We start from the raw sequence: 72,089 nt of genomic DNA on the forward strand, positions 1-72,089 counted from the left end.
CTATGGTCTTTCGCACCTCTTTGACATTAGCTCTACATGTGTCTCTTTGCACCTCATGGTTATGTGTGCCTTGATGAATAAATAGTCTTGACATTGGCCTTACTGACATCACATAATACACTACACACTCGCACTTGGAGAGCAAGATGGGGGGGTTCTTACAATAGAAGCATCCAAGGCTTCCGAGACCAACAATCGACATTCCAACAATCTGTATGGTGGTACTGAGTTTACCTACATGGCACGTATTTGGACTTGATTAGTGCAATTTACTTGTGATAGGGTATTAGAACCATGTCATGTGACTCTATAATCACTTTAATGATAGTGGAGGGAATGAAGAATCTTGCACATGTCCATTCCACATTGTTTTGGGAGCTAAAAATTGACCTACCAGTACAATCTCTACTAGGACACTCTAGCTTTCCGATATATTTGCTTTGGTGAACAATACCGAGGAACACCATCGATGTTGATGTGGGCTTTGTGTCCAGCAATGGCCATCGTACTTTTGCTCCATATCCTCCATTGGACACATATTGTTTGCTATTGATGGAAGCTCGTACGCCACATTCCCATCATAGAAAACTAGGTTCTCCTCCACTCTCTCTATAGCGCTCGTATTCTGAAGCAAATGATGTAAGACTTGGTGTCAGCCTCCCGAAGATATTATGTACTCAACCACACTTGCAGCATAAGAGGATTGTCGTATCCCCTCCTCTTCCACGTCAAGCGTGATAGGGATGGTTTTGTTTTTCTCAATATCCAAGGGGGTGGTGAGGCTTCCACGGTGATTGTTATTTTCTCAATGCTACAAGAGCTCAGGGTGAGGTCTATGGTTTAATCAATTAAAATTTAATTAATAGATTATTTTAATTAATTTAGTAATAAATAGTTTTAATTACTAAATACTTATATGATAAAATTATTTAATATTTTCAAATCAAATAAATACATAATACTACCATTAGCAATTACTACTTGAATAAACGATATTTATTGATTGTCAAAAACTAATTTATAACTAATTAAGGATATTTAAATAATATATAACTAATTAATAAATAATCAATTATTAACTGTTAGTTATTAATTTTCATGAATTATTTATTAATTTTACGTAACTAGTTATTGGTTATTACTTTAAAAATTTTAGTTCATAGTTATTGATTTTAAGCAATTAGTTATTAATTTCAACTAATCGATCAATATATCATTTTGTTGGCTAAGTAATTAATTGATAGTTAATATATAAGTTAGTTATTTATTAATTATTAATTTTAAGTAATTAATTATTTAACTAAGTAACTAATATAAATATAATGTTATTTTTAATTAATAATTAATTTTTTAATTGGTTAAATGGTTACTTAATTAGTTACTTGGTTTTAAATTAGATAATTAATTATTGATTGGTTCTTAATTTATTGGTTGTTTAGTTGCTTAATTATTTACTCACTTATTAAATAATTCAATTTAAAATTTATTAATTAATTATTTGTTCAAAAAAGCTATTACATAAATTTTTTATTTACTTATTTACTCAATAAATTGATTAGTAAGTGAATTTGGTTAATAATTAATTAAATATTTAATAGTTAATTTATTTATTTAGTTAATAATTAATTTTATTCGCTTATTTTTTTACTCAATAATTTTTTATCTAATTGGTTATTTAGTATATTTAATTAATTAATTAGTATGATAATTTACTAATTAAGTTACTTAGTTAGATTAATTAATAATTATTTAATTAAATAATTAGTAACCTAATTAATATCAAAAAGTAATTAACTCGTTAACTAGTTAGCTTGCTAAAATTAGAAATTAACTAATTTTTAATTAATATTAATTAATTACTAATTTATGGTACTTATTATTAGTAATTATAATTAATTAAGTATTAATTAATATTAAGTGATTAAATAATTTTATTTACTATTAATAAAATTCTAATTACTAAATAACTAATTAGTAATTCATTCATTCATTCATAGTTAATTTTTTTCACTTAATATTTGACTCAATAGTTATTAAACTAATAAGTTATTTAGTATAATTAATAAAATAATTACATAATTAATTAATTATTAAGTTAATTTACTAATTAAGTTAATTACTTAAATTAATTGTTAAGTTATTTAGTTAGATTAGTTAGTAATTAATTAATAATAATTACTAGTTACTTAATTAACTATTAATTATACATTAATTACTATTAATTAGTGATTAACTAGTTACTAATTAATTTTTTAGTTAATTAGTTACTTAATTAGTTAATTAATTTCTCAATTTATGAGAAATTAAATAAAATTTTTTACTTTTTTAATCTTTATATGAGAAAGAAAGAGAGAGAGAGAGAGAGAGAGAGAGAGAGTGGGGACGGACGAACGTGGTGTGACAAGAGGGCGAACGTGACATAGGTAAGCGCCAAGAAGGGGGCGCTGGTGTCCCCCCCCCCCCCCCAAAGACACACAAATCCCTTTCGACATCGTCGAGCGAGCGTACAACCAAGGCAGTGACCAAGGCATAGACCTTGGCATCTTGGCATTGACATACTTGGCAATGAGCTATGAAGTCTTTGTTGGCACACCGTTGGCTACGCGTGAGAAGCTCCCACTAGCTTGTAAGAAAATCTTCCCGAGAGGTCACCCATCCCGCCAGCGTCGTCACCCAAGTGCACTTAACTGCTAAGTGACTATCCACTAGGCTAGTTCTTTTGGGTAAGGGAAGAGAGAGTAATAAAGTGATGGGGGAAGCGAGAGTAATAAAATGATGGGAGAGAGAGAGAGAGAGAGAGAGAGAGAGAGAGAGAGAGAGAGAGAGAGAGAGAGAGAGAGAGAGAGAGAGAGAGAGAGAGAGAGAGAGAGAGAGAGAGAGAGAGAGAGAGAGAGAGAGAGAGAGAGAGAGAGAAAGAAAGAGAGAACATGAATAAAGCAATGTTTGAACAAGTGTGTTTTTTAAGCAATAAAATAATGTTTGAACGAGTGTGTATAAGCTTCTACTTTGTATGACTATCTCATATTATGCTTCTAGGAGTGTAAATATCTACTATTTATTGGGCTCTGATACCAAGTTAGAAATGTGTGGGATCTAGAGCATGGCAGATGCGGAAGTTATGGAGGTTGAAAGAGAAAAAAAGGAACACTTGGTGGGCAGCATCATTAGCTATCAGTTTGTGGACATTTTGCCTTGGTTTTGGTGGTATTTTGGCTGTTTTTATAGTAGTAGAAAACAACAAGCAATTTTAAATTGTCTGTACCATTTTGGACTGCAGTATGGCATTGATAGTGCTATCTTCAACATCATTAAGCTTGATGGTATGAATTATGCCTATTGGAAGAGCCAAGTTTGGCAAGTATTGGTGCAGAAATCTCAGATAAAGCCACTAAAGATGCATGGCGAGCAGCTTGAAACTATGACTAATGACGAATGGGATGAGCTTGATCAGTTATGCAAGTCCACCCTCATCTTGTCTCTCACTGAACAAGTGATTACAATGTGGTTGAGGAAGCACAGAGTGCTTGGCAGCTTTGGGATAAAATTAAGAACCTTTATGATAAGAAAAGTCCAGCAAGTCAGATGTATTGGCTGAAGCAGCTTAAGGACGTGCGCATGAAGGATAATATGACAATGTCTACTAATTTGAGCCAATTCCATGCTATTCTCAAGAACTTGACTTTGCAGGGCATTACCTTTAAAGATGAGGTTACTCCATTGTTTTTGCTTGGGACTCTAAGTGAGTCATGGGATGTATTCCACACTACCTTATGTGCTCCTACTACTATTTTGAACTTGCATGATGTAGAGAGTGCTCTTCTACTATAGGAAGAGATGAACCGTGAGAACTTGGATGCCTCTCATGTGTCTCATGCTTTAACTGTTAAAGGTAGAGATGGTAATGGAAAGAATGATTATCTCGAGGGAGAAATGTTAACGTGACATGTCATCATTGCAACAAGAAGGGTCATATATGCCCACAGTGTCATGAGTTGTGCAATGAGAAGTGCAAAGAGAAGGGGAAAGACAAAGTACAGGAAAAGTCCTTTGATCGTAACATGGTACCTGCTAAATCCAGTATGAAAATAGAGGAAATCAATGTCATGCAAATTGATGACTCTGATGGGGGAGTACATACTTGTAGCTAGTTCTTGTGATACTATGCCATTGACTGAGGTTCACTCTATGTATTTTATTCTGGTGCTTCATTTCATGTTACACAATGTCATGAATGGTTTCACTCCTACTGCATTGTCTCTAGTTCAATTCGCTTGGGTGATGGCAGGTCACTTGCTATTGTTGGCATTGGGGATGTATGACTGTAGTTCTCTACTAGCAGTTCTTTTTTATTACAATATGTACGTCATGTACCTGCACTTACATGCAATCTTATGTCTGCAGGGTAGCTTGATGATGCTGAATTTCATGTTTCATTTGGGGATTCTGCCTGGAAGATCACTTGTGGTAGATTTGTGCTTGTTAGAGGTGCCAAGATTAGCAGCCTCTATCCTCTTGTAGTTGATGGGTTCTCTGTTGACCATGTTTTGTCAGTCAGTTCCATCCCACATGTATCTCTTTGGCATGCCCATTTGGGCCATATATCCTTTAAGGGAATAAAAATGCTTTCTTGTTTTCACAGTAATTACCACCCCTTGACTATGCATGTTTTGATTCATGTGAGCATTGTCTTTATGAACAAACTAGGAATACGCATAAGAAGTCTGGTAGAACATGCATGAGTGAGCCCTTAGCATTGGTACATTCGAATGCCTGTGGGTCCATGCCTTGTCAGTCTATGGGTGGTGCAAATTATTTTGTGACATTCATTGATGATTTTTTGCATAAAATCTGGGCTTACCTCATTAAGCTTAAGTCAGATGTCTTGTCCGTGTTTCAAAGATGGCTTGCATTGGTTGAGAACCAGACTGAGCATAGGCTGAAATGCCTTAGGACTGACAATGGGGGAGAATATATTTCACGTGCCTTTGAGTAACTATGTGATGAGAGGGGTATTAAGTGTCGGTTGACCACCCCCTATACCCCACCCCATAATGGTTTGGCTGAGCGAATGAATAGAACCATCCAGGAGTGTGTACACAGTATGCTTAGCCAAGCAGGCTTACCACATAGCTTTTGGGCTGAGACAGTTAGTATACTATACATGTCATCAATAGATCACCTTCCAGTAGTTTGGATTTCCAGGTACAGAGGAGGTATGGACTAGGAAACCTCCGTCTTATACGCATCTACATGTCTTTGGATGTGAGGCATTCTGCCATATGCCCAAGGACAAGCGGACTAAGTTGGATCTTAAGAGTGTTAAATGCATTTTCCTTGGCTAGGGAGATACAGTCGAGATGGGTTACTACCTCTAGGATCCGTAGGCATGGAAATTCATCCGCAGCCATGATGTAGTCTTCCATGAAGACAAGATCCATACGCAGCCTGAGAAGGTAGTAGTGATACACATGGTTATATTCCAAGAGGAGCCACGTGCTCCTACACAGCCAATTGGATAGCTCCTGCACAGCCAATTGGATAGCTTGTAGCAGCAATTGGTACACATGGCCAGGGTGTTGGACAAGATGCTAGACATGCAGCAAAGCCTACGATCTACTAGAGCTAGACGTTCACCTGATTGATTTGAGCCCTCGATGCATTATGTCTTGGTTACAGATGTAGGAGAGTCTCTCACCTATGATGAGGCTATGCACAGGAGTGACAATCACTCTGGAAAGGGCTATGCAGTCTAAGATGGACTCCTGCATAAGAATATGACTTGGGATTTGGTTGCATTGCCTAATGGCAAGAAGGCTTTGCCATGCAAATGGGTGTACAAGCTGAAAAGCACCCTTGGACACCCCAAGCCAGCTTATAATGCAAGACTTGTTGCTAAGGGTTTTAAACAAGAGCATGGAGTCGACTTTGATGAAGTCTTTTCCCATGTGGTCAAGATGACCACCCTACACTTCATTTTGCCCTTAGTTGTGGAGCTTGACTTGGGCATGTATTAGATGGATGTCAAGACTATATACTTGCATGGGGATTTGCATGATGAGATTTACATGAAGCAACTAAGGGCTTTGCATAACCTGGCAGGAAGCACTTGGTGTGTAAGTTGAAGAAAAGTCTTTATGGCTTGAAGCAGGCACCTAGGGAGTGGTATCATAATTTTGATGCCTTTATGCAATCACAGGGCTATAGTTGTTGGAAGAGAGAGAGAGAGACAGAGTGGAGCGGAAGATGAGTCTCAGCTCATTATTGTTCTTCTTCCATTATTTTTCCATCATACTAAGTAAAAGAGACTTACACACGTAGGTATGACTAACCAAGACTAACTATGGTTAAGTCACTAACTATATCGACTTATTGAATGTCACACACATATACAGGTGCACACACATAAAGATAGATTGACTAAAGAGTAACAGGAGCTTGATATTCTGACACTCCCCCTCAAGCTCAAACCATCCGATAAGCTCCAAGTAGCTGTCTGAAGTATATGAACTTTTCTTTACCAAGAGACTTGGTAAATATATGTGGTACCTGGTCTTCAATCTTCACATGAATCAAGCCAATCTGCCCTGTAAGAACGATTTCTCTAATGAAATGGTAGTGAACCTCAATATGTTTGGACCAAGCATGGTAGACAGGATTGCTAGCCAACATAACACTATTGAGGTTATCACAATGCAATCTCACTTTGCTTTCTAGCCGTATTCCCAAGTCTTTCAGCAGTTCCATCAACCAAACTGCTTCGCAAGCCACTAAGCCAACTCCTCTGTACTCAGCTTCTATACTAGACAATGCAATAGTAGGTTGTTTCTTACTCTACCAACTAACCATATTGTTGCCCAATCCAAATGCATAACCACTAGTTGACCTCCTGTCATAGGCACAACCAGCCCAATCAAAATCAGTAAACCCTGTCAAGTCAAAGGATTTTCCATATGCATAAAATAGCCCATAATCTATAGTACCCTTTATATATCTCATGATCCTCCTGACTGCATCTAAATGTGGTTTGCGAGGCTTTTGCATGAATTGACTAATCAGCCCCACTACATAACATAAGTCAGGACAGGTAATAGTCAAGTATATCAAGCTGCCCACCATCTATCGATACATGGTCACATTCTCTATGTCATTCCCAACATCAATCTACAGCTTGACATTCTAATCAAGAGGTGTCTCCATAGGCTTGCATTCAGCCGTAGTATACTTATGTAACATGTCATGAGCATACTACTATAGCAACCATATACCTTGAGGCGTAGAGACTACCTCAATCCCAAGAAAATACTTTAGTTCACCAAGGTCTTTGACTCTGAATTCAACCTATAAACATGATTTAATGCCATATCTACCGCAATAATGATAGTCCTTGTCCATGTTAGAATGATCATTTGACTACCATGAACCAGATCCACCACGTCTACCATGGGGTGATCTCCCCCTGTCTCTAAAGCCGCCAGATCCACGCTGGTCCTGTGTATTTGTGCCATGCCATGCATTCTGCTGATGCTGTCCATAAGCATTTCGAGTGTCTCCTCAGCCTCGAAAAGAGCCATGGCCTGTGCCGCCTCTACCACACTGGCTAGAGTAAAGAACAACGTCTTTGCTTTGAGACATACTAGAACCTGTATTCAGCCCAAGCTTAACTTCCTCATGCAGCAGTAAAGCAATCAGCTCATCCCAATCAGGGAATTCAGCTCTCACAGAAATAGACATATCAAATGCTTTATACTCTTTGCCAAGTCCATTCAATGTCACTACAATCATATCATCATTAGACACTAAAGATCCAATGGTGACAAGCTGATCCGCTATGTTCTTGATCTCTGTAGTGTAGGCCTAAATGCTTCTACCATTTCTAAACATGTTATTGAACTGTTGCTTTAGCTAAATCTTTCTTGCATGTGTTATATTTTTGTAATTCTTCATGAGTATGTCCCATGCATCCTTTGGGGAACTACATCCAATAATCTGTATAACCATAGCATCTGATATACATAAGGAAAACCAATGTAACACCTTGCATGCTCTCTCAGTCCATAGCTTATGAGCCCTTTTCTGATAATTTGTTGGATTCCTTTCATGTATTTCAGGTTCAACCTCGTCACCTATACATAAGCCCCAATAACCTCTGCCAACCAAAAAATTCTTCATACGAAACTTCCATAAAGCAAAATTTTTGTTGTCTAGCTTTTCTCCCACAATTTGAGTGATATTGTCAGTGCCTTGAGCATTTGCCATAGTTGCAGCTTAGGTATTCAATGATATATACAACCTGTAAGTATCTGACTCCTTTTCCTACAATTCAGGACCAATTTCCTAATATTCATGACAGTTCCTGTAATTCAAGTCGGTTTTTCTGACAACTTGCTTACTGTAAATTGTATTTCAACAATGAAAAAACATAGTCAACCGAGCATAAACCAAGCTCAAATCAGCTCAAAACATTCTATGGTAGTGGCAAAACATCCCACCAACAAACTATGTCCATACAAGTATCAATGTTTGTACTGTATGCAAGTAGTAGTACCAAATACAACCAGTCCACTGCTGTAATCAACAGTATTTTCTCTATTAAAACAAGAGTATTTAGACCTCAAAACAACCCCAAAATATCTCATTCAGTTGCCACTCTATGCAAGAGTTGATACATGTCCAAGCAGTCGTAACATATTGCATGTATGTCAAGTGAATATGATAGGTATCCTTCCTACAGACAATAACTAGTCAATACACTAGTATAACCAACAACAAATCAGTCCAAACTTTGGACTTTTAGCACTCACAATATCCCAAAAAACATCTATCACTCAAGTGGTATGATCCAAGTATTTGTCACTAGCAAATAAGCATCACAGATACTTCAACCCTGTAGGTATATTGTTCCCTAATTCAGGACAACAACTAGTTCACTATTTCCAGCTTGCAAATAAGCTCCAAATTTGAGCATTTAGCACTCCAATATCATGCTCAAATGCATGATAATAAGGGCATATACATTGTTAGGATGAAAGCCACCAATGCCCTAGAATCACCTATTGTTTACTGCAATAAACAACCAGTCTGCACAGGTCTATGCTGAATATCTCAAAATATGTGAGGAATTTGAAAAAACTTTCCGCTGCAAAGTTGTAGACCACATCAAAACAGTCAAGTATAGGGGGCTGTTTCTCCAAAAACCATTTTTGTAGCAAGATATAGCTTCTGCAAAAAAACGGGCTACATACACATTCTCCTTTGATGACGTTTTCTTCAGATCTGATGTCTTGATGTCAAATAGCCACTGCCAAGCCTTCAGGCTTCAGGCATTCAAGCTCTGATACCATGTTGGAAGAGAGGGAGAGAGACAGAGTGGAGCGAAAGATGAGTCTCGGCTCATTGTTGTTCTTCTTCCATTATTCTTCCATCATACTAACTAAAAGAGACTTACACACATAGGTATGACTAACCAAGACTAATTGTGGTTAAGTCACTGACTACACCAACTTATTGAATGTCACACACGTGTACAGTTGTATCTAGCTAATGTTGGTCACAACATAAAGATAGACTAACTAAAGAGTAACAGGTGCTTGATATTCTAACAACAATAGGAGCGTTATGGATCCATATCTTTACACAAAGAAATCCTGTGATGGCTCACTGCTTATTTTGGTACTTTATGTGGATGATATGCTGATAGCAAGGAAATCTCATGATGAGTTGGATGCTCTTAAATCTCAACTGAAGAAGAGATTTGAGATGAAGGATTTGGGACACAAGCCTCTCACATTCTTGGTATGCACATCAAGCGCAACATGCATAAGGGACTACTCTACCTCTCACAGAGAGAGTACATTCATAAAGTCCTTGAACATTTATGCATGCTGGACATAAAGCCTATTGGCTGTCCATTACCTTCTTATGTGAAGGTCTCAAAGGCTGATTGTCTACAGATAGATGAACAGAGGGCCGAGATGGCCAAGATACCTCATGCATCAGTTGTGGGCACTTTGATGTATGCCATGATAGCCACTCGTCCAGATATTACCTTTGCAGTTGGTATTGTGGCATGCTATATGGCTACACCTGGCAAGAAACATTGGATGCCGCGAAGGGTATCATGAGATACCTGAAAGGCATAGTAAATATGTGTGTGAAGGATATCATGATTTGCTATGGAAACCACGATATTGGAGTTGTGGGGTACACAAACTTCGATTATGCAGGATATGTAGATAGTAGGAAGTCCACTTCTGGCTATGTATTCACCCATGATGGAGGTGCTATCTCTTGGATGTCCAAGGTTGAGAAGTGTACGGCTCTCTCTACCACTGAGGTCAAGTATGTTGCAGCCACTGAGACTTGCAAGGAGGCTATATGGTTGGGCCGTTTGGTTCATGACCTTGGGATTGATTCTACTTACGCTGCATTCAAATTCTATGAGTGCTATTTAGCTAGCCAAGAATCTGGTCTTCCATGCGAATATGAAACACATTGAGGTGAGGTATCACTTCATATGTGGGGTCATGGCGGACAAGTCTATTGACCTTGTCAATATCTCCACTGACAAAATTCTCTAGATCTGCTCACGAAAAGCCTCGCTACTGAGCGCTTTGCCTTCCTCATGAGATTGATGGGCATTGGATGAGATGACATTTTTCCTCATCACGTTGTACATGTGTACATTGTACTGTCTTTTCTTTTTCTTTTCACTCCTCACTAGGGAAGATTTGCCTTTAAGTTGGAGGTTGTTGGGGGTAAAGGCGCCTCTGCCTAGTTTCTTGTGTATTACTACACTGACAATACCCGCTACTACACAATGTAGGTGGCGGACACCCACTTTATTCTTTATTCTTTCATTGATAGTTTGAACAAAGGAAGGCCCGGTCACACATTGTGACTATTGGAGCTCCCATTTGGTCTCTCTCTCTCTCTTGCTCTCTTGCCATAGCTCTTCCAAGCAAGCTTTGATCGTTCTCACCTTTCAACAGTACTTGCCACTGCACATTACAGGTGGCGGGTGCCCATCACCATCACTTTATTCTTTATTCTTTCATTGACAGTTTGAACAAAGGAAGGCTTGGTCACACATTGTGACTGTTGGAGTTCCCATTTGGTCTCTCTCTCTTTCTTGCTCTTGCTCTCCTGCCATAGCTCTTCCAAGCAAGCTTCGATCCTTCTCACCTTTCAATATTTGATGTGCATGATGAATATGTACTTTCAGAATTATGAGATTTTTTTTATTTACAAGCACAATAAAATGAGGATGAGAGGGAAGAGGAGAAAGAGAGAGGAATGTGCAAGTGAATGAGATTTTGTATAGGCTTTCGCTCAATTGTAATACTACAAGATGTGTAAATAGAGCACGTGCAAAATATCTAGGGAAGGGTGGAGTGTAGAAACATGCATGCATGTGAATGTATATGTGCACAGTGGATTGAGTAACAATGAGGTAATATTGTTGCCTCGATATTAACTATTTGAACAAAGTGAAAAACAATAGATATCGCATGTTACTGCAGTGAGTGTAACAAACTATTTGATACCCTATCCTTTTGTAATAAGTCCACACAATAATGCTCGATTGAAAGTAGCAAAAATATGTGCAATGTAATTTTGCTTATGTGTGCACAATGGAAGTGATATATCAAGATATAATATCAAATCATGCACATAAAAGTGAGAGGTGTGTGAATGTATATATGCATATGGGATAACAATGTGATATTATTTTTGCCCTGATATTAATAGCTAAAAGTGTTTAAGATAATTTACCTCATGCAAACCCTCGATCCTTGTAATAATAAGAGGGTTGTGAAACAAAGATGGATGACCCTTGCAAAATTAAGAGGGGGAGAGAGAGAAGTTGCTAATTTAGAGAGAGAGAGAGAGAGAGAGAGAGAGAGTGTGTGTGTGTGTGTGTGTGTGTGTGTGTAAGATGGGGGAAAGAGAGGAGTTTCTTATTTTTTCTAGTGCTCTCTGATCTAATATTCATTAGTTGCTTTATTTAGTTGCTATATTTGAGAGAGAAAGGGGCAGGAAGGAGAGAGAGAGAGAGAGAGAGGAGGAAAGGAAAGAGGGATAGAGAGAGAGTGGGTATATATGTATTTGTGAGCAACACAAGGAGAGAGAAAGTGAGAGAGAGAAGGTGAGTGTAAGAGAGGGAGAAGCGAGAAGTTGCCAAGAGAGAGAGAGAGAGAGAGAGAGAGAGTGTGTGTGTGTGTGTGTGTGTGTGTGAGAGAGTGAGAGAGTGAGAGTGAGAGAGAGGGAGAGGGGGAGGAGAGAAAATAGAGAGAGAATAATTGGTGGAAGATAGGGGATAGAGAGAGAGAGACCTTAATTAACATGGGGGGAGAAACATGGGATGGGGCGGTAGTGGTGGAAGCAGTGGAGGTGGTAATGATAGCGGCAATGGAGGCGGCGGTAGAGGTGGTGGTGGTAGTGGCAACGGTAGTGGTGGTGGTAGTGGCAACGGTGGTGGTGGTGGTGGTAGTGGCAACGGTGGTGGTGGTGGCAATGGTGGTGGTGGAGATGGTAGTGGCAGTAAAGGCAGTAGTGGTGCTTGATATGTGCACAAGAGAATAGGAGGAATAAGTGGAATATGTGGAACAAGAAATGGAGGTTGCCCAGAAAATCTCGCTTAAATGCTCGCTCAAAAAGCTCACTTCTTGCCTTTCCCCGATAAGAATGAAGATAGGATATCCATGCTCTTGCTCTACTACTAATGGAGATGAAAATAAAGATGATGTTGATAAAAGAAAGCGGATGTCCACAAATAGTAGGTGGTTGTCCACAAATAATAGGTGCACTTCTCCTCTCTTTCTACTCTACGTGGTATTTAATTAAGATAGCCAATGACAATAAGGGTGACATATATTTTGAAAACAACAAAGCAACTATTGCTTTATGCTTCTCTCCCCTCTATTTTCTTTGCTTTTCTTCCCCTTTTTTTGCTTTCTTAAGCAATGAAAAAGAAGAAAAAAATCAATCTAGAAACCCTCCCTTCCTCTTTCCCCTGAGGTTAGATTTTATGGTGAGATATCCATTTGCATTGCATTTATTCAAAGGATTCAACGTAGAGTATCATTCTTTTTAAATTTTATCATGTTATTGCATTCTCAAAGCATGTGTGACATTATCCAAAAACATGTTTAACTATACTTCCGTATTACTTATTTTAAACGGCAAGACTAGTGTTATTATGCACAAAACCTACAACTATGATCTAGCTATATATCCCCATTTCAAACTTAGTATGCAAGTACCATATCATATTCCATGGTTCAAATGCATGAGCAGCTTCATCATCAATGTGCCTCTGTCCCAGTAATGGAACCAAATGTTGTACTACATGAGCTTAAAGATGGAACTTTGAATGCTCTCTTTTTTGTATAAGAGTTTTAACCACAAATCATGACAACTACCTCTCACTTAACCTCTCATACATTACAAATACCAATATCTATTTGTTGTGAGCTTATATGGCCTTCCCTCAAGCATCAAAGATGCTCTTGTGAAGCCCCACAATTGTTCTCAATCCTCTATGACCATAGCATGTGTGGAAGAATCATGAGCATAGGCATGAAAGAGTGCTCAAGAGAAAGAAAGATTCCCACAGTGCATCTTTATTTTATTGATTTCTCTATCTTCTACCTATTCTCTTCCCTCCCTCCATCTTCCAAATACTCCCTTACCTAATTTCGTTGGTGTTTGCCTATCCTCAATTGTAGAGTTTTTCAAATCTTATCCTCTTGAGAGATATTAAAGTCAAAGGCCATGGCCAAGTCTACTCTTCTCTCTTGATATGCTCGCATTGGTTATTCTAGTTCCTCTTGCTACTCTTCATATCCTCAAAAGATTGACCCGACATCTTTTTACATGGGGCCTACAATGAATGCATTATCTTCATATGGCACTTATGCATCTTTGGTGCAATCTCATCTACTCGTTGGGAGGTTTAAGAGACACCTCTCTTGTCTTCTTTCTAGGATTGTCAAGCTTAAGTGGATTTGCATGATCTGTCATGGATATCACGATTTATGGTGGCTTCAAAGGTGTAGATTACACTAGCTTACGAGACTCCGGCTCTAACAAAATCCAACTACCTCCAATTCATGGTCTATGTAGATACAATATTTCATAAGTGGTATATGAGACCTTCTTCTATTGGTGCAAGGATGAAGAAACATAGTCATTTGCTTTATTCTAGATTTTTCAATGTCGTTGTGGTCGAATCCAATTTCTTAACTTTGCTACATCCTTTAGACTAAGAGTGAAGCTGCTAGAATGGTTTTTCTATAAGGCTCTTATTATAATGAAATCACATATTTTATAAATGTCTACATGAGCCTTGAGTTGGCTTTCTTTATGTAGTGAGACTATTGAGTTGTTAGCTAATTTTGTAAATGCTTCTTCATAGGCTTTTTTACGTTCACTTTCTAATGGATCAATAGATTTAGATAGACTTGCTTTTGATAGTTTGTTGCGAACTTATGCAGGTTGCTCTCAACTACCTTGAGATTGCTAGTTCTCTTGGAGTTCTTTGGTTTGAGAGCTATCTCAAACCTTTCTTTCTCTAGCTAGATAGTGAGATCTATCCCTTGGACTTTAATTTCTTTTCTTTTCTTTTACATGTCTTCTACTTCTTGGTCCTTGGATTTCAATTTCAAGTCATGTTCCTTTAAATGTTATCGAAGATCCTATATTTGCTAGTTTGATTATACTATGGATCTTCCATAGGCCTCCTGAGCCTTATCTAATCATGCTTTGAGTTTCTATTACCCTAACTACTTTGATCTTGTTTAATGGAGTGCTTCACATAGTTGTTTTAGGGCCTTCATGCCACAATATGTTTTCAATAAATATAGAGGCACTAAAGATTTAGCTCAAGCAGGAGTTGAAAACTTTGAAGAAAGAAAAAGTTTTGTAAATAAGTATGTTGTGAGGGTGAAGAGCATTGTAGATGCCTTAATAACAATTGATATAATACTCCATGATGATGATTTGGTTTCGTCTACTTTGAGTAGCCTTAATAATGAAAAGTCTTAGAAATCTTTTGTCGTTTGTACAAAAGTTGTTCCCAGATTTTGATGAGTTTGTCTCTCTCGTGATCTCTAAAGAGATCAACATGAAGGGTGAATCATATTAAAAAAGTGGTGAACATGTCCAAGAACTCTATACAAGTGCAAGACATGGACATGGCATGTCATCTTTAAGGGATTATAGTATGGGATGTGTTACTAGTAAGTAGCAAAATAGATTAAATCAATAATTTATTAATATGCAAATTTCGAGAGGCTATGGTAATTCTAGAGGCAAGGGGAGATCTAGAGAAAGAGATGAATTGCAAAATAGAGGTTTTGGTAATTTTAGGATTGTATACCATTACTATGGAAGAACAAGTCATACTGCAGCCCATTGTTATATCAAGAAGGATGGCATTCACAATGGTAAATTGTAGCAAGGAAATTATGCATCATCCTTAAGACAAAACAATGGTACAAATAAGTGTCTATTTGTCAACATCATATAATGGATGCTATTATAGGAAAGGGGACAAGTGATGTTATATGGTATGTTAATTTGTATGCATCTAATCATATGACCAACCATGCTATATATCTCTCTAATGAGTTCAATGATTTTTTGAGCTCTTATGGGATAAAGCGACAATTTATGTGTAGATATATCCCACAACAAAATGGGGTTGCAAAAAGAAAAAACAAACATATTGTAAAAGTTGCACTAGTATTGATGTTAGAAAAGAATATGCCTAAGTATTTTTGGTTTGGTGCTATTCATATTGTTGGCTATATTATGAAAAGAACTCCCACAACTATACTTTATGGAATAATCCCTGAAGAATATTTTACAATAAGAAGTCTAACGTATTCAGGTACATCTTATAGTGTTGTAGGTAATGACAAAGGGAAGAAAAAAGTATGAAAGATAGTAGTGATATATCTATTAGTCATTCAATTCTTGATGGAGACACTAGTGGGTCAAAGAGTTTGGATGATAAGCTTGGTATTCCTTCAATCAGGATACCATGTGTACAAAGAGCATTTGGTAATATAAAGGCTCCAACTCCATTGAGTGATCTAGCAGTATGTAGGTCTAGCAGGGTGAGATACCCTATTAGAAGATTTGGTTTTGAGGGTTATGCAATTGAACCCACTTATTGTGAGAAGGCTATTGGTCATGCTCATTGGGATGCATCACTAGATAAGGAGATAGCTACATTAGAGGCCAATTGGACTTGGGATCTAGCATCATTACCTAAAGCTAAGAAAGCTTTTGGCTGTAAGTGGATATATAAAATAGGGCATGATGGAAATAGTTCTATAGCATATGTAATGCCATGCTAGTTATAGAAGCCTATGCATAAATATATGGCATAGACTATAAAGAGACATTTAGCTTGTTGGGAATAAAGGGCCACTGTGCCTTTTATATGTGCTCAAGTGTGAACCACCCTTATCACTTGTACTTTAGTCCATCATATATAACTATCAAAAAACCTAAAGAGTGGTACATCTTTTGTACCCACACATCATGCATCACTGTCTACTACCACTACTCTCTCTCTCTCTCTCTCTCTCTCTCTCTCTCTCTCTCTCTCTCTCTCTCTCTCTACACCATCACCATTGCCTAACATTGAACCTCCACTGCTCATTAATCACCACAAACTGATTGATATTACTCATCAGAGTAAAAATTGTGGATTCTTGCACACTCTCAGGTCTCAAAAATTGGGGCTTTTCACATATGTGCAATTATTGGAATTTTGACACGTTGGACCCCACACAATTTGGGGCTTTTGCAAAATTTGCAAAATTTGCATCAAATTTAGTGTTGGTATGTACTTGCATTGCAGTTTCTATGCAATTTGAGCAATAGGACCCCAGACAAATTTGGGGCTCTTGCAAAATTTGTGAAATTTTGGTAAATTTGGTTTGTGGAATCCATTCAAGAGTTATGATTTATGACATTTGAGCAATTTGAGTAGAGAAATTTTTGGGCCTTTTGATCAAGAGAGTCAAATCGATGCCCTTGGATGCATTTGGAGCAAAAATTGCAACTAAAATTTGGGGCTTTCCCATGTAATTGATGTACTAGCCTATGATACGGTTACAATTGCTTGTGGTGTGTTGTAGCACGCATTTTTGTACCTTTGAAAAATAATTTGCAAATATGAAATTTTTGGATTTACTTGAATTTTCATTGTTGCTTGGTACTTACTTTGTACCTTGGTCATTTGTGTGACATTTGGACTCATATTTGTTGACCTTTGAGTTATCTTTGAGCTGTAAATCATGGTTGGCAAGAGTGATAGCACTAATCTTTTGCACATTAAGAAGCTTGAAGGTACACACAACTTTGCTATATGGCAGAAGCAATGCTATAATGTCTTGCTACAGAAGAAAGAGGTTAAGCCCATCAAGACAAAAGGAGTAAAACCAGCAACTATGGATCAAGAGAAATGGGATGACTTAGATGACCTTGCATGCTCTACCATAGAGCTTTCAGTGTTAGAAACTTTGCTTTTCAACATTGAGAAACTGAAATTTGCCTATGATATGTGGCAAAGACTTGAGGAGTTATATGCTCAGAAAAGTGCAGCCAACAAGGTTTATTGGTTGAAATTTTTGATAGACCTTTGTATGAAGGAAGGTATAGCCATGTCTATCATTTGAATGAGTTCAACTCTATTTTCAGCCAGCTCATTACCTTGGAAGTTCACATTGATGAGGAGTTCAAGGTAACATTTTTGCTATGCACCTTGCCTGAAAGTTAGGATACTACAACAATGAGTAATTCTAATGCTATGCTATTATACTCAAATGTGGAGAGCTCTTTACTCATTTCAACAAACAAGTCTTTCGATGCACTGCATACTAGAGGCAGATCCCAACAAAAGGGAGACTCTGATAACAAAGCATGCAACAAGTCTCGTGGAAGAAATGTGGAGTGTCATCATTATGGCACAAAAGGGCACTTCAAACAAGATTGCTGTCAGTCACAAGGGTGACATTGGCAGTGATGTACTCTTTGCTTCTTCTTTTAGTGCACAGTCATTGATTGTAGATTCTAATGATGACATGCACACCTGGATTCTTGATTCAGGTGCCTCATTCTATGTAACACCACACCGTGAGTGGCTTTCTGACTACAATGGTGGTAGAAATGGTATTGTTTGCTTGGGGGATAATTATTCATGTGACATTGCAGGGATTAGCAATGTGAAATTGGCATTTCAACATGATTTAGTGTTCACTTTGCATAATGTGAGCCATGTACCCGAGCTCAAGAAGAGCTTGATAAACATAGATCAACTAGACAAAAATTTAAAGAGGAAAAAAAAAGATTGTTGGAAATATTTTATGACGGTCATATAGGACTCTATTGTAAGATCCTTCATTTATACTACAATGTAGATGTTTCTATTTGTGTTTGAATAGGTTTCCTTTCTACCAATGATAAAGAATAACATGATGCCATGTGAATACTATCTCACTATGTTCTAGAGCCATATATGACATTTACAGCCATGGGCTGTATAGATATTAATGATTGTGGCAATGGAGATGATCATGATGATGGTACAAGAAAGGAGGATAATCATGGTGTGAGAGATACATATGGTAATGCCATCACATGAGGATGATCATGCAATTGGTGATTATGATAATGATCAGCATGGTAACAACACTAGTACTGGTTTAAACAGTGTTAATGCAAGTTGAAATAGATAGTGATCTCATTAAGGACGAGATTGCATCCTAGATAATCATTATAGTATATAAATTCTACCAAATTAGCACAATGCTTACATATCTATCCTCCATTATTTCAACTTACTTTATGCATGCATGCATTGATTAATAATGTGATGATGATTTGTTAGAGTATGACATGTATGGATCAATCTATTTGTAAGTTTGAGTGTTGGATCAAATTTTAAGTAGATAATTTGGCAACATAGGGTTGATATCAATCAATATTTAATTATTGTACATCTCTCCTTCGTATCAAATTGCTTTGTGAACACATGCATTCAGTAATAATACATGGGACGATGTGTATCTATCTATTTGTTTACAACTTTAAACATCAAGAACAGCACTCAAGTAGATAGTTTGGTGAGGGAGAGACACAATCATAAATGCACTAATAAATGCATTGGACAGATGCACACATCTATGGAGCATGATGTGTACTCTCTAGTGCAATGTCATTTGGACATGGAATCCTTGATTTTGGATATTGAGAGATGCTACATTGCTCTTTCTTCATCCTCACCATGTTGATAGTTACCTTCATATGCTTGTTATCATCTCTATGCTCATTGATCTTTCATTTTCCTCCTACATTGTGCCATTCATGACATTGTTGCATTGCAGCTCATCATGTTATTGCTCTTTAAAGGTTTTGCAATTATTTTATGTGTGTCTTAAAACTTCAGACAACACCATTTCTCTTTTATTAAAATTTTATTTTCACTTTACTCAACATGGATATTCCATGTTCTAATTTAAATTCTCAACTCATGGGGCATAATTATGCTCATTGGAAGTTGGTGATATGGTATTGTTTCATTGCCAAAGGACTTATGGAATGTGTTCAATGATGAGAAGGCAAAGTCGCCTCTTCTTGCATGGGCCTGGATTTCATCCCTACCCAAGCTAAACTTCACATGGAGTCTATTTTCAATGGAATGGCAAAACATTGTAGTGTTTTTTACTTAGTCTATTTAGTCGTGCCCAAGAGCTCTCTAATCATCTCTCGTTGTGAGATAGCCAAACATTTTTTGTAGTAGATACAAAAACCATTGACTCAAAAAATTTGAGGGATTTTAAAACAAATTAAATGTATTTGCTATATTTAGAACTACAAATTTTGTAAAACCTAAGGTTTTTAACCTTCTTGTTTAAATCTAAAAATATTTAAAAATATTTTTGCAATTGATTTTACATTAAACCTTGGTCTTTTGTGAACACTAGTGAGACCATGCAATTATTCATTGTGCACCCAAAGGTTATCTATGATCCATTGATAATTCTTGCCTCCACTTTGAATTTAAAAATCATTCCTTACTACTCTATAAGCTTCCTCATGTGTATATATTATAGTCAAGGCCTCGTAGGTTTGAGTGCACCCTAAATCACACTCCTTTGATGCCTTGACATGAATAATTCTTCAAGAGAAACTCTCAATATTTTATTTATTAATCATAACGGCATCTTTCTTGCCCTGGGATTGAATCATTTGTTTGGTTTAAACAAAGGAAGAAGATATCTTAGTATTGTTTTTGTGGAAAGGGTGACCATCTTTTGAATAAATTGTGAGGAAAGGCAAGAAGAAGAAGAAGGGTGCTTCCAATTTTTCATCAAATTCATTTATAAATGCCTTGATTGATGTTGGTGAAGTGGCTATAGGGCTTAAGACTTCTCAAACATCTTACATCTACATGTTTTTGGCCAAAAAGTGTTGTGATTGGTGGTCTAGGGAGAGCATACTGATGGTCTTGTCTCACAATGAGAGAGTGTTTTCATTAGCCTATATTGCAAGGAGGGATCATGCCTAGGATCTCACATGATGTGTTACCCGAAGTTCATGTCTGCTTGTACTTTATGCTTCTTCTGCATGAGTATATGAAAGAACCATCAAGAATGATCATGCCCATTGAGGGATTTCACATTTGTTATGTGGTGAGATTTGTCAATGGCTCATGTTGTTTTAGTGTGTGATACATTGTGCATATTCTCCTACACTCGACCTTATTGGTGATGCTTTATTTTCATTGTGCTTCTCTAAGGTGTTTCTAGCAAAGGCCTATGTTGGAGGGTGTTGTCTATTCCTCTTCAATATTCCACTTTCTCTCATTTGCTCTTAATGCTTTCACGTGTTCATGTTTTGTCTCTATGCTCATTGGTCTTATGTTTTGCTTGTTGATGGGTAGGTAACATCTATTGAAGTGTTAAGAAGTATACCAAAGTGGCTAGTGAAAACTTAACATCACATCACATTGGCCATTCTTTTCTTCTTTACACTCATTCTAGCTATTATTTTGTATCTCATAATTATGATTGCTATTCACCTTCGGTAAATCTATATGTCATGAGGCCTAAAGTTCAAAAATTGGAGGCCTGCAATGTAAACATAATGCAAGTTGAACATGATGCACATAGAATATGATGCATCAATTAAAATATGAGAAATGGTACTTGATTTATTTTCCTCTTGCCAAAAGACAAATAGTATCACTAATCAACAACATGAAGCTTATTGTAAAAAGGTTATGCACAGGAGAAGGGCATTGGTTTTGATGAGACTTTAGCTTCTACTTGTTGACTAATACTTGTAATATTTGTGCATCAATTTTGAGCAGATCTTTTGAGAGGAGCCAACACTTGTATTTAGCACTCTAGCACAACCTTGGAACACCCAATATGCACAATATTTTATTTTAGAACATTTTTTGTATATATCTTCAAGTGTTTTTCAATCACTTCCTACTTGTGAACAACAATGTATTGGCTTAGTCTTCTTGTTGTTGCATGCTTTTTGGCTTGGTTTTGGGGCTGATTTGTTGTTATTACAATAGCCTAAACTCTCTCTATTTGGGAAACACAATGGCAAGTGCTTCAAATGCTTCCAATGATAGTGCTATCTTTAACATAGAGAAGTTGGATGGCAATAACTTCCAATATTGGAAGACTCAAATTCGGTAGGTATTCGTGCACAAGAAGCAAGTCAAGCTATTGAAATTAGAGGGCATAAATAACTTTAAGATGTAGAGGAATGGGAGGAGCTTTATGAGCTATGCAAGTCTACCATCATTTTGTCATTGCCAAAGCAGGTATACTTCAATGTCATTGAGACTGAGAGTGGTGCTTATGCATTATGGAAAAGACTTGTGATCTCTATGAAAAGTAGAGTCCTACAACTTAGTTATACTGGCTTAAGAAACTCATGGACCTTTGCATGATGGAAGGGATGTCTATGTCTTCACATTTAAATGAGTTTCATTCCATTTTCAGTTAGCTTACTCCATAGGGTCTTAAGTTTAAGAAGAATGTCATCTCTTTTCTTGCCTTGTACACTGCTTGAGTCTTGGGATACATTTCGCACTACTATGAGTGCAAACCCTCCTAAAGGTAGCTTTCAACTCAAGGATATAGAGGGTATTTTGCTTATAGAGAAAGTAAATAGGAAGATTGTTAATGCAACCCATACTTCTCATGTACTTACAGTGAGAGGCAAACAAGGTGGTAATGGGAATAATATTCATGGTAGAGACTTGCTGCCTAATAGTCCTCTCTTACTTGTCACTATTGTGAGCAACACAATCACATAAGGCCATAGTGTCATAAGATACACAATGATAGGCACCAAAAAAGGTAAAGGGAAAGCGCAGGATAATGGCAAATTTTTTGATGATCTTAGAATTGTGTCTAAGTGCAATGTTAAGATGGAAGAGATAAAATATTTAGAGTATAGCTTAGATATTTACATACTAATTGCTTCATCAGTTGATGCTACTCATTTGATCGATACTTCGTCTTTTTATTCTTAATATTAGCTTCTTGATTTGGGGGCTTCATTTCATGTTACCATGCATCATGATTGCTTTTATACCTACCATACTATTGCAGGTTCAGTTAGACTAGGATATGACAATGCATTGGATATTATTGGCATAGGTGATGTGAGATTGCATTTTGGTAGTGGTCTTCCATTTGTGCTTCATGATATATGTCATGTCCCAGCTTTGACTAAAAGCCTTATCTCCACTGGACAATTGGATGATGATATGTACCATGTCTCTTTTGGTGACTCTACATGGAAGATTACTCGTGGTAGTCTTGGTTTTGTTAGAGGTGCCAAGGTTGGCAGCTTGTACCCCTTGCTTGTATTTGGCTTTCCATTGATCATGTTTTGTCCGTGATGATTGATCTTCCTCATGTATCTCTTTGGCATCGCCATATTGGGCATATGTCCCTTAAAGGAATGAAAGTAGTCATGCATTTGCGGTATTTGCCATCTTTTGACTACTCATACTTTGATTCTTGTGATCATTGTCTATATGGCATGTAGACTAGTAACTCACATAAAAAGTTTGGTTCTATGTGCATGTATATGATCCCATGCATTATTAATCACGTTAGGTGGTGCTAAGTACTTTGTGACATCCCATTGATGATTATTAGCGTAAAGTTTGGGTATTTTTGATTAAGCAAAAGCCAAAGTTGTTAGCTACATTTAGTAAATTTGGCATAGTACTTTTTGTAACTAATTTTTTTTAAAAAAGTGTTCGGAGTTCTAAAAGCTCATGTTTGAATATATACCATAGATATATGCACATACATGCATTGCCATCAAGCATAAGGTACAACTATAATGGTCTTGATTGGTACATTAAGTCTTTAATCAACAAATTATTTATTCATATCAACACATGTGCCCAAACTCCTATAAGTGAGATATGGGTTAATCATAACATTTATACTCCTAGACATTCAATCAAGCAACCCTGCTAACTAGATATAAATAAATGCAATAGGTAATATATGCTAACACCTCCTCATAACGCTTATTGGGATATCATCACATTAGGGTTGAAACCTTGGTTTAATTGAGAAATAACTTTGAATATGATGATGTAATCCATATCACCCTACCCTCCCTCCAAGGAGTAGCTCTTTACATTGCCTCAAATTGCTAGGTAGTAACACCTACATCATTTTTGTAATCTAAATAGACTCACAATATTGCTAAAACCCAAATAACTTTTTAGCAAGACTCAACCTCAAAGGTTACGTGCATATATTAAGTAAAGGTTGACTCTAAAATCCAACTTATGGGAAGTACAAGATTGTACAAGGATAACTAGGCTTTAGTAAATTTTGCTAATATTTAATACCCTAATTTGTTGCATCCCTCGATTTTGATGAGGTTGCTTTCTTCAAAATCTATATAGGATGGAGGTAGGCAATAGTCTATAACCTAATACCAAATCATGCTATTTAGTAGGTCTCTATATGGAACTTGTCACTTATCTTGTAGCTAAGAAGCATGTGCACAAGCAGAAATGCATGCACACACACACACGAGAGAGAGAGAGAGAGAGAGAGAGAGAGAGAGAGAGAGAGAGAGAGAGAGAGAGAGAGAGAGAGAGAGAGAGAGAGAGAGAGAGAGAGAGAGAGAGAGAGAGAGAGAGAGAGAGAGAGAGAGAGAGAGAGAGAGCATGGCAAGAGCTATGGAGGTTGGAAGATGAAGACTAAATTCATGTTGACATGGACAATGAGTAGACAACTGCTACACAAGTTAATTAGGTTCCAAGATGGAAGCTTGGACTCATAAAGACAATCTTGTGTATTGGACTGACAATGACACTAACTGAAAGAGGAAAGCATCATGATATTGTATTCATCATTATGAAAGTGATAGTCAAGTACAATGCTTTATAAAAGTTGAGTTGTTCCACTCTCCTCACTATGCATATGGGATTTAGGACATCTCTTCTTGAAGTATACATCATTTGTCTATTTTGCAACGAGAGAGAGAGAGAGAGAGAGAGAGAGAGAGAGAGAGAGAGAGAGAGAGAGAGAGAGAGAGAGAGAGAGAGAGAGAGAGAGAGAGAGAGAGAGAGAGAGATGCATTGATGTCTATTAGATGTTAAATTGGCCTATGAGACAATTGAATATACAAAATCCATGACTCCTCAAGTATGGAAACATTGAAAAAAACCAAGTCTTATTTAGTGGATTATCCCATGCATAGTCCTATCTAGTATGCTATAAGTGTACAATTGTGACAGACATACATTGGCCAAGGAGTGAGGAGGGTGCCTAGATCTATGTCACTCTATTGTAGTTCCTCCCATCTCTCTTCCACTTAGATTCTTTCATTTGGTGATTAAATGTGAGAAGTATATGCTTAATGGGCCACGGTGGTTTGCATCCACATAGTTTGGGTCTCCTAGTTATCGTGATCTTTAGTGTTATATCTATACAATGAGCCCCTATTGTAAAGTGGAAGATATAGGAGGAAGGGGGTGCAATATGATGGTGGGCCTATAAAAAATGGTAATAGGTAGCTTTGTAGCTTCAAAAGGAAAAGACCAAGGCATCTCTAGTTAGGATGGTTTATCACTTGACTAAGTGGGCCAAAATAATGTAAGGTACTACCACCTTGAAACCTTAGAGAGGTATTGACCAAAACTCCTAGTCCCATGGGAAACACTAACTAGTCCGCTTCTAGAGAAGCCATAGACTTGGCTCAATGAGCAAGTCCTAGTTCTACATCACACGGAAACATAAAAAGGTTGGCCCAACAACAATCATCCATCTAAAGGAAAAGGCCAAAGTATCTCTAGTTAGTATAGTCTATCACTTGATTATGTGGGCCAAAACCTTGTAAGGTATTTACCACCTCTTCAAAACTTTTAGAAAGGTCCTTGAGTAGTCAACCAAAACTCTTAGTTCTAGTTCCCTTCCAAATGACAGACTTGGTTGAACATGGAAGTTCTAGTTCTACTCCATATGGAATCAATAGAAGGTCACCTTAATAATACCTAGTTAAGATTGTCACTTTGTAATCCATTAGAGATGAGAGCAGCTAATACTGCACTAGGTGGCAATCATTTAAACTTTCATGGTCTCAAGGACCAATACTCTACCACAACATCCCCTATAACAATATTAGCATGGGTTCTACACTTTGACATGAGCAATTGGAGATGACCACTTAGCTTTAGTCCCAATGTAGAAAGAACTTTCTTAATTAATCCAAGTAGAAATATAAAAACCACCAATCCCATAGTTCCCTAAACAAAACTAATAGTAACCTAGGGTCCAACCTCCTAGTCCATCGATTGGCCTTCTAGTCAATTGTTGGGTATGCCCTAGGGACTAGACACCTCATCCTAGGTAGATGGCAAGGCCACAAGCTAGTTGATAACCCTCCTTGGACCTAACACTCGACCCTTTTGCTCCTTCAAGGGACGTCTCATGCAAGAGTTAAGGTTTATTTATCACTTATGTCATGCCCATGATTCTAGGTAGGTTTTCACACACATAGCTCACTCACCAATGATTGCATAGTCCACCCACTAGTGACTATACTACTCTAAGACAAGAGGGGTATCTCAAGTATACCATAGCTAGTCCTTTAATACAATGAAGAAGTCTGTAGAAAGCAAAAGTAAATCCACCACAACTTATACTACAAAAAGAAATCAACAAAATACACTTTTTCTCACTATATGAAACATTATTTTCTCCAAACAATAATCAATATCACTTTAACTAAACAACCATTTCTAGCTTAGGACTTGATAATTTGATTCTTTTGCTTGTTGATTATTTTGTTCATGGGGGTAGTGCTAGTGGCCTCCATGTTTTTTTTGTCACATCCTCATTGATTATCATTGTCACCGTGGTAATACTTGAGCGACAATGATTAGTCATATATGGCCTCATACTTGCTTACGTCAGTGTGCAAATAAAAGACACCACCATATTTTTTGATAGAGCTTTTGAACATTATCTAAAAAGAGGAACAAAAACTCCAATTTCCTTGTTGCTTGGCCTTCTAATATAATGACTCTTCTAGAACCTTGCTCATGTGCAAAAAAACTTGCAACATAACATCTAAGGTAGAAACCTAAGTGCATTACAAACCCTCTCTAAACAAGCAATGGTATCTTCCTTGATCTCATAGTATAGCAAGCATCTATACCTTTGACGACTCAACCTCCTTGTGGCACAACCAAGATATCCTATTCTCCTTGACCATCCATCCTACTCTACTTGCCTCAACCTTAAGGGTGTGATGATACTTTGATATGGAAATTAGCAACCCTTTATATGTGTGTGGGTGCATGTGTGTATATGTATGGAGTGAGAGAGAGAGAGAGAGAGAGAGAGAGAGAGAGAGAGAGAGAGAGAGAGAGAGAGAGAGAGAGAGAGAGAGAGAGAGAGAGAGAGAGAGAGAGAGAGAGAGAGAGAGAGAGAGAGAGAGAGAGAGATCTTTGCAAGTACTAATACCATGCTTATGTGTAAGGTAAAGGTTGACCTTTCATTAGCTCGAGCGATGACCAAATTTGAGCCACCTAATAAGTTGTGATTGAGGGGCTTAGATTTGAATGCCCCCATGAAAGAAAGTTGCCTACATAACCACTGTCATAGTATTGACATCCATAACTCCTATTGCACTATTGATTTCAATGCCATTAAATCGTAACATAATTGGACATAATTGGATAATCAAAAGCCTAGCGCCCCGCCCCCCCCCCCCCCCACCAAACACACACACCCACACACTCTCACTCACTCACACACACACACACACACACACACACACACACACACACACACTCTCTCTCTCTCTCTCTCTCTCTCTCTCTCTCTCTCTCTCTCTCTCTCTCTCTCTCTCTCTCTCTTTTTGACTCTCCCCCTTTTGCCACGCCTCTCTCGCAATAGCATATGTAGAGGGGGCAAGCTCTATATTTGGAGGAAAACAATATTTGTTGATAATCGGCTATTGATGATTTGTTGATGTAAGCCTCTCCATTGATTTGCCTTGGGCTAGTTTTTCTTTTGCCTACAAATGGTAGAGACATCTATCCTATGATGTGTTTAGATCTAACTCTTTTTTCCTATTAGCTCTAGCAAGGAAGGAACTTCCTCCATTCAAATGCAAGCATATAACATCTAGCTTATTAGATGGAGTTTTTGTGGGCAATATGTGCTTGGAACATTAATGTGCACCAAGTGGTGATCTCCTTGGCACCTCATGTGCCCTTTGTCTTTATATGGGGTCTAAGAATGGCTTCACTTCTACGTGGACACCATACGCCTTCAAGTCCACAAAGTTCAATGTTAGGTCAATTGCACCAAGAGGGACTCGAGGCACATAAGAATCGATAGAGTAATGGCCCCTTGCACTCTTCCATTCTGCCCCCCTCTCGCTTGTAGAGTTGTGCTCTCTCCTACTGTCCAAGAAAGTTGATTCATGGGAGATTCAAAAGCAAAGAAGCTTTTGATTGGTTTTCTCTTCACTATGTTTTGTCCTCCTTCTTGCCCCTCATAGTCATGCTATGTTTTACACAGGATCCCTTCTTCACAAGCCATCGATTGAACTGATAAAAATTTATGAGCTTGCTTATGACTTTGTGATGGCTTATCTCTAAGTTTTGTCGACAGAGGTGCATTTATGATGACACTCTACAATGTGTGTTATAGTGAGAATGTTGGCTCCCATACGCCAGCCGCCATATAGCCTATCTCTTTCTTATATTTTGTAGAGCATTGCTTTAGAATCTAATGTACTTTTCTCTTCAAGTTTGAGAATTGATTAGTGAGTGGAGTGGGTGAAAAGCATGCTTGCCGATTGGTAATAAAATCACTTTGGTTCCCCTCGATAGGACTCCTCCCCCCCCCCCCCCCCTGAAGCCACTTCATTCCTCTTCTAATACTTCCTCCCGAGAGAGAGAGAGAGAGAGGCGCTTTCGCCAACAAAACATCACTTTGCTTCCTCTCAGTAAGACTCCTCCCCCACGTTCTTCGTTTAATTCTTCTTCCTGAGAGACAGAGAGGTGCCTCCACCATAGCCATGCTTTTACGCATTAGGAGCCGCGATGGCCTGGAGCGCGTGGACGTCGATCCTTCCTGCACTGTGGGACAGCTGCAGGCCGCCATAGCTACGCAGCTTCGTGTGCCAGTCTCCTCGCAGATCATCTCCACAAACCAAGCTATCCTGCTTGCGAAGTCACCGTCTGCAGCTCCAGCTTACTCCGACCTTACGAACCCGTCCGTCTCGCTTTCCTCCCTTCGTCTCGGCCATGGCTCCGTCATCTTCCTCTTCTACGAAGGCGAGCGCACTGTCGCAGGCCCCCCTGTCAATCCTGCTGGCACGTTTGGGAAGAAAATGACTATGGATGATCTGATTGCACGGCAGACAAGAATCGAGCGACAGGAGAAGCCTCACTGTGCATCGGTCTCCTTTGATCGCGATGCAGCAAATGCTTTTCAGCATTATGTCAATGATAGCTTGGCCTTCGCTGTGAAACGCGGGGGCTTCATGTATGGAACCCTAACTGAGCAGGGCGAGGTTTGTGTTGAATTCATTTACGAACCCCCCCAACAAGGCACAGAGGACACCTTGCTTCTCTTTAGGGATCCAGAAGAGGAAAGACAGGTCGAGGCCATAGCCATTGGGTTAGGGATGCGCAGGGTAGGCTTCATCTTCACTCAGACAATAAGCCAGAACAAGAGAGACTACACTTTGTCAAACACAGAAATCCGGCAGGCTGTGGAGCTTCATGCTGAGAGCGGCTTTGATGCATGGGTCACTGCTCTAGTTAAACTTGAGGTCAATGAAGAAGGCAGTGCAGACGTGCATTTTGAAGCCTTTCAACTAAGTGATCAGTGTGTCAAGCTGTTTAAAGATGGTTGGTTTGTTGACGATTGCCCAGATTTGGATCCAAAACTATCACGTATGAAGCAAGATGTTGTGATCTTGGGAAAGGACACAAGAGATGTAGACAATGATTTCTTTCTTGTATTGGTGAAAATCTTGGATCATCAGGTTGGTGTTACACCCTCTATGAATGGCATTGTTTACTTCTTCAAGAAAAGTACTTGTTACAGTTGTAATCTGTTATGACTTAGACGTAATTGTAATCCAAGTTATTGCTAAGCTTATTGGTTCAAATGTTTTTAAGTAGTTGTAACAATTACACGTCCCAATCATGGATAATCTTGGTTGCAAATAAGTGCGACACTCTTTTTGCATCAATCCATTGCATCCATTTTGCTAATTCTAAAGCTTGAACTTTGTAGCTACTTTGCTTGTATATATGAGGGAGATGCCTTATTTGAACCTAGTTGATTTTCATGTTTATTGGATTGTTTATGCTGTTAGTGTTGGGGTAAAAGGCCTTTGGGCCTGCCCATGTACATTGTGACCGCCCATTCTTTATTCATATATAATATGATAGTGCAATAAGGTTGTCAGTTTCAGTTGGACAACAGCTACATTGTGTGTGCTCTTCTCTCCCGCATCTTCCTCTTCTTCTTCTCCACTGCCATTGTATCCCTTTCAAGTGGTATCCGTAGCTACTTTGCTTGTATATATGAGGGAGACACCTTATTTGAACCTAGTTGATTTCCATGTTTATTGCATTGTTTATGCTGTTAGTGTTGGGGTAAAAGGCCTCTGGGCCTTCCCGTGTACATTGTGACCGCCCATTCTTTATTTATATATAATATGATAGTGCAATAAGGCTGTCAGTTTCAATTGGACAACAGCTACATTGTGTGTCCTCTTCTCTCCTGCATCTTCCTCTTCTTCTCTCCACTGCCATTGCATCCCTTTCAACTGGTATCAGAGCTTTTGATCAAAGCTTGATCGTGGAGCTTGGCTCGGTATTACTTCAGTCCGAATTGAAGACCTAGAGCCTGGAGCTTCAATGTCAACCATGGCTTCTTTTCCCCAAGATCTAAGTTGATTTACAACAAGAAAATGTCATGTTCTTAGCTTATGTGATGCTCCCGAGGCTTGGTATTTGATGCCCAAATGCTTTGGGGATATTTGTTCAATGTTTTGAGATGCTTTGGGACTTAGTTTGAGCCTTCATAGCTCGATTTATGCAGGGATTTACTAGTGTACATTGTTTGGGCAGCAAGGTTTTATTAGAAACGGCTTATGCATAATGCTTTTTGTTGACATTCGGGTGTCCTGTTGGATGTATTGATGCTTGGTCATCATGGTTTATGTTCGGATATGTTATTTGAGAGCTATTGAGCCTTGATTTGGATGCGGACATTTCGTTGTTGGTTGGGATTTATGCTACCTTTGTTGACATGCTATTTCACCTCCAGTTTGGTTATGCCTATGGTCTACGGGTGCTCCGACTACTTGGGATGATATGCTGATGTATTTGAATGATGTCGCTTTGATGTTTATGCTCTTGGATGCTTCTTGAGCAAAGAGTAGAGTTCAATTCTTGGTTTACTGTCATTTTCTTTGCAGCTGGCATTTCACTTGACAAGGTTTATGCCCCGTGCTACCCATTATGGGACTGATGTCTGATGTGGATGCATTTGGGTTCGGCTGCAGCATGACAGATGTTTGGGCTTGAATCGACTTGCATTTGAGAATTTTGTGGAGCAGTTTGCATTTGGTTGGCTTATTACTTATGCAGCGTGGATGCTATTTGATCCTTAGGGCCTCGATTATGGATCTTAGATTTACTTGGATGCAGATACATGTTTTGAGCAGTGCTTGCTCCATTGTCTTAGCAGTTGATTATTGAGCTTTCATTGCTCATTGATGCTTAGTTCTTTGTGGGTTACTCCTTGATTAGTGGACTTTTTGATAGTGCTTGGGTTTAGCAGTTATGACTTTGTTGCTTCTGTGTTGCCTAGCTTTTATGCTAGTTGGGTTGCTTTTGCCCATACAGGTTAGAGAGCAGTTGCTCTTGATACTTACCCGGCTATGTACTTTGTCTACTATCATATACTTTACAGAGCTACTTATTTGGATGTTGTACAGATACTTGGGCTTCTCTTGGAGCTTGACCATTGCAGGATCTTATGTCACTTACCGGTTTTGCATTGACTTGGATGCTACTATGTGGTTTGATGTATTGCAGAGTCATGTTTGCCATTATGGTTATGGGCCGATTTCATGGCTGAATATCATATGTCTTATGTTTTACCGTACTGTGGTTGGTCATGTCATGCAGTTGGCTACGACTCTTTTTCATGTGGGAGCTTTTACATCCTTGGTTGATGCTTTTATGTCCTCCCGTCTGTTGAGGTTTCATGAGCCTTTGCAACATGCTTCTACCATTGATGTACTTGCAGATGATTGTCTTTATGAGCAGGTTTCCTTCGTTGGGATAGCCCTTGACTGCTTGAGCTCCGTGGATGCTATGGATAGCCCTATTCATGATGACTTGGAAGCTTGGGCATGTTTAAAGAACATCTAAAATAGGGCTATCCATAGCATCCATAGATGTTTAACCAAATAGACTGCCGTCATAAGGGCCTCAACCCAAAAGCCATAAGACAACCCAACTATGGTAAGCATAGAAGCAACCTTTGCCTGCAAGGTTACGCACATGCCATGAGCAATCCCATAATACCGTGGACACAAGAAATCAATGTCATACTGCTTTCATTGTTCTATTTTAGATGTTGCTTGAGCAGGTTATTCTATTTTAGATGTTGTTTGCTTTCATTGTGGGAAGCTTGGGCATGTTTAAAGAAAATGCTTCAGACGGATTAGAGAGTAGCAGAGACAGAGACGGACTCGACACGAGCAGAGAGTCAAAGATACAGGAGATGCAGCGTGTGTTACCACTGTTACTAGTGGTGAGGTACATGTTGTTACCCATGATGATGCAGTTGAGTATGTACTCTTGTTATCTAGTTTTCCTACAACTTTCTTGCTCAGCGATATGGCCTTCGCCTCAGATATAGAGCATGGTTCTCTACTTACAGGGAGTTTGATGGATGCATTTCTTTGGGCCTTGAGCATACTTATGCTATTCTTGGTATAGGAGACATATACCTAGCTTTGCCTAATGGGACTTCTCTTATGCTTAGGAATATTTTACATGTTCCTATGCTTAGTAAGAGCTTGATTTCTGTCAGTCAGCTGCATGATGCAGGTTACTATATTTCTCTTTAGGATAGTTCATGGAAGATCTATCGTGGTTGCTTGGTTTTGGCGAGAGGTTCTAGAGTTGGTTCTCATTACCCAGTGCATGTCTCTCATGTGGGAGATTTGGCGAGCGTACGAGGCATGCTCCTCTAGATCTTGTCCATTGTGCAGTATATGGACCTATGCCTTTCCAATCACTTGGTGGAGCGTCATACTTTGTGACCTTTGTTGATCATGCTACCCATCGTGTTTGGGCTTTTCCCTTGGTGTAGATTGAGGGTGCTGCAGCTATTATTGATAGGTTTATGGATTCTGCTGGTTGCAGGCCTAGGTGCTTGCAGATGGAATATGAGAGTCATGCTCTCTCTCCCAGCTTTCAGACCTCTTGTCAGCAGTATGACATTGATTTCTTGTGTCCACGGTATTATGGGATTGCTCATGGCATGTGCGTGACCTTGTAGGCAAAGGTTGCTTCTATGCTTACCATAGCTGGGTTGTCTTATGGCTTTTGGGTTGAGGCCCTTATGACGGCAGTCTATTTGGTTAAGGACGCTATGCTTGACCTTGGATCGTATTACACCCCATGAGGCATGGAGTGGCATGCAGCCCTTCTATGATTACTTAAGGATGTTTGCTTGGCGTGCTTGACCTTGGATGGTATTACACCCCATGAGGCATGGAGTGGCATGTGACCCTTCTATGATTACTTGAGGATGTTTTGCTGCCAAACATCTGTACGAATGCCACATGAGTCTATGTCACGTAGATGTATCTTCCTTGGTTATGAAGATGGTGACTTTAAGGCCTACAGATTATGGGATTTAGATGCCCAGGAGGTCATATGTAGTCGTCATGCTGTCTTCTATGAGACGCAGATACCTCTTAGACCTCTTGATGAGCGTTCAGTACGTTTTATGATTGATTTTACAACAGCTACAGTGCCTATAACGTAGCTCGTAGACAAACTTCTGATGACAGCCCATCTATTCGTGAATCAAAATGGCAGGAGTGATCATTTCTTTCACCTCCCAACCTCGCCTAGAAGAGTGCTGGCTCCTCTTTCTAGTTCCGTTTGCCAACCGTCCGCTTCAGGTGAGTCCTACTATTCTTAGACTCACTTTCTCTCTAGACTCCCTTGACCCCGTTCAGGTGTCTAAGGCCCCCTTGGACGGTCATCCCTCGTGCTTGTCTCCCATAAGTTACATTTATTAATGTAACATTTCCTTGCCCTTAAGAATCGGTTTCGTCCTTGAAAACGATACTTGGAAGGTCCAATTGTAAATTGGGAAACCTTTTTCTTAAAGTACTTACTCGCTCCCATGCTGAGCTTTTTTCTGAACAATCTTTCCATTTGACCAAACATTCTTGATAAATAGTATTCCTTGTTTGTCTGTTACGAACATTTAATATTCTTTCTGGTTCATGTGGATTAGATTGGTCATCTAATAGCTCCTCAATGTTATCATTTAAGATTAGATTATCCAAATCACCCAGCTTCTTCCTTAGCTTACTTACATGAGAAACTGGATATGTTTTACTATCAGCAGGTAGTTGGAGCTTGTAAGCCTGTTCTCCCACCCTTTTAAGTATTATGAAAGGACCACAATACCTGGGTGAAAGCTTTGGACATCGTCCCGTTTTCATGGTTTTAGTTTGTTTAGGCACCTTAAGATAGACCAATTCTCCTTCTTCAAAGGAGATGTCTCTTCGATGAGGATCTGCATAAGCTCTAGCTTGATTTTGAGCTTTTTTAATATTTTCTTGAGCAAATTTTAACATATTATTCATATCCTCCAAAAAGTCCTTGGCTGCTTGAACCTTTTTCTTATGCAGTTCTATTGCATGAGGAGCTTTGGGCTGAAACCCATACATTAACATAAATGGACTATATCCAGTGGAAGAGTGCTTGGCACTATTATATGCAAACTCTGCTATTGGTAGATACGCTTCCCAATTAGTTTGCCTTTTACTTACATATGCCTTGAGTATATCTTCAAGGATTTGGTTAACCCTTTCAGTTTGCCCATCAGTTTGCGGGTGGTCCGCCATACTCATGCTAAGTTTAGTATTCAACTTCCTAAATACAGCACGCTAAAATTGACTATCAAATTTTCTATCTTGATCAGAAACTATATTCGTCGGAAGGCCATACAATTGGTATATGTTCTCTATGAACAATCTAGCCAATTCTGGTGTTTTAACATGAGTTGAAGTTGGAATAAACCTAGTCATTTTGGTTAACCTATCCACAATCACCCACATTGAGTCGTGCCCCCTCTGTGTTTTGGGTAACGCAACAATAAAGTCCATGGAGATACTCTCCCATTTTCTCGAAGGAATCTCTAATGGGTGGTGAAGTCCTTTCATTTTCAATCTTTCAGCTTTATTAACCTGGCATTTATAACATTTGACCACATAGTCAAGGATGTTCTTATTCATTTCAGGCCAATAGAACTGCTTTTTAATAAGACTACAAGTCTTATTAACTCCTGGATGTTTCGCACTAGGGGTATCATGACACTCAAAGAGTATCTGGTGCCTTACTTCATCTTTCGGGACACATACCCTATCCTTGTAGAGTAAATAACCATTATCAATGGTAAAATTCTTCCACTTGAATCTCATTTGAGCGACCCTTGATGCTCCATTTCCTTGATGAACATCCTCAGATATTCCTTCCTCTGTGGAGGCTCTTCCATTTGGATCCCCATTATTTATTGCTTCCCATATGTTAGAATATGCCGGATCAACCTGGGATTTTCCTTTCAAAGATTCAAGTAAATCGGAAGTGAACTGAGTAAAACTCAATTCGTTTATGATGGGCATTGTGCTGACTGCATCAGCCACTATATTGTACTTCTCCTTTCTATACCTTATTTCGTGGTCGAACTCTTGAAGGAGTTCGGCCCATTTGGCTTTACGCCCTTGTAGATCCGGTTGGTCATTAAGCCACTTAATGCTTTCATGATTCGACAAGATCAAAAGTTTGGCACCGTACAGATAGTGCCTCCATTTCTTCATTGCATGTACTATTGCATACAGCTCTCTCTCATAAACAGAATAATTCCGTTTTGCACGGTCTAATTTCTTACTTTCAAAAGCAACTGGTCGACCTTCTTGTAATAAGACCGTGCCTATTGCTTTATCATTGGCATCGGCTTCAACCACAAATGGTTTATTGGAATCCACAATTAATAGTACTGGAGCTGTAGCAATAGCTACCTTAAGTTTTTGAAAACTTTCATTTTGGTCTGTTCCCTAATTAAAGCTTTTTCCTTTTCCTTTAAGTTGGTCTGTCATTGGAACAACTATTTTGGCATAATCCCGAATGAATCTACGATAAAATCCAGATAAACCTAGGAAGATCTGCAGCTCTTCGAGGTTCCTTGGAGATGGCCATTCAATAATTGCCCTTACTTTTTTTGGATCCATCTTGATTCCCTCTTTCGAGATAATATGCCTCAAATATTTGACCTCTTGTGCGAAGAATTCACATTTAGTTTTCTTCGCATAAAGGGAATGTGTTCTTAACAATTGGAATACTAATTGTAAGTGTTCCAAATGTTCTTCTTTTGATTTACTAAAGATCAAGATATCATCCAAGAAGACTACTACAAAGTGTCCTAGATAGGGCCGTAACACACTATTCATCAGCTTTATAAAAGTAGCTGGTGCATTAGTGAGGCCAAAAGGCATCACCAAAAAATCATAATGCCCATATCTAGTACGAAATGCTGTCTTAGGAACATCCTGTGCCTTAATTCTTACTTGGTGATAGCCTGATCTTAAGTCTATCTTTGTAAAGAATTTTGCCCCTTGTAATTGATCAAAAAGATCTTCCATTTTGGGAATAGAAAATTTATTCTTCACCGTTATCTTATTAAGTGCTCTATAATCAACACAAAGTCGCATAGAATCGTCTTTTTTCTTTACCAATAAAATTGGCGAAGCCCAAGGTGAATTGCTGGATTGTATAAACCCTTTATTAAGATAATATTTAATTTGTCTTTCAACTTCTTGGTGTTGTGTTTCACTTAACTTATAAGGTGGTTTAGAAATAGGGTGTGTATCCCTATCTGTGTCAATTTGGGTGATTTACATCACCCCTATCTGGTGGAAGGCCACTTGGTAAATAAGAAGGAAACACATCTTTAAATTCATCTAACAAACCACTTAATTCATTACTTACATTCAACTCACAAACATAAGAAAATTGTTGCTTTATACTACAGAAAGTAAAAGTATTTTGTACAGGAAGAGACCATAACATATATACCTCGCAAGCTTCCTTCTTTATCAGCTTCTGAACTTCAGTGGAACACAATAAAGGGTTATCAAATACTTGATGTTCACCTTGAATCACAAAAGTCTTACCATCCCTTTCAAATTCTATTGTATTATGATGATAACTACGTTTTAAGGATGGTTCCAATCCCCATAGCCACTCTCTCCCTGAAGCAATATTGGCTCTTTCCATATTCATAATTTGGAAATCAAGTTTATCTTTATATCCTTGGATCTCAATTTTCAAATTGGATACCATTGTATCCCATATTTTATTATCCTGACCTTGCATCATACGAACAACATATCGATGCCCACTCTTTTGTTGGGGAAGTTTCAATTTTTTTACAAGTGCATAATTTATGAAATTGTGGGTAGCAGAGTCATCAATTATGACTCTAACCCTCTTTTCAGCTATCAATCCATGCACTCTAACTAAATCATGTGGCCCAAAGGTAGGCTGCCACATAGAAGTTGACATACAATACCTGTGTTGTACATCCTTGTGCAAGACCTCTAAAGATTTATACTTTTCATGCCCCTTTAATTCCAGGGTGTGCACTACATGGATTTGTTTTTCTTTTCCCTTGTCCTTGTCCTTATCCTTTCCTTTATCTTCCCCCTTTTTCCTTTGAGGGCAGTTCCAGGCAGCATGGTTAGGGGATAGGCAATTGAAACATAGCCTTTCTTTTTTGGCCTTATCAAAGTCATCTTGACTTAACTTTGGTCTTACATATTGTTTTTTTTCAAAGGGTTGTTTCTTGCTCTTAAGAAATGGCATTTTCCTTTTAAATTTGCCTACAAATTTTGAGGTTTCAAATTCCTTAGTCTTGGGCTCCGTATCAGTGAGATTAGTGAGTGTACCTGGACGTGTACTATCTTCATTGATTAATGCAAATTTAATTGCCTCTTCAAGCGTCTTAGGTGAACTCCTTTTCACTTCCTTTTTACAGGCCTTATCTAGTCCCCTAATGAATCCTCTTGTCTTTTGAAATTCATCTATTCCTTTCAATTTGAGGATTATCTCACGATACTCCTCCAGATATGTCAGCAGGGGTCTTCCCTTTTGTCTGACATAATCCCAATCTTCCCAATTTCTTTTTATTTCATTTTCAGGAAGGAATTCTTTAAAAAAGACCGATTCAAATTGAGCCCAAGTTTTAGGTGTTTTATTTGCCTCCTTTAAAGTTCGCCACCATTTATATGCCTTTGGCCCCAAAGTTAAACTGGCCTCCAGCGCTTGGAGATGTGGTGGAGTATTTGGTATCTTTATTTTTGTCATTTTCCTCCCCGTGAAACTGAGGGGGTTTCATATCTTTTAACACTGGGTTATCCCTCAGCTTTTGGTGGGGTTCCCTAGTATCTCGCATAGTCACATCTAAATCTTTCGATGAAGATGGAATATCCGAGGTTTCTACCTTATTTTTATCCCTTTCTTGTAATAAGGTTAATTGAAATTTTATTTCGGTGAGTGTTTGAGTTAGAAATTCCATTTGAACCCCCTGTGCTTGCACACGAGCAGTTAGATTATCAAATTGTTCTCGTGTGGCAAAAAATTCTTCCCATTGTTCTTCTTGTATTTCCGGTTCATGGGGATCTACCATAGGGTGGTCCCTGGAACTAGAGCCTTCGATTACCTCCTCTCTCTCTTTCCCCTTCATCAATACACTGGAATTGGAAAGCAAATATAAGAAGTTTGCGTACAAAGCTGGGGTACTTTCTTGATTACAAAATAAAGCAAAAGTCAATGATCTTTGTAAGGTAGAGATGGCGCGAAGAACGAAGCAGCTAGGAACACGGCCTGTCGGCAGGAGCGCTGGCTATGGGTGTAATTAATCACCCCTTGTTAGGTCGCGTGGGAACACAAGTCGTCCGTCGTGGTCGCCATTGTTAACACAAAGAATAACGACTGACGTGTCCTGGCTGCCAATCTCGTGAAACGATTCGTGAAACGACTACTTGACGTGACCCGACAGCTCTTCGTGAAGATAGGACCCGACGGCTGTTCGGCTTTGATACTAGTATAATGTAGCTCGTAGACAAACTTCTGACGACGGCCCATCTATTCGTGAATCAAAATGACACGAGTGATCCTTTCTTTCACCTCCCAACCTCGCCTAGAAGAGTGCTGGCTCCTCTTCCTAGTTCCGTCTGCCAGCCGTCCGCTTCAGGTGAGTCCTACTATTCTTAGACTCACTTACTCTCTAGACTTCCCTTAACCCTGTTCGGGTGCCCAAGGCCCCCCCGGACGGTCATCCCTCGCGCCTGTCTCCCATAAGTTACATTTATTAATGTAACAGTGCCATTACAACAAGCTGTTTATGCTGAAAATGAGGCACTTATTGGCCAAGATGACATAGCTATGTATAGCAGGCAGGGTCAGGATGTTGGTGGTCAGTTGCTAGATCCCTTGCAGGCTCATGAGAGCCGTTTTCTTGTAGTTTTGTAAGTTGGACAGCTAGCCATATGCGAGTCTTCCGTTTCACTGAGGCCACATGTTGTCTTGAGACCCCGTTAGACGAGTGTCCGGGATGTTGGTTCTCTTTCAGTGATTGACTTTGGAGAGTTTGATTGCTCTCGGTTGTCTTGTATGCGCTACGGTGATGCTATTCACAACTCTGATGCTTTACAGCCGTGCACTGATGAGTTGTGCTTACTTCATGAGAAGCATTATTGGATTGCTCCATTGTATGGAGCTGCGGGGTTGCTTATCTCCTGGATGTCATGGACTTAGGGATGCTTGACTCTTCTTTTGCAGAGGTTCCCGACACTTCTTGCACAACTCGCTTTCCGATTGGGCGTTGGGTGAGATGTCATGATTCCTCACCTTGCCTTTTTTTTTTTTTGCTTTGTTTTCATTTTCAAACCACATTGGCATTTTAGTGGGAGGTTGTTGGGGTAAAAGGCCGCTGGGCCTGGTGGTGTACACTGTGACCGCCCATTCTTTATTCATATATAATATGATAGTGCAATAAGGTTGTCAGTTCAGTTGGATAGCGCCTACATTGTGTGTGCTCTTCTCTCCTACAATAGTCGATGTGGCAGGTTGGAACATTAAAATCAATAGTAAACCAAGGAGTTCATGTGATGGTAGCAAGCTAGAAGTGGTCACCGGCATAGTAGGAAGAGATTGGTGAGCAAGCGTGTGATGTAGAATAGCAATAGGCAGTAGCTCGAACTAAGATATTCTCCATGAATGGGGTGTGGATGATAAAGATAAATACTAGCAATCTACAAAACAAGATTCAAGTTGAGTGGTGGGTAGCCTATCTATTGATAGATGGATGGGTCCTCCCAAAATAGGGTTTGCTTATGGGATAGACACTCTCTAGGAACACATTTCTTTTTTAATGAAGTTCTGTTAATTTGAATTTTGGGCGGTTATTTGTAATTAATATCCAATTGGTTTATAATGCGCTTTTAGTTCAACATCCCCTCTCAAGCCCAAAATTGGAACCATAAACTTAAAAGGCACTGTCAAGTCAGCTCAAGCCTAATTTTTATTTTATCCCAAGCCGTCCCACCCCAAAGCAGCCAAGGCATTGGGCAAAGGGTGCTCGTTGATTGCCAAGTGAACTACCAAGACTATAGAGGCAATGGCTATCTTACCAAGGGAGGCCAAAGGGGTCACCCTAGGGAGGCGAAGGCATCGAACAAAGGGTGCTCATTAGTTGCCTAGTGGCCTATTAGGACTTGTAAAGGTTAATGGAATCACATTGAACTTTTTTTTGGGGGATTATTTTTGTTTTCATCTTGTCTTGTTTTTTATAAAAAAAGTGAGTGTTTGATTGATTGTTTTTGTTCTATCAAGTTGTGAGAGTGCGTAATGGAAAAAGGAACAAGAACACGCGCGTACACACACACACACACACACACAGAGCAAGAAAAGAAGAAAAGAAAATTGCACTGCACAAGGAAAGAATGCTGAATACTAAAAGAGGATTGAATAGTCCTTGCACGCAGCCCATAGTGTTAGTGAGGGCACCGGATCAGGTTGACGATGACGGAAACATTAGAGATGGAGGAGAAAACGGAAGTTGGAGTGTTCATCTACCAAGTGGAAGACAAAAGAATGTCAATGACCAGCCAATTGGGGGCCATATATAGCCCAATCCAAAATGTTGGCCAACTTGCACCTAAGGGTCCAAAATATGGGCCGATTCTATTTAATGCTGTTGCAAAATGTTGATGTGGTAGAAAAAATCACGATAGGGATGAACAATGTTCAAGAGGTGATGGGAGACTAGAAAATGTAGAAACCACATGGGAAATACACATTGAAACTTGATTGGAGGAGAAAATGCATAGAAAGACAATGAAATGGCTGCTCTAGAATGAGCTACCTCCCCTGTCAAAACAAGTTATAGACATGTTAGAGCTCTTAAAGTCCTCGTTTAACTTAGATTGAGGCTCACTAATGCTTTGGGAAAATGCATAGAAAGACAATGAAATGGTTGCTCTAGAATGAGCTACCTCCCCTGTCAAAACAAGTTATAGACATGTTAGAGCTCTTAAAGTCCTTGTTTAACTTAGATTGAGGACACCGAATCCAGTTGATGATCATCAAGGCATGACAATCATGACACACTAACACTCCCTCTCAGATCTTGGATGTGGTGGAAGGCTAAATATAAAATGAATCTTGGGGTGGCAAGAGGAATGCCAATGTCGATGAAGTCAGTCAATGAAGATTGCTGATGAAGAAGCTTCTCATGATCCTAGGAAGCTACCTTTGAAACACTAGAGGCCAAGAAATCCACCATCGTATCACCAACATTGTCCCCCTCTGAAAGGGATGGGGAGTATGAGGAAACCATAAGAGGAGAGGGTGGGGGATGGTAAAAAACGTGTGGAATATATGGTGCACAAGTGGGAACGGGCATAGCTATAGACAATGGTTGCGAAGGACCTGGCATAAGAGTAGGGGAATAGAGCTTGTAGAGCCCGCTCTCTTGCCAACTTGTCACTAAAACAACTCTTGAAGAAGAATCCTCAATAAACACAGCCTGCTCGATGAAGAAAAAGCAGGCACCAAGTATAGTAAGGCCATAAATTGAGAAGAGTGGAAAGCCTAAATTAGGAACATGTAGGATTTTCTGAAAGGGAGTGCAAAGTACGATATGGCAATAATGGCAAAGTGCCAACACCACTAATAGACATTGAACAAATTTCACCAACAGTGACTAAACCCTCAGATGGATAAAGATTCTATAGCAAATCTCCTCGAGAGTTGCTCCCATAGAAGCTTCTCACAAGTTCTCGATATATGTAAGAAGGCTGGTGTAGAAGATATCAAACTGTGGAGATGACAGTTGAGTCAAAAGAATCATGGCAATTGTTAGCATGTCTATGTTAGTTATGTCAGTCTATCATCTCCGGGTTGTGAGCTCCTATCAAATTCTGACAGAGACATAGGAGCTATGGTTGTTTAGGTGCAGTTTCTTTATTTGTTGGCTTCGTGTGTGCATTCCTAGGCTAGTTATTACTTTCTAGAGTATGCCTACACGTGTCAGACATTGTCATTGTTATCTGGGAATTTTCTAGGTCAACCCTATTTTGTTGGCATTTTTCCCTTCAATGACCCGCATTAAATATTGGTCGGCCAGCATTTATGGCCTGTACTGGAGCAGGTCAGCATTTATAGCCAGCCCCCCCACTTGGCAAACACACTCTTCAGTCTTCAATCCTCCCTTTGTAGGTGCACACTTTGATACTTCGACTCTCCATGCTTGGTGCTGCCATCGTCATCAATTGGTTTCGGTGTCCTCACTAATGCTTTGGGAAGCATGCAGGGACTAATCAGTCCATCATCATTGTATCAACATTCTTCTTCAATCAATGCAGTATTCTTTCTTCATCCTCTGCTTTCTCTCTACTTTTCTCTGTGTTCGTGTTTCTCTTCCATTGTGCATTCTCATAGCCATATCCTTTGAAGATATCATCCTACCAAGGTATTCAAGGTCATCCCTCATATTCTCTAACATGTTGATGTAGTTGTTCAACGCAGAAGAGTCATCAACGAGCATCCGTAATTTCTTCTTGAGAGTAATTCAATGAGCAAAGGTTTTCTAATGGTACAAAGAAGTAAGCTTTGTCCATATCTTTGCTGTTTGCAATTGGCGCATATGCATTGGGACAGAACCTTGTAAGCTCATAAAGAGAAAAGATTGAGCTCTAGAGTTGAGCCGATCCCATAGGGTTGCATGATCCATTGATGATCCCATTGTGGGATCCTCCATTGGACGGGGAATAGGGTGGATAACAAATTCCCAAATATCGAAGGTATCAAGGATGCACTACCTTACATGACCAAAGCGAATAGTTTGAACCATTGAGCTAGTCTTCTTTAGGCTAAAAAGGGACTATGGGCAGCTATATAGAGTGTGCCATAGGTGGCATTTTGAGGCCAGTAGAATGGGCCTTCTGTGAAATATGGAGAGAGCGAGGAGGAGAGGGATTTGGTACAAATGGGCTAGGTGACCTCCGCCTTTCTTCACAATCATTGTCCTATGGTCTCTCTTGACTTTCGTCATGATAGTCTTTGTGATAATCTTGCTACCTTTAAGAGGAGTGAAGATGCTTTGCAATTAGATTATTCATGCCTCTTCCATTTCCTTAGATGGACAACTCTGTGGCATATTTGGCATACTCGAAATGCCTTTATTTTTGATTCCGCCTCAAGTATCCATGGTCATGTGGCCCATATTGTGGTTTAGTGCTATGGCAGATTTCCTCTATGGTTTCAATTGATGTGGTTTTTCTTGACATTGCTGCTCCTTGGTTGGATATTGTTCGCTCCACATCACTTGTCCTTTTTGTGTGATATTTGTGTGTCTTGGTAGCCTTTCATTCGTGTCTGTTCTCTTTTTCTTAGCTGACCTAACGGTCTGATGTAAATATTGCTACTTAATTCAATTATCTTCACGGGAGAGAGAGAGAGAGAGAGAGAGAGAGAGAGAGAGAGAGAGAGAGAGAGAGAGAGAGAGAGAGAGAGAGAGAGAGCAACTTTGCAAGAAAAGAAGAAAAGAAATTTGCACTGAACAAGGAAAGAATGCTAAATACAATAAGAGGATTGAGCAGTCCCTGCACAGAGTCCACAACGTTCGTGAGGGCACAAGACCAAGGTGATGATGATGGCAACATTAGAGACGGAGGAGAAAATTGAAGTCAAAGTGTGTACTTGCCAAGTGAAGACAAAAGAATGTCAATGACCAGCCAATTGGGGGCTATGTATAGCTCAAAACCCAAAATGCTGACTGACCTGCACTTGAGGAACCAAAATATGGGCCGATTGCATTAAATGGAGTCACAAAATGCTGATGTGGTAGAAAAACATGTCGATAGGGATAGACAATGTCTGACAAATAACGGTAGATTGGGAAATGAGAAATTGCATGGGAAATACACACTTAAACTTGATCGGAGGAGAGTGCACAAAACAACAATCAAATGTCTGCTCTAGAATGAGCTACCTCCTTTGTCAAAACAAGTGATAGACATGCTAGAGCTCCTAAAGTCCTCATCTGACTCAAAAGATGTGTGAAATGAGGGTTGTACATAACTGTCTGTAATGCCAGTAACAATCCCCCAATGATATAAATTTCTTATATTTGTGGTGCATAGTTGTCTCCGTACAGTACGGTATGGTACATATTAGTACAATTTCGTACGAAAAAATAGAATACTTCTGGCCACACCCCCCCAACCTCTTTTTTTTTCAAGCATCAATCTTACACACACACATGCAAACACACACACAACCCTCTCTTTTTTTTTCGTGAAGATAATTGAATTAGGTAGTGAATATTTCCATCAGACCATCAGGTCAACATTCTCTCTGTATCTCTTACTTTCTATTACATCAGACCATCAGGTCAACATACTCTCTCTCTCTCAGTCTCTCTATAACTAATAGCTCACAGGCAGGAGATGACAAGGTATGACAATCATGATTGCTAACACAAGTAACCTGTCCCCTAGAGGGAGAACAAAGGGGATGGTTAGACCAAACACACAACAAAATAGACAAACTATCTGAGCGACGAGGTCGTGGGGGTTGATTTGATGATGAAGAAAAAGATATAGGGAGTGTATAGAAGAATGAAAGAAAAGAGACAACTCTAAAAGACTGCCATGGGAGATGTTACAAATGTGGTGGATCCATAGTCGACCACTCTTTGATCGAAAAGGGATAAATGTGCATAGAATGCTAATGCATGGGGTAATGCAAAAGGCAATGCAAGATGTTATGCTCATGTGAAATGCTATGTAGTGGTGCCACTTGGATTGTGCCCTTATAGGGAATTGTTTACTTGCCCAAATGTTCTTTTATAACTTTTATAATCATAGTCATCTTGATGCTGTAGATGATGATGCAATATACAAGAATAATAATGTATGTGAAGCAAAATGCAATCAAAATCTTGTCACTATCAGAGAATAAAGCCAACCCCTTTGAAAGTGGAAGGGAAAGCTAGAGAGAACGCCCTCTCCCCATCAATCGAAAGTAGAAGGGGAGGGAACACCCACACCGATCTATTGTAGTAAGCACTATAGAAGTGGTTTGTTGTTGATTGGCTTTGTTAGGATATCTGTAAAGTTGATCTAATAATTGCACAAACTCTAGGCGGATGGTGCCTATTTCAACCTGCTCTCCAGTGAAGTGGTAATACACGTCAAGATGTGTCTTGATGATGGGATTACTGGCTAGTGTAATAGCACTTTGGTTGTTGCAAAAAATGACGGTTGGAGTGGTACATGGAAAGTGAAGTGTCTCTAGTAAGCTCCTCAAGTACGCGGCCTTTGTGGTGCCATCAAAGAGGGCCCAACGCTTTGCCTTGGCTATGGAAGTAGTCACTGTCTCCTACTTATGACTAGACCATGAAATGGGAGCTATATCCAAAGAGAAGAGGTACCTACTATGGGAACGTTGGGTGTCAGGATGAAACCAGCCTTCTTATGGGGGAGGATGGTAATGACCTGATTTAACTCTAATTACAACAAGCAAATAAATTTATGTAATTTGAGATGCAAATGTTACCACTTAATCTTGGACATTCGACACCTGATTGGTCTCAAAACCTGGTTACCCTTGCATTATTTCTTAAGCTAAAATTTCAAATGGATGGAGTACATTGAGATTCTTCAACCTCCTCTGCTAATCAAATTGCCTCTTGCTGTCACAAATGAGTAGCAAGCCTTATCAGTTTACCCCTTGATTCACCCAGGGCGTGAGCTTCAATTGACAATTGGTGGGCCAAATCTAGCCCCAAATCTAATTGGGATGGGATAGCTGCTGAAATCTTTGGCACTTCCTTGAATTCCAACTGTTGGTTTTAGTGTACTAAGTCTTCAATCTCTGGTATGGGTCCCAAGGTGGCTGCTAAACCCTAATTATTGCTGTTTGTTAGGGTTTACACCAGCAAACACTTTGCTGCCCACCATCAAGGGCTGATTTTCTTCTGCATATGGTTGACAATTGTTGAGACATTTTGAGGAATGGTTGAAGAATGAGAGAATTCTAAGATGAGAGAAATATCATTTTTTTGTTGCAAAAACCAGGCTTGTTCAGTTGGTATTTGATCCCAATAGGAAAATTTGCAGCCATTTGAAGCTTAGGGGCACTAGAGATGCAGTTGCTTTGCTGTTGCAACTATTGTTAGCACTTTTAAGGCTTGAAAATGCTGTCCCTTGCTCCTAGGCTGCTCCTAAATGGCTGCGTTTGATCCCTCCTAGCTAGAATCTATTGTATGCATCCTTTCTTCTCTCTCTTTCTCTTCACAAGTTCTCCTTGGTTGGAATGGGCTCCTCTTAGGCACCAATAGCTTTTTGAAAGTTTTGGCAAGTGGCAGCTTTCTTAATCCATTTTCAGCAATATTTATTTGCCCATAAAATTAATTGTGCCCATCTATAATTAAATTGGCTAGGACATTTTGATCCCTAAGTGGTCATGTCCATGAATTGAGTCTTGAGCTACCATTAATTAATTCATTAATACCTAGTTCCTGGTGTCACCAGTGACACTTACGAGTCAAATAAATACCCTAGGCCTAAACTAACACTAGGTGGTATTGCCTAGTACTTGTTAAATATTAAATATAACTTATTACAACTTTTGCCTTTGGCACCAATTGATATCTTAGGGTCCTTGGCTCGATATCATGAAATAACTTGCTTGCACATGGGGGAATTGGATAGTAAGAAGTTATGGACAACAAGGCATCTCAAAACTTCTCGTTATGTTGCTCCAAATTCTTGCCTTGATTCGCATCTAGCTTATTTCAAGGTGTCATAGTGTCCACCTCAAAAGTAATTGTCTACTAATTTGAAGCAAGCATTTGTTTAAGTTGTACCCATGTTGACTTTGCTCTACCTTGCATTCGAAGTGTGTACCACCACTGTAGTGCATCACCCTTCAAGAAAGTCGTTGCTTTTCAAATATTAGAGGATTCAGTGAAGTAGTCTCCTAAGTAGGCTGCATCGAATTGCTGAATGAAAGTCAAGCTTTTAGCGTATCTTATACATCATTGAAGGCCTAAAAATTCACCCCTTTTTCACCCTCATCATAGTCCTTTGTTGGTTCCTTGGGAGTTAAGTTATCATAAACTAGCTGCTGCAAAAAGCGTGCACTTGCTGTGTTTGTATTATAACTAGCACCATAAGAAGCATTTGCATGACCGACATTCATCCTTTGAGCCCCATAAGCACAGGGGTGTGTTGAGAAACCCTTCACCCGTAGTTTTGCGTTTTGTGTTGTGTTTTGCGTTTAGGGTTTCACAATGGATAGCCCGAAAAAGGGGCTAGGTGGTCCACTGTAGATAGCCGGCACTCCCTCTAGGCACCACCCTAGATAGTCTGTTGTCTATTTATAAGCTGCCTCTGCCACTCATTCTTCACAGTTGATTCATTTAGTCCGTCATCTCTTCTCTCCAGCCTCTCCACCACCCTCACACCCCTTCAGGGAGGACATTGTGGTTCGTGGTTCATGGTTGTCTTTATCATCTTCCTTGTGCTACGACATCCTTGTTCCCTTGCATTACATTCACTCCATGATTCAGATCTTCATCATTTCATTCATCAGAGTTTCTTCTCTTTTTTCTTCTCTTCTTAGTGTTTACCGAGTTTACTCCGTGTTTCTCCCCGCAAACCCTATTGTCGCGCTGGTACGTCATCTTTTGATATGGTATTAGAGCTAGATCTACTCAAACAATGGCAAAAATCCTCCACTCCAGTGAAGGCCAAGACTGGTTGCGGGTTCAGCATCCACTTCTCTTCTTCTTCCGCTGCATCAACACCCTAACTAGCGGTTGTTCCCTCTTGCATTTGCTATTTTCCAGCCTGTGTTCAGGGTTACTGCCGCCACCTCCACTTCCCCTTTGTTGTGTTTATTGCTGACAGCTCTTTTGTTGCACCTGGCGGTATTCCAACACCTACTCTGTGCTGTTGGCGGTTCAGTTAGTTTGCTAATGGCCATTCTCTGCTCAACCAATCTGCTGGTGACTATTCTCTACAACTTGGTGTTTCCTCCTTGCTGTTGGTGGCTCAACTAGTTTTGCTAGCACAATTGTTCTCTGCTTAGCCAATTTGTTGGTGGCTGTTCTTTGCAGTTGGTGGCTTCTCCTTGCTGTTGGTGGTTCAGTCAGTTTGCTAGTGGCTGTTCTTTGCTGAGGTAGTCTATTGGCAGCTGTTCCGCGACTGCTGGCGGCTCATCCCTAACTGCTAGCGTCTCCTCCTTGTCTGCTGGTGGCTCCTCCTAGTTTGCTGCAAGTTGCGTTTGCAGCTGGAAGCTCCTCCTTGCAGTTGGCAGCTCACTTCTAGCCCTTCCACTGCCCTCCTAGCCCTTGAGGCGGACGTTGTGGTTCATGGCTTGTGGTTGACCTCTTTCTTCTTTAGCAAGGCACATTGGTACCCATGGCTTCTTTACCAACAGATGGCCAATCTACTGGGTGCTCCTATTGTGGCATCACCGGACACACCACCGATGCTTGCCGATTAGACCTTTGCTTCCCACCCCTCCGGAGTATATGCGTCTTCCACCAGGCACTCCTTGTGCCACCTTTCCTTTTTGGGTCACAGAGATCGTTCTGCATCGGCTATTGGAGTATTATGCTCAAGATAATAAGTCGCAACCGAAGCGCACTAAGTCCTTTCGAGTACACAGAGACTCTAAGACCTTATGAGGTGATAAGGCCTCTTGGAGGTGGCTAGGCGTTCGTATTCCTTGGAGTATGGAGTCACGGAGCTAGTGGCTTCTCTCTCAAGGTTGAGTTTCGGGTTCTACCGCTCATCTGGTCTTTTGACTATCTTCAAAGGTCTCCTTTCAAGTGGTATTCTCAGACTAAAAGGTGGATCTTCTTTGCCCCTTAGTTAGCACGGAGCCAATTTTCGAGATCGAGTACGGACAAATCCTTATGGTTCTTAGCACCACACAAAGTCAGACATTCCTCCTATATATTGCATGTTTTCATCATCTTTGTACTAGGGCGCTTGGGCAAGTGAACAATTTTCCCACGAGGGACATTGTCCAGGTGGCACGTGTTGCAGGAGCATTCTTCAGCATGTAGCATTCCGTCTCCACCTCACTCTTCTCTTGTTCTTCTTTTTAGGCCTAAGAGGGGGTGTTGAGAAACCCTTCACTTGTATTTTTGCGTTTTGTGTTTTGTGTTTAGGGTTTCACAGTGGACAACCCCAAAAAGGGGTTGGGTGCCCCACTATGGACAACCGGTACCTTCCCTCTGGGTGCCACCCTAGACAGTCTCTTGCCTATTTATAGTTTGTCTCTGTCACTCATTCTTCACGGCTGATTCATTCAGTCTGTCACCTCTTCTCTCCAGCCTCTCCACCGCCCTCACATCCCTTCAAGAGGACATTGCAGTTCTTCATCATCTTCCTCGTGTTACGGCACCCTTGTTCTCTTGCATCACATTCACTCTATGATTTAGATCTTTATCCTACTAGTGAGATAGTAGGGTTTGCAGTGAGATAGTAGGATTTGCAAGGAGGAACACGGAGTGAACTCTGTAAACATTGAGAAGAGAAGAAAAGAGAGAAGAAACTCTGATGAATGGAATGATGATGATTTGAATCATGGAGTGAATGTGATACAAGGGAACAAGGGTGCTGTAGCACAAGGAAGATGATGAAGACAGCCATGAACCACGAATTGCAATGTCCTCCTAAAGGGGTGTGAGGGTAGTGGAGAGGCTGGAGAGAAGAGGTGACGGAGGCAAACTGTCTAGGGCGGCACTGGAGGGAGGGCGCCGGTTGTCTAGGGTGGCGCCCCATTGTGGGTGCCTAGCCCCTTTGTGGAGCCGTCCACCCTAAACACAAAACGTGAAACCCTTAATGCAAAACACATAACACAAATTGCATGTGAAGGGTTTCTCAATGCCCCACTGTGGGTGCCCAGCCCCTTTTTGGGGCTGTCCACTGCGAAACCCTAAATGCAAAACACGAAACCCTAAATGCAAAACACGAAACCCTAAATGTAGAATGCAAAACGCAAACTGCATGTGAAGGGTTTTTCAACACCCGAGCCGGCACTCTCCCTCCGGGCGCCACCCTAGACAGTCTCTTGTCTATTTATAGGCTGCCTTTGTTACTCATTTTTTGCGGCTGATTCATTCAGTCCATCACCTCTTTTCTCCAACCTCTCCACTGCCCTCACACCCCTTCAGGAGGACATTGCGGTTTGTGGTTCGTGGCTGTCTTCATCATCTTCCTTGTGCTACAACACCCTTGTTTCGTTGCATCACATTCACTCCATGATTCAGATCTTCATCATTCCATTCATCTGAGTTTCTCTTCTCTTTTCTTCTCTTCTCAGTGTTTACCGAGTTCATTCTGTGTTCCTCCCCGCAAACCCTACTGTCTCGCTGGTACGTCATCTTTTGACAGGGTGCATATCCATTACCGTATATACGACTTTCTACCCTAGGCATCATATTGATGCTATTGTACATGGGGTTGTGCATTCCACCAGCCATACTTGGATACATTTTATGCTACAGTCCATGCATTGGTTGTTTAAACCATAAGGACTATTGCTAGTCATCAACATCTTTTTGCATGGAAGGCCTTGCATTTTGTTCTACATCACCATTTTCTGCTTGCTGTCCATGCTGCATGCCTTGTCCAAGACCAGGCATTGCATTTTCTTCTTCCCCTTGTGAATGTTCAAACTGATAGGCATCATCACTACTTGATCCCATCTCACTCAGACATCTTGCTGTAATTTCTCAGCTGAATACAATTTTAGCTCTATAGCAAAGCTTCTGACCTCCAATTATGTGCCTTAGGTCCACCAATTCAAAGAGGTTGATGGTAGGATTGTGAGGAGCTCTTTTAGGGATGCACATCTTCACAGGGCCTTTATCTCATGTAATTGCTACTTTCCCTCTTCTTTGAGCGATCCTTCCTTGTTGCTAGCATGCATATCCATGCTTTTTGGTTCCTAATGTCCATCTTTGCCAGCGAGTGCTTTATGGATCCTTGGATAGTGAGGTTATTGTTGCTTGGTTGGATTAGAGACTTGACTTGTCCATTCCCAACCAGATATATTTAGAGTGACTCATTTGTGGCCTCTCCACTCCCATTGGCATCTTCTTGCCACCCCCATCAGCAGGTTCATGTGGAGAGGGGGCCATACTTCTTGGCTAGTTCTCTTCATCAATGGACTTCATTGATATTCACATGTTTTGATCTTCCAGCAGATATTTTGCTTTTCACCTTCCGCCACACCTAGGATCTATGAGGGGGTGCTGTTTACATCTCTTGCTAATGAGCCTCACTCTGAGTCAGATGAGGACAGTGGGAGCTCTGATTGTCATAGTTCATCAGTCTGTGTGTGTTAGTTTCCTCCATTATAGGCACATCAAGCAGAGATTAGGGTTTCTAGGCCTTTTATCATTTCATCCACTGTCACTTCCAGCCTGTTCACACTGCATAAATTGTGGTGCATTGCAGTTCCAGCCATGTGGGCAGCCTGGGTGGCATTTCTCAGCCATTTTTGTCATGGCACCAGCTTTTGGCTGGTGAAGTCAGTCTGTTTCATGCTCCTTTGCTTATATAGGCAGTCAGTCTGTTTCATGCTTCTTTGCTTATATAGGCAGCCACTCACATGCCTCCATTGAGCACATACATCCAGTCATTATTCTTCCTCATCTGTCTGAGATTCTCATCTTCTGTTATCAGTGCAGTACCCTCACTGATGTGGATCACACGTGCACGGGCTGACTGTACACAGCCTTGTATTGCATTCAGATCAGTGTTGTTCTTTGTTTCTTTTGTGTTTCATGTGCTTTTCTCTTCTGTCCATGTTCCTTTGCTGCCGTTGTGCACTCTCACACAGGGTAGTGGCTGCAATCTCTGTGTCATATGCTTGGAAGTATTGTTTCCAAGATCTAACATGCTTGATTTTCTGCTGGTAATCAGTGTGAATCACGAGAAATGTCACTTTTCTGAGTGCAATAGAAAGTAGTTTATGAAGTTGGTCATTCAGAGTGGCTTCAACAATGTGAAGCCACCATAGTTGCAAAACAGTAAGTTTGTCTGGGAAAGTGTTTTATGAAGGAAAGCACAGAACTGAATAGACAGCAATCACATGATAGGAGCAGGTCTAATATGGCCATTGATAAGTAGCGCTCAGTAAAATTGTCTGCTAGCCTCATTTTGCACGAGATGGAAGTATGGGGAGTATGGGGCCATATCCTTCTTATCATCCTATGTTCTGAATGATGCAAAATTCTGGAATTCACAGGGGAACATTGTGAGTTTCCTCTTTGTGGTGCCATGTTGTTAGTTCTCTTGTTAAGGATGTCTTGAGATCTGTTGTGTCAAGAAACAACACAGGTGTTTCATGTCTAGATAAGAGGTTACCATAGGGGCAATCACTTAGGTATGTCTTATGTAGCTGGGGAGTGACACACTAATACTGTGTTTAGTTAACTTTTTTCTTTTATCTGCAGTTATGTATTTATTAATAATTGATCAAGTTGTGAGTGCTGAAGTGTCTTACTCTTAAGGCTCATTTGTGAAGGGAGCAAGGCCATGTTAGCATGTATTTGACTTGGCTGTTCTGTTTTGCAGGGTAGTCTGTCCTGCACTTTCCCCATTGAAAATCGTACTTCACAACCAACTTTGAAGGCACTAAAGACGCATCTGGACCGCTCAAAAAATTTTGCTTTTGTAAAGCGGATTTCGGATTTTCATTTGCTTTTGCTTCTTGCAAAGTTTCTTGATGTTAATGCAGATTTGCCTCAGCTAGCTGAGGCTGTAAGAGTGCAGGGTCCTGTTCCTGAGGGCTATCAAATTATTATTGACTCTCTTGCGAATAGCACATAGATATTTGTAATACAGCTGTTCACGAACCACTTTTGATGTTAAGAATTTGGAAAGTTGGTTTGACTTTGTGTCGGTGAGACAGGGCAAGAGGGGATCTCAAACAATTTGGTGAGAGAGAGAGAGAGAGAGAGAGAGAGAGAGAGCGAGAGAGAGAGCTTATCAAAAAGCTTTTGTATTAGACCTATATATTTAGTTAGAATGTGATAGTGAAAGAATGGTGGTTCTTGCATAGAGGGCTCATTTGGTTCACTATAATCGTCCAGATTCACTCTTGGTTACCAGAATGTCCCAGTTTCATCTCCCCTCTCTTCATGCAGTTTTTGCACAAATTGGTTACTCTCTCTTCCTCTTATTTTCTTTTCCATACAAGTTAGTTCAATTACTTAGTGCTTGCATGCTTGAAAATAATAGCAAATTGACATCATACAAGTTATGAGAGCATACACATTGTTCAGCTTATTCTAGAGCATTGTTGCAACTAAGTGTCCCATACCATTCAACTATATCACAACCTCATGATCATAATTTTTCTATTAAGATGTGCTTTAGTTTGAATAGTTTAGCATTGTTTAATGTCTCAAGTAGTCTATCCACAAAACATTAAGCCATTACCCTAATCCTTCCTAGTAAATGTTGAAGGACAACCCATCGTAATAATCTTAATGCCCTAGTTCTTCTTTAGATTAGGTGAATAGTTGGCATCATTCATTGAAGGACAACACATTGTAATAATCTTAATGCCCTGGTCCTTCATTTGACTAGGTGAATAATTGGCACCACCATCACTAATAAACTCCTAAACTACTACGCTAGCTTCACATAACATAACAGTCTTGTTCTAAGGCCTCCACAAAAACCAGGGTTTGTTGTTATACTTGTGTGACATTGTGAAAGCTTTAACAATGGCTTCGCTAATGCTAACTTCCTTGGAGTGTGCTTTATAGGAGGAAAGCATATAGACGACTATGGACTTTTTCTCTTTATTCAAAGGTTAATGTAATCACTTGATCTACCTTGAAATTATTTTGAAGCTTATGTTTTTTTGTTGTGCAATGGCTTCGCACTCTCCATTCCCTTTTCGATTTTGCTTCTCTAGAAGACCATGCCCAACAAATGTCTTGTAGGTTCACCCATTCTTATTGTAATTATAGGAAGGGATATGAAGATCTGTTTCCATGTACTTTGCCCAACCCATGGAGAAAGTTATACAAATACTTCTAGTTTAGTATGATAATAAGACTTAAGTATAAAATTTAGACATATTAGCAATGATTGTATTAAGCTTGCACAATACAACTTGAATCCAATACTAAATGACATTGCACAATTCAAACGCATGGAATTTACATAGCCACTTACATGAAACGAACATGAATATAACATATATACAAGAGGAACCATTACACATGGCACTAGCATTTGGGCACTATGTTATTCTACTAATGAGAAGGATGAAACACATACTACAAGGAAAAATTTCCATGATCAATATGCATTTTATGGTATAATAATTAACCTCCAAGTACTCTCTAACATTTGACAAGAGTACCTTAAGGTCATTTCATGATTACACAAGTTAGCATTTTGGCAAACTTAGAAGTTACACTAATATGTTTGCAGTGATTTGCATGCTAATAAGTATATATATGGCACCTTAACAACACTAGCTCCTTATATAACCCTAAAAGGCATAAGTTCATATAATATGACATGTAGAATTTGTTGAGAGAGAGGCATATGAACCCTATGTATTCAAGGGTGGATAAGGGTAGATGAAAGTGAATGGATTGCAGGGCAGGGGGAAACCCTAACCCTAGCCATCTAGAGGCTATTTAAACAACCTAGAGGTCACTTTGAAATGTAGAGAGTGTACTAGTTGTACTTGTGAACAACTCATTAAGCGAGATCTTCTTCTTGTACTTGAGCTCTCTCACCCTCTTGTGCACACCCTCTCATGCTATCACTTTGATATTTCAACATGGTATCAGAGCCACCTCCGATCCAGTGAGCTCTCCACAAGCATGTCTTGTCTTAAGTGCACAAGAGACCTCCATTTCTTCAACCTATACTTTCTTTCACCATAGCCAATTTAGACCTATCTCTATTGGAGGAGTTGGTGTGAGCAAAGGAAGCTGTATCTGCTCGTGATTCCTTTTGGAGATTTTTGTATTAGTTGTGGCACATCAAACTCCGACACTGTGGGTACAACAACACATTATTACATTGTTTTCCAAATTCGGTGCAGTTTGGACAATGATGAACATCAAGTAGCAACGCTGGGCGGCACAAGGCACAATCCCTAGAGATTTCATGGGGCATTTGTAGCCTCCTAAGTGAGCTATCTATAGCTAAAAGGGTTCAAAGAATTCCTTATCTATTGCCCATATCGAGCAAAACCCTAATTGTGGTTTTCTATGGGGTAGTCATAGCTAAAGCTTCAAAGCTTGGTTTTTTGAGTTTTTTCACATAACTGAAGTCATCAACAATGATTTTAATCACTGATTTAGATTTTGTCGAGTTTATTACAGAGCTGAAAGCTCTAAAATCAAAGCATCCTCAACCAAATGTGACTTCTCAAGCCAACACTATCGGGTTAATGTCAAGTGCTTCACTTATATGCATGGCAATTAATGCTTCTTAGCACTAACAATAAACTTATCTATTTTTTCATGCTCGTTATTTTTAGAAATTTGAAAAGTTTAGACCTTAAGCATGAATTAGTAAGTGTCTAAGTATCGTCATCCCATTGATCATCGAAAGGTTGTGTGTTAGTTATAAACACATAGACCATTGTCATAATCTCTTATCTCATCTTGTAGAACATCACATTTGAGCTTGCTACTTATTAATGTTAGTATCATTTCATTTGTTTTTGCACTTATTGGCCGTTGTGTAAAGGATTAGACACTGCCATTGCTTGGTGCAATTGGTAAGACCTTCCTATCATGGCCATGGCCTATTCCGATGTTAGACCTCAAATCCATAAGTTCGATAGAAAAGACTATCATCCAACATGGCATGTATTAGTGAAGTTCAAAATGATGGAGCAAGGCTATTGGCCCTTCATCAAAGGGACCAAAGTTATTGACCAGTCCAACCCAATTGATGTAGAAGATGATGAAAGAGCCCAAGTCATAATCATGCTTCATTTGGATGAATCTTTGATTCATCGCATTGACCAACTCTCCACTACCAATGAGAAATGGGATGAGGTTGAAAATATTTATGGGGCTAGAGGAAAGAACTCTAAAATTTTCCTCAAGATCACAATTTAAAGCTTGGAGTATAAGCAAGGAGAAGACTTTGGTAAGTTCATCTCTCACATGAAGGGGATCATGGTAGAACTCTCCTTAGTTCAAGCTCCAATTCATGATGAAGATGCTATTGCAATTGTCTTGAAAGATGTAAAGAAGGTATTCCCAACCCTTACAACTACTCTTACAAATATCCCTAATTCAACCTTGGAAAGCACCATCCAATCTTGTTTGGATGAGGAGAAAAGAAATTAAAAAGAAGGCATCACTAGTTAGGCATCTACTTCAACAGCCCGTGAGCAACTCTTGGTTCATACTATCTCCACTAAATGCTCCTTTTGCAATAAAAAGGGACATCTTGTAAGCAACTATTGGAAAAAATATATTGACAAGATGAAGTGCAATAAATGTAAGAAGAGAGGGCATATTACCACCAGTAAATGCCCTACCACTCTTGAAGCACTAAAAGAATTGGAGGCCAACTTTGTCTCCACAACACCTGATGATCAAATCTTCTAAATCTATAAAATCCTCTACCTATAAGCACTCTTGTAGCCTAATTTATAAAGGTATCCCATTTTTCTTGGGGGGGGGGGGGGGGGAAACATTAACATGTCTTATAATCTAATGCCACTTTGGCATTGAGGGGGGTGTTGAGAGATAGACATATGAACCCTATGTATTCAAGGGTGGATAAGGGTAAATGAGTGTGAATGGACTAGAGGGCAGGGGAAACCATAACCCTATCCATCCATAGGCTATTTAAATAGCCTTGAGGTCACTCTCAAATGTAGAGAGAGTGTACAAGTTGTACTTGTGAACAACTCATTAAACAAGATCTTCTTCTTGTACTTGAGCTCTCTCTCCCTCTTTTGTGTACACCTTCTCATGCTATCACTCTGATATTTCAATGTGGTATTAGAGCCATCTCTAATCTAGTGAGCTCCTCACAAGCATATCTTGGCTTAAGTGCACAAGAGACCTCCATTTCTTCAACCTATCCTTCCTTTTACCATAGCCAGTTCGTGCTTATCTCCATTGGAGGAGTTGATGTGAGCAAAGGAAGCCATAGCTCTCATGATTCCTTCTAGATATTTCTATCGTAGCTCATGGCACATGATCCTGGCATATCGAACACTTTGACATTGTGGGTGCAACAACACATCATTGCATTTTCCCCCAAATTCAGTACAGTTTGGAGGACAACAAGAAGAATATCAAGCATCAGCACATGTAGCACATGGCACAGTCTCTAAAGCTTTCATGGGACATTTGTAGCCCCCCGAGTGAACTATCTATAGCTAAAAGGGTTTAGAGAAATTCATTCTCTATTGCCCATACCAAGCAAAAACCTAACTATGGTTTTCTATGGCAGCCATAGTAGCCAAAGCTTTAAAGCTTGGTTTTTTGAGCTTTTTCACTCACTAAAGTCATCAACAATGATTTTAATCACTTCTTTAGATTCTATCAAGTTTATTACAGATTTAAAAGTTGTAAACTTAGAGCATTCTCAACCAAAGGTGACTTCTCAAGTCGGCTACAATCGGTTAATGTCAAGTGCTTCACCTATGCTTGGCAACGAGTGCTTCTTAGCACTAATAATAAATTTATCTATTACTTCTTGCTGATTATTTTTTGAAATTTGAAAAGTTTTGGACCTTCATTGTGAATCAATAAGTGCCTAAGTATCATCATCCCATTGATTATTGTAAGGCTATGTGTTAGTCATAAAGGCATAGACCATTGTCATCATTCCTTATCTCATCTTGTAGAACATCACATTTGAGCCTACTACTTATTAATGTCTGTATCATTTAATTTTCTTTTGCACTTATTAGCCCCCATTGTGTAAAGGATTAGACACTGCCATTGCCTAGTGCAATCGGTAAGACCTTCCTATCATAGCCATGGCCTATGCTGATGTTAGACCTCAAATCTGTAAGGCCAACGGAAAAAACTTTTACCCATGCCAGGTGTTAGTGAAGTACAAAATGATGGAGTGAGGCTATTGGCCCTTCATCAATGGGACCAAAGTTATTGATCTATCCAACCCAATTTATGTTGAAGATGATGAAAAGAGCCCAAGCCATAATCATACTTCATCTGGATGAATCTTTGACTTATCACATTGACCAACTCTCCACTGCCAATGAGAAATTGGATGAGCTTGAAAATCTTTACGGGGCTAGAGGAAAGAACTCTAAACTTTTCCTCAAGATAGAAAATTTTTAGCCTAGAGTATAAGCAAGGAGAAGACTTGGGTAAGTTCATCTCTCACATGAAGGGGCTCATGGCACAACTATCCTCAGTTCAAGCTCCAATTCATGATGAAGCTGCTATTGCATCCATTGTTTGGGCTATGTTCTCTCATGTCACGATAAGGAATTGCATCATTCATAGGGGGCTGTTAGTAGGTTAGCATTTACCAAATAGCATGTCTCTAGACATTGCTATGCAACAACTGTTAATAGTATTTTCTTCATTTGGCCAAAAATTCATTTGGAAAATATTTTTTATCCATCGTGCCTTTCCTTGAAGGAAAATTTAGTTTAAGACATTATAGATGTGGGTCTCGCTCCCATATCTCCCCCCTCTCTCTCTTTCTTTCTATGTCTAGGGTTCAATTGTGTCTATTTGTGCTAGACACTGAAGCTTATAAGGCAATCTTACACACACACACGCACACACGCACACACACACACACACTCTCTCTTTGTTATGATTGTGAGAATAGAAGTGCACTACAATATTGAAGGAAGAGGTACTATTATTTTTAGCCAAACTGCAATGCTAGTAGACAAGCCAACATATGCTAGATTAATGTTATGTTTCTACTTATGAGGTGTAAATTGCATGATTGCAAAGGTAGGACATGTCTTCATATCATGTTATGTTTCCACTTATGTTGTGTAAATACCATGCTTTCAAAGGCATGATATATCTTCAGATCATGGCATTTTGCTTCAACTATATGCTATACATGGATTTCAAGGACAACAAAACTCAATGGATTGTGCACTTTAGCTTCTATCACCTACCATCAATGGTTTCTAGAGATAGGAAAATCCATCATTTCAAGTGCTTTCCCTTCAATTGCCTTAGATTCATGGATTCCAAAGACATGGAAATCCACTAGATCATGCCCATTCGAAGAAAGGACTGCAATCACGTATCACATCAAGAAATATGAGGTTGAAAAAAATAGATGCTATCATGAAAAACACATCTAACCTAGGTCAATATTATTTGTATAGAGAGTCAAGCTCGTGATGATCAGTATCACCGACATGACCGACCTTATCTAGACAACTATCATCTTAGCTGTCACTCAACATGTGTGTTGTAATAATTGAGTTGGTCAGACTCAACTACTACAGTTTTTAGTGGTACGTGTGTTTATCAGTTGTGTGACTAGACTTTAGTAAGCATTATGGAAGAATGAGAAGAAGAGAACAATGAGAGTTCACTACTATCTATTACAACTCCATGTTTTTGTGTCTCTCTCTCCCTTTGAATCTTGAACATGATATTAGAGCTTGAAAGCCTGAAGCGTGAAGGCTTAGCAATGGCAATTTGACATCAAAACATCAGATCTAAAGAAAACGTCATCAAAGGAGACTCTGCATGCAGCTCGTTTTTTTTGCAGAAGCTATATCTTGCAAACAAAAATGGATTTTGGAGAAACGACTTGTAATTCTTGACTGTTTTGACATGATCTACAACTTTGCAGAAGAAAGTTTTTTCAAATTCTTTACAGATTTTGAGATATTTAGCACAGTCTGGTTGTTAACTACAGTAAACAGTAGGTGGTTCCAGGGCACTAGTGGCTTTCATTTGGAAACAGTGAACTAGTTGCTCTCGTGAATTTGAAAATAGTATACATACAGGGTTGAAGTATCTGTGATGCTTATTTACTGCTGACAAATGCTTGGATCACATCACTTGATTGGTAGATGCTTTTTGGGATACTGTGGGTGCTGAAAGCCCAAAGTCTGGACTGGTTTGTTGGTGGTTATACCTAGGTATTGAATGGTTATTGTCTGCAGGAAGGATACTTATCATCTTCACTTGACATACATGCAATCTATTCTGACTGCTTAGACATGTATCAACTCTTGCATAGAGTGGCAACTGAATGAGATGTTTTGGGGCTGTTTTGAGGTCCGAATACTCTTTTTTTGATAGAGAAAATACTATTGGTTATAGCAGTGGACTAGCTATATTTGGTACTGCTACTTACATACAATACAAACATTGATACTTGTTTGGTCACATATTGAATCCCCAATGTAATGGGACATGTCTATGGTGGTTCAAGGATATTTTTGAGCTGAGAATACCCTAATTATTGCAGAGTTTATGGTACTGGTCATAATGGGCTACTTGCCTATCATAAACTGTGGAAAAGTCTAGTAAATGTCAGCATCAGTTCTATGCATCTATTGATGCTTGTATGGACATAGTTTGTTGCCGGGATGTTTTGCCACTACCATAGAATGTTTTGAACTAATTTGAGCTTGGTTTATGCTCAATTGATTGTGTTTTTTCATTGCTCGAATATAACTTACATCAAGCAGGTTGTCAGAGAGTTGATCTTGAAATTGTAGGAAACTGTTCCTGAAGTGCAGGAAGACTGTTCCTGAATTGAAGAAGATTGTTCCTGAGGAACTGTAGGAAGACTGTTTCTGAACTGCAGAAAGTTTGTTCTTGAATTGCAGGAAAATTGTTCCTAAATTGCAGAAAGTCTATTCCTGAACTGTAGGCAATCAAGCACTTACAGATTGCATATAGCATTGAATACCTTAGTTGCAAATAGGGCAAATGCTCAAAGCACTGTCAATATCACCCAAATTGTGGGAGAGAAGCTTGATAACAAAAACTTTGCTCTATGGAAGTTCAGGATGCAAAACTTTTTGATTAGCAAAGGTTATTGGGATTTATGTACGGGGGCTAAAGTTGAACTCGAATTGCTTGAACGGAATCCTACACAAGAACATCAGAGAGCTCACAGACAATGGTTAGGAAGAGCTAGTAAAGTACTGCATTGGTTTTCTTTATGCATTTCTGATGTGATGGCTATACAGATTACCAATTGCTATTCCCCAAAGGATGCTTGGGATGCACTCATGAAAACTTATGGTAATGTCACGCATGCAAGGACGATGCAGCTGAAGCAACAGTTCAACAACATGTCTAGGAATGGCAGGAGCATTCAAGCATACACGATGGAAATAAAAACTATAGCTAGCTACTATTGGATCTCATGTTTTAGAGGATGATATGATTGTAGTGCCATTGAATGGGTTAGGCAAGGAGTATAAGGCATTTTTTTATGTCCATTTCTGTGAGAACAGAACCCCTTGATTGGGATGAGTTACTCGCACTGCTGCTACATGAAGAAGTAAAGGTTGGCTTAAATACATGTTCAAGCACATCTCAGGGTAGAGACACATTCTTTTACTCTAGTTAGCGAGCTAGAGGTGGTAGAGCTCGTGGAGCTTTTTGGGGTTGAGGAGACACTCAAAACACACATGGACAGCAGCAGCAAAATGCTTGGCATAGCTCAAATACGTAAGGACAATAAGGATCTGGATCCTTTAGAGGCAGGGGGATATCACCTAGAGGTAGAGGTGGGTCTCAGAAGTTGCATTAGCAGTGTAACAAGGATAAAGATTGTCATTATTGCGGAAGATATGGGCATATTGCGAAGGATTGTCATAAAAATCAAGTTGATACGAAGGCAAAAGGCATGCAACATGGACATTATGCATCTTCCAGTGGTACTCAGGATGACCAGGGAGATAGATAGTTTGCTATGCAGCATGTATCAAAGAATACACATAAGCAAGGCAAAGACGAGAAATGGTACATAGACTCAGGAACATCCAATCATATGAATCCTCATGGTGAATGGTTTGTGATGAGTTGGTAGTAGGGTCTCATGGATTTGTATGTACTGGTGATGATATACAACATGATATTCAGCATATAGGTGTGGTTTCGTTGCTCATGCTTGATGGCAGAAAGAAGAGTCCACATGATGTACTACAAGTACCTTCTATTACTAAGAATTTACTATCGGTTGGACAAATGGTAGAACAGAATCTGCAAGTCAGATTTAATAAGGATGGTTGTTTTATTGAATAATATGGCAATGGTTGTAAATTGATTGCTAAAGGCAAGAGAGATGGTAGAATGTTTACCTTGGATGCATCTATCCCAGAATTGAAGGCAGCCATGTTTGCCCATGATAATGGACTAGTCAAGATGTAGAAATCTGGCACAAATGCATCGGTCATGTTAATGTATAGAAATTAAAAAATATGCAGTAGAAAGAGGTTGTACTTGGCTTGCCAAAGTTCAAGTACATTGATCTTGGACATGTATGCTTTTCTTATTAGTTTGGAAAACAAGTGAGATTCCCGTTCATGAGACATGTTAGAAACAGTTCTCGGCCTTTGCAGTTGATACATTCGGATGTATGGGGTCCTGCCCATAATGTATCATTGGGTAGTGACAAGTATTATGTATCCTTCATTGATGATTTCATTCGATACACATGGCTATACATTCTGAAGCACAAGGATGAGGTGCTCGATATCTTTAAGGACTTTAAGAAGCATGCTGAAAATGAACTTGGTTGTTATATCTCATGTTTGAGATGTGATGGAGGTGGAGAATATGTATCCAGAGAGTTTGATAGGTATCTTGCTAAGTATGACATAAAAGGTAGCTCACATGCAGTTACGCACCTCAACAGAATGATGTGGCAGAGAGAAAAAATTGGGTGCTTATGGAAGCTACCAGGGCAATGCTTAATGAAAAGAATTTGCCAAATGCTTATTGGGCTGAAGCAGTGGTTACTGCAGTTTATGTACTACCAAACATTTGCAGATGGGGTTCATGATTTGACTTTGTGTATGAGAAACTATATGGGCACATTAGTCACCTAAAAGTATTTGGCTGCATTGCCTACATACATGTGCCTAATGAAAAGAGGAAGAAAGACTCGAAGGCTGCCAAAAGTGTTTTTCTTGGCTATGCATAGGAGAGAGAGGCTTACAAATGCTATGATCTGTCCCCTGATCAACTTGGATGTAGTTTTTAATGAGTTGGCCTCATGGTATGGTAATCCGAATATAGTGGTCTTTGATGGACCAACTAGCCCTACTTATGCTAAAAATTATCCTTTAGCTAGTACGTCTATGAGTGGCCCAATAGGTGATGGTTCATCTACTGTTAGTCTTTGGACAGGATGACTCTACAGTCGTGCTATTGCATCCATTGACACGGATATGTCAGTGAGGGGGAGATTGGATAAAGGCAAAGAAAAGATGTTTGACGATGTGATTGGCCCACTTACATCTGGATATGAGTCACCTGGCGGTGACAATCTTGATAGTGAATTGGGCATACCATTCAGTTATGATGCCTGGTGCAAGGCAAAGCAGGTATGTGCCACCTCATGAGAGGAAATCTTAGAGTGCACCATAGTTGAGGAGGTCTGAAAGGATCAAAAAACTAGTTGATAGACTGACATAAATTGGGTATTCAGCCAGACATTATGCATATATGACTAAAGTCTCAGGCTATAAAGAACCTACGAAGTTGAATGAGGTAGTTACAGAAGAGAATTGGTGTGTTGCCATGGATGAGGAATATGCATCTTTGACTGAAAATGAGACATGGGGATTGGTCCATTTTATTGAAGGCAAAGTACCCATTACCTACAAATGGGTTTATAAAGTGAAATGCAAGTCAGATGGTTCATTGGAAAGGTATAAAGCATGGTTGGTTGCAAAGGGATATGCATAGCAGTACGACCTAGATTATGAGGAGACTTTCAACCTAGTTGCCAAGAAGGCAATGGTGAGAACAGTCATTGCATTAACGGCTTCTAAGGGCAAGAAATTATGGTAGATGGATATAAAAAATGCATTCTTGAATGGTGACTTGCTTGAAGAGGTATATATGGAGCAGCTTGAGGGTTATGGACATTTTGAATATTTGACATATGTGCGTAGGTTGAAAAAGGCCTTGTATGGGCTGAAACAGGCACCGAGAGTATGAAGTGGTCGCATAAGCACTTTTTTGCAACAGCTTGGTTTTCAGATAGGTCATGCAGATCACAACCTATTTACAAAGAAGATAGAGCATGGTTATGTTTTTTTTGGTGGTTTATGTCAATGATTTCATCATCATTGGAGATGATGATCATGGGATTGTTGAAATTAAAGCAATGTTACAGGTTGAATTCAAAGTCGAGGATCTTGCTGAGCTGAAGTACTTTCTCGGGATTGAGGTTGTGTCTACACCTCAAGGTATATGGCTATTATGAAAACAGTATGCTCATGATATGTTGTTGAAGTATGGCATGATGGAGTGTAAAGCCATGTAAACACCATTGGATTAGAATGTCAAACTTGCAATTGATGTTGGGACTGAGATCGAGAATGTCACCGTGTACAGACAGATGGTGGGTAGCTTGATTTACCTTACTATTACCCGTAGTCTTGACTTGAGTTTTACAATGGGGCTGATTAGCCAGTTTATGTAGAAACCTCATAAACCACACTTAGATGCAGTCAGGAGGATTATGCGGTACATGAAGGGTACTTCTGATTATGGGTTATTTTATGAGCATGGGAAATTATTCAACTTGACATGTTATACGGATGCTGCTTGGGCTGGTTGTCTCTATGTGACAGGAGGTCAACCGATGGTTATGCTTTCAGTTTGGGCAACAATATGATCAATTGGAGTAGTAAGAAGTAGCCGACCATTGCTTTATCTAGTACAAATGTAGAATACAGGGGTGCAACCTTAGCGACATGCGATGTACTTTGGCTTGTGAAACTACTGCATGACTTGGGTATATAGTTGGACAACAAAGTCACATTGCATTGTGACAATCTTAGTAGTGAGATGCTAGCTAGCAACCCTGTCTATCATGATAGATCCAAACACAGAGAAATTCATTACCATTTTATCAGGGAGATGGTACTTGCTGGAAAGATTGATCTACTCCATGTGAAGACAGAAGACCAAGTAGCATATATCTTTACCAAATCACTTGATAAAGAGAAGTTTGTGCATTTCAGGGAGCTACTTGGAGCACAAAAATTAGCTTGAGCTTGAGGGGGAGTGTTGAGAATCAAGCTCATGACCAGTATCACTGATATGACCACAGTTGTCGTCTTAGCTTTCACTCTACATATGTGTTGTAATAATTGAGTCAGTCAGACTCAATTATTACAACTACAGTTAGTGGCACGGTCAGTTAGTGACCTAGTGTGTTTATTAGTTATGTGTGATTAGACTTTAGTAAACATTATGGAGAAGAATGAGAAGAAGAGAACAATGAGAGTTCACTGCTCTCTATTATAGCTCCATGTCTTTGTCTCTCTCTCTCTCTCCTTCTGAATCTTGAACAATTTGAAGGAGATTGATGAATACGAAAAGCAATGAATTGTGCTTATAATAGTAAAGTTCTTCATTGATCATGGGATTGTTGAAATTAAAGCAATGTTACAGGTTGAATTCAAAGTCGAGGATCTTGCTGAGCTGAAGTACTTTCTCGAGATTGAGGTTGTGTCTACACCTCAAGGTATATGGCTATTATGAAAACAATATGCTCATGATATGTTGTTGAAGTATGGCATGATGGAGTGTAAAGCCATGTAAACACCATTGGATTAGAATGTCAAACTTGCAATTGATGTTGGGACTGAGATCGAGAATGTCACCGTGTACAGACAGATGGTGGGTAGCTTGATTTACCTTACTATTACCCGTAGTCTTGACTTGAGTTTTACAATGGGGCTGATTAGCCAGTTTATGTAGAAACCTCATAAACCACACTTAGATGCAGTCAGGAGGATTATGCGGTACATGAAGGGTACTTCTGATTATGGGTTATTTTATGAGCATGGGAAATTATTCAACTTGACATGTTATACGGATGCTGCTTGGGCTGGTTGTCTCTATGTGACAGGAGGTCAACCGATGGTTATGCTTTCAGTTTGGGCAACAATATGATCAATTGGAGTAGTAAGAAGTAGCCGACCATTGCTTTATCTAGTACAAATGTAGAATACAGGGGTGCAACCTTAGCGACATGCGATGTACTTTGGCTTGTGAAACTACTGCATGACTTGGGTATATAGTTGGACAACAAAGTCACATTGCATTGTGACAATCTTAGTAGTGAGATGCTAGCTAGCAACCCTGTCTATCATGATAGATCCAAACACAGAGAAATTCATTACCATTTTATCAGGGAGATGGTACTTGTTGGAAAGATTGATCTACTCCATGTGAAGACAGAAGACCAAGTAGCATATATCTTTACCAAATCACTTGATAAAGAGAAGTTTGTGCATTTCAGGGAGCTACTTGGAGTACAAAAATTAGCTTGAGCTTGAGGGGGAGTGTTGAGAATCAAGCTCATGACCAGTATCACTGATATGACCACAGTTGTCGTCTTAGCTTTCACTCTACATATGTGTTGTAATAATTGAGTCAGTCAGACTCAATTATTACAACTACAGTTAGTGGCACGGTCAGTTAGTGACCTAGTGTGTTTATTAGTTATGTGTGATTAGACTTTAGTAAACATTATGGAGAAGAATGAGAAGAAGAGAACAATGAGAGTTCACTGCTCTCTATTATAGCTCCATGTCTTTGTCTCTCTCTCTCTCTCCTTCTGAATCTTTAACAATTTGAAGGAGATTGATGAATACGAAAAGCAATGAATTGTGCTTATAATAGTAAAGTTCTTCATTAATAAGGCCAAATGTGTGGGAAGGGAAATAAGACATATATTTAACCAATTTTTGCAACATCTTATAGTGGTAAGGTTACAAGATCATTCATCTAGAGAGGAAGCACACTAGTGGCCAATGTGTGCAACACATTGGCCATTGTGAAGTAGCCAACAAACAGGAGACGAGTTGTTCCTAAAGAATAGTGCATTGACCATGTTGGTGAACTCAATTGAAGCAATGTCCATTCATAAGGTGGCAAGGGCTCTACAAGTTTCCAAGCAATCCTGGTCTTGAGCAAGGTCTTTTATTCAAGCCAATGGAGGTGATAGAAATGGCTTATTCTCATTGGCACGATGTTGGAAATAAGCACGAAGCAACATAATAAACTTAACTGCCTAAACAAATGGTTTACACGTTTTGGGAGACAAATTCGAATGTTTATCCTAATAAGAAGAACACATGCACACAAAGATTAGGAAAGAAAACTTACCTTAGACATCCAGTCCATCTGCTCGATGAACCTCAAGTGTATTAATTACATTTGGTTCTCTTGGCTTCAAGCTATATTTCAATATACTTAGCATTGTTTGCATGTTGCTTTGATACCTTGCATGTGACTTTCTCAACATCTATTAGTATTGGTAGTGACAATTCATGGTAGAGTTGACTAGCATGGACAAGTGTGAACTAGGTAGCCTATAGGTTAATGTTGATTAGCATAAAGGTCTAAACTAAAAAGCATATAGATGATTCTTAACTAGCATACAACTATTATCTAGCTAGCCTATAAGGTAGTGCATTCGTAGTAGTGTTGATTAGTATATATGTGAGTTTGCTAGCATACAGATGTTGCTAACTAGCGTGCATTTTTATGTTTTAGTTAGCATATATATTTCTATTAAGTGGCATGTATGCATAGGTGAGATTGTTAACTAGCAATTAGTTTAATATTGAATAGAATATAGACGTGAACTACCTAGCATATATGTTACTATTGACTAGCATATAGGTGTTAAGAAGCATGCATGTATTAACTAGCATACGAATGATTGTGATGTGACTAGTAACGTGCGTACAATTGGTGATTGCTAATTAGCATAAAAGACTATTGACTAGCAACTTTCTAACTAGCATAAAATACTATTGACTATATTGACTAGCAAATTGCTAACTAGCTTTCATGACTAAACTAGTCTACTAGTTAACAATCATGTATGCTAGTTAGTAGTCATAACTACTTTGCTCATTAGCAACCTTGTATGCTAGTTAGTAGTCACCATACTCAATTGTGTGGATGTTACTAGTCATTGAAATCATCTATATGCTAATGAACATGCATTCATATAAGTGTTGGCTAGTGTACATGTGTTTGTTAGCACATTGTTTACTAGTTGACAATCCTATGTGCGAGTTAGTAATCATCACAGTCTCATGATACTATATTAGTAGTCACCATAATTAAATTTATGCTAGTTAGTAGTCACCAAAATAATTTGTATAATAGTTAATATACATACATAGAAGTGTTCACTAGCGTACAAGTGTCTGCTCTAGCATGGTGTTTGGTAGTTAGTAGACTTGTGCAAGTTAGTAGTCAAAAACGTCTCTTGTATGCTATTTAGCAGTGACCAAAGTCTATTGTATGCTAGTTAATAGTAACCATACCAATTTATTTTCTAGCTAACATGCATTCATAGAATTGTTAACTAGCAACGCAAAGTATGCTAGTAAATAGTCATGTACTAGTTAGCAGTCACCATAGTCTCATATACGCTAACATTAGTATGACCGTTAGCTAGCATATGGTGTATGACTGGTAGGTTTCATGTATGGAGTGTTGTTACCTTGCAATCATCATACTTATTTGGTGGTTAATACGTTGATTGAATTGTTTTGTAGATTCAAAGAACTCCATCAAAAATGCAAAATTCAATTGCGTTCTTTTGAGTCATTGAAGCCTTTCTTTGTTTGTCGAGTGAAGGATAGATGTATATGTTGCTATGAACATCATTTTTCAAATGGTTTTCTTGAAGGATGCACTCAATCACATGCGCTCTCAAGATGGTCTCCGTGTATTTAGTATATGTCCATGCAATTGTGAGTTATGTGGGTAAGTTGGTGCCTAAAGAACATGCTAATCTCCAAGGCATACTTTCAATGGCGTTATGTAGGAAGGGGGGTCAATAGTCTATTCAAATATCGAGGACAAGTCTTTTCGTAACAAAAAATACTTGATAGGAGAATGCAAAAATTGTGATGTGAAGACATTGGCATGTTGGCTTTTGGAGACAAGAGAATGAGGTCCTTCTATTGATGCGAAGATATTTGCATATGTGGAGACCACATATAAACATGGAAAAAGAAAGCGGAAAGACCTTTTGAACAAAGAGATGTAGAGCTGTGAGTTCCTTAAATTCCCTGATAAAGTCAAGCTCAAGTCCTTCATTACTCATGATTATGTTGCTTGATGGCAAACCCAACAATTTAAATAATGTATTCAAAATTCTCCAAATAATATGGTTGCATTTATGGTAGATTTTTTTGAAAACTATGCCTTTGTGAAGAGCAAAATGAGATCCAATCTATACATTGGCATTTGACCCAAGTTACCATATTCATACATATCACTTTCATAAAGAAGGCTCGTGAACTCATCAAAACTGTCCACTTCTTCATCTCTAATGATAAAGTTCATGACACATTGTTTGTGCAACATTGCTTTATGTTACACTTCAAGTGGTTTGCAGGAGCAAGGTGTAACAATAAATGAGCACTAGGTGTGGTATGATGGTACTACTTTGTAAAGGCTTCTAGGCCATTTTACTATGTAGCAAGGTGTGCAAGGTTAACATCTATTCAAACAAGTCATTTCTTGTTAGCTTCAAGCCATTGAAATAGATGTGTCAACAAAGCGCATGTTCCATGCTAGGAATACCATGTCCTGCAACCCTTGGATGATTGTGAGCCCCTTTTAAATGAGGAAGATCCATACAATGTAGTGTCATATGAGGGACATCATGATGTGTTGGACCAACACATTACAAATTGGTGACACATTTGTAATGTAGTGTCATATGAGGGACATCATGATGTGTTGGACCAACACATTACAAATTGGTGACACATTTGTAATGTAGTGTCATATGAGGGACATCATGATGTGTTGGACCAACACATTACAAATTGGTGACACATTTGTAGTACAATTAGATATTACAACATAGAGAAATCTAAATTCATCTCATCAAATTTATTGCAAAGAAGGAGCAAACTGAATATGATTTACGTGGATAAATGGTAGAACAATATTTCTAGAGGAACATATGTTATAAAGGGTTTGTATTACAAGTAGGTAGATCATATATGTGTTTTAAAAAAATCATGACGAACATGTTGCGAGTCCATGTATTATCTCATCTTGTGCACTATATCAAGATACCCATGGAGTGTATCCAAAATGAGGAAAAGCTATATTGTATCACTTCAGAAATCTATGAGTCAATCTACAATAGCATGCCTTTGGCATTTTGAATGAACCTTCTCGCTTTTGGTCCTTGTCATTGTTTGATATGAGTATGGAACTTAGATGGGCAATTGAATTCAATAGCTCTTCTAGAATATATGAGTAAATCTAGGATAGTCTATAATGTAGTCATAGAGTGGGTTTGATTGATGCTTACCATATCCACATTTCTATTATAGTTATCCCATGATGATTACATGTCCAGGTGTATACTAGTTAATAGTCCTATATGATATTTAGAAGTCACTTCATTGCTATTTGGTAGTCACTATACTCAACAATATGCTTGTTTTAGCAACCACTATGTGCTAGATACTAGTTGTCAGTTTGCTACTTAAGGGTTGGGGCAGCGTAGATGCTAATGGTTGGCTTTGATCCTAGTTGAAAGGTAGAGTCAGAGTGGAAGCACACAAAAAAAAGCAAGAGGAAAGCAAGAGCACAAGAGAGAGGGATATTGTATGTGGGAACTCCAATAGTCACAAGCTGTGATTGGCCTTTCCTTATTCAATAGTTATTGAAAGAATAAAGAATAAAGTGACAATGATGGGTGCCCACCACTTGTACTATATAGGTGTCTAGTGTCAAGGTGTGTGAAGTAAATATAGGGCAGCATAAACATAGGTGCCTTTATTCCCAACACTCAATTGGAGAAGGAATTTCTTAAAAATTTCCAAAAATTTCCTTTTTTTTGAACGTTTTGTCTTAGGGAAGAATAATTTCTTCAAAGCTATATCTTCTATGATTGGTGCATATATAATTTCAAAGACAATATTGAACACATTGCTATTACCAGCATAGGAGCCCAAAGAAAGAATTGGGGATATCCACACAACTTGCATGGAACTCCCACAACCAAACTCCATTGCAATATAGAGATATGGTGGCCGTCACATCACTCAGATGTGGTGCCAATGTTAAGGAAAGACTTTTTTGCAAATAGCATTGTAGGACCTAGATATTATGATCAACTTACAAACACAATACTTAAAAAAGGTAAGAGAAATTTTTGTAGAATAGTTTGACAATTTGTGATAGAAGAGACAAAAAGATATTTTAATACCTTTGAAAAATACAAGGGCACCACCTTGATGAGGGGTAGATAGAAATATGAAAAGAGAGATAATCGGAAACAAGATGTCGCAAGACAGCTATCGGAGTGTTTTTACAAGCATGAGCTTTGGTAACTTTTGCAAAGGGTGACTATTGTCTCTCGGAACCTAATCTACCTTAAGTGAAATTTCCTCT

At 39.3% G+C, this 72,089-nt stretch overlaps 1 protein-coding gene across 1 annotated transcript; it reads left to right on the top strand.

Moving 5' to 3' along the window:
- The first annotated feature begins 28,466 nt into the window (after nucleotides 1-28,466).
- On the top strand, nucleotides 28,467-53,346 carry LOC148030153 (NPL4-like protein A). The gene is made up of 2 exons (XM_087686426.1): nucleotides 28,467-29,592; nucleotides 53,047-53,346. The coding sequence occupies exons 1-2, from the start codon at nucleotides 28,618-28,620 to the stop codon at nucleotides 53,299-53,301; spliced, it is 1,230 nt and encodes a 409-aa protein (XP_087542552.1). The 5' UTR covers nucleotides 28,467-28,617; the 3' UTR covers nucleotides 53,302-53,346.
- The last annotated feature ends 18,743 nt before the right edge of the window (nucleotides 53,347-72,089 follow it).

Source organism: Lygodium microphyllum, chromosome 10 (assembly GCF_053477565.2).
Source record: "Lygodium microphyllum isolate KBCC chromosome 10, Lygodium_microphyllum_v1.1.10, whole genome shotgun sequence".
Lineage (NCBI taxonomy): Eukaryota > Viridiplantae > Streptophyta > Polypodiopsida > Schizaeales > Lygodiaceae > Lygodium > Lygodium microphyllum.

Bases quoted from the DNA above. Each gene is read 5' to 3' on its own strand.
- LOC148030153 (XM_087686426.1), top strand. From the start codon at position 28,618: ATGCTTTTACGCATTAGGAGCCGCGATGGCCTGGAGCGCGTGGACGTC. The intron at 29,593-53,046 runs GTTGGTGTTACA...TCTGTTTTGCAG, and splicing joins TGAAAATCTTGGATCATCAG to GGTAGTCTGTCCTGCACTTT.